The sequence below is a fragment of the Nelumbo lutea genome, chromosome 3, assembly GCF_056320005.1.
Source record: "Nelumbo lutea isolate HS-2025 chromosome 3, American lotus-T2T, whole genome shotgun sequence".
Taxonomy (NCBI): Eukaryota; Viridiplantae; Streptophyta; class Magnoliopsida; order Proteales; family Nelumbonaceae; genus Nelumbo; species Nelumbo lutea.
Genome location: NC_142686.1, coordinates 86,337,148 through 86,409,236, shown reverse-complemented (window position 1 = coordinate 86,409,236; position 72,089 = coordinate 86,337,148). Strand labels below are relative to the sequence as shown.

Below are 72,089 nucleotides of genomic sequence, written 5' to 3'. Positions count from 1 at the left end.
ACATCATTATGGGGGTAGTGGACCCCATGCGTGTCATCTTCTATGAAGAAGGGATCTTCCAACCTTGGCCGCTTTGGGGGGTTCTGCTCTTCCCTGGCGGCTTCGCAAGATGATGCGCGAGCTGCAGCTGGGATACAACCCACCACAATCGAGCATCCGACTATGACGTGGATGGTCCCCCAAATTGGTCTCTCTTCGGGGGGCTGCTTTTGTGGCTGTTCCGCTTGCCTACTGGACTCGGGAGCGTTCCTACTCTGCTCCCCTGGCCGACATGTTTTATAATTATTATTATTTTGTACAAAATTTCTCAGATATCCACGACGGATGAGTTCTTCTATCTCATCACAGAGGTTTTTACAACTTTCGGTGCTATGATTGTGATCTTTATGAAAACTACAATACATATTTTTATTTCTAACATTAGGGTCCGCCTTTAGCCAAGGTGGCCACTTCACGTACAGGGCATCCTTGATCGCCATGAGGATGTTTCTGTGTAATACCCTTAAACTGGACACTTAATGAGACTCGTGTTAGTTTAGAATGTTCACAGCCAGTGGGTCGGTCTGGGGAGACCTATCCTGACAAGGCTGACATTGTGGTGCCACCAAGTCGGTTGGGGTGGCTTGTCTCAGCTACCAGGGTGAGACCCTAGGCACATACAGTGTGGAATTAATTGAATCTTTGAACTGTACCAGATTTCCAGTATTACCCTGGACCTTGGAGATTGATGGGAAAAACTAGAAAGTTACACCCGACCCCTAGACTCGATTATGATACTGCACTAGGTGTCGGATTGGGCTGTCTTTGATGTACCATTCAGTGAGATCCTTAGCGGGGGTCAAAACCTGGGTATGTTGGGACAGTCTGAGAATTCATCTGAGTGGGTGATCATAGTGACAGGATCAGCCCCTTTGTTGGACAAAGGTAATGATCGGGGATGCACTCTCACTGATGGAAACCAAGACTGCCGGCAACCGATTTCAATCGTTGAGATTTTTTTTGCAAAATATATTTTATATGAGATATAAAAGTATATATATTATGGTTTCGAAATGTTTGCAAATAGGTTTTAATTCCCGGGATCCATATTTGAGAGAGTGCAACACTGTTCCTTGCAGCCGAGGGAGAGGTCCTCTCTTGTCGGGCAGTGTATGATCATTATGGGCTGAGAGGTTAAGTGTAAGGCCATTGAGGATAATACCTGATGGGATAATCTTGCATTTGCCTACAGTCCCTGGGTGTTACAAGGTGACTTGGCCCAGGGACCACTTAGGGTAAGTGTTGGGCCCATAGAGCCCATCTGATGGGTGTCGGGGGGTGCACTATCCATAACAGTGTATTCGGCCAGGCCTTATAACAAAGGCTGGGCTGGACCCATGTGGTTTATGTGTAGATCAATGTTTGAGTCCCACGCCATACAAGGAAGCCCAACTGGGCAGCAGTTTGAAAGGCTTAATGAATATATAACCCAAAATGGGCCTTAAGCCCATTTCGAATTGGACTAATTTGATTAGTCATTAAGGGGCAAATTCTGAGATAAGATCAGCTGATAGGATTGGGCCCACACCCTATCCACTTAGAGAATCCAAGATCTAAATAAGATTTAGATTTGAAAACTTCCTAATTCAATTAGGAGCTGGCTGATCTAATATGCAGATAAGATAAGGATTATCCCTTATCTTAAAGGGACTTCTAATCCAGATATGATTTGGGTTAGCAACTCCTAATGGGATAAGGAGCTGATCCCTTTAAGTCTATAAAAGGAAGAGGGGGCGGCAGCCTTTAGACACAACATCCAACAGACTCAAGTCTTGTCTTCAGAGCTGAGATCACAGAGGAGAGAATTCTGCACCCTGCAAATTCTCTCTGGCCGCCTCCTTCCTGCAGTCGCCGCCTATAGCAGTTCGATCTTCATTGCTTGGGAGAAATCAAGATTGGATCTTGATTCCAATCTTTTGCAGAATAGATTGGTAGGAGTTGTATTCAGTAGCCATCCAGGTGATTCTTGGGAAGAATCAAGTTCTTAGGAAGGACACTACTGATTCTACTCCACCTTGCACTGCGCCATCTTCAGTGGGAGCAGATTTTGGTTTCTACCTTGGGCGTGAACACCTCCATTGAGAGATATTGTTTCTTTGTATCAGGTATTATCTCTCTCTCCTCCTTTTGGTTCAGATATGGTTCAGTTTATGGTTGAAGAATGATCCTTGAAAATATGATTTTCTAAATAGGGAATTTGATTCCCAGTTGAAGGGAAAGAAAAAAATTTTGAAATTTGCCCCCTTTATTCCGCAATCTTGGGCGTCCATGTGATGGATTTCCTATCCCTCCACGAAGCGGGAGGTGAAAACCTGCATGAACTACGCCCAACTTCTTATCGAACTAGGCACGAGGTTACGGTACTATGTACGGGTTACCCCTTTGAAGGTGGTGGAAAAGGCCACGCAGATGCAGGATTCCCTAGTTCTTGCCAAGTGTATCTGGGACTGGAAGGCGTCCATGTGATCATTTGGATCGAAGTATCCATTATACTTGTCCAGTTGAGGGAGCTTGAAGTCCCTTGGCATCGGAACAACAAGGAGTTATGGAGATAATGGGGGAGAAACTGAGAGGAGAGGGGTAGCTTTCACTTCACTTGATCATACCTCCTTTTTTCCTTTGAACTCGGGAGAGACTCGGGTAGCAGTTTGGCGAGCTTTCTAGTGTCTTCACTGGCTCGACGTTGGTGCTTGATGCTTCAGTGTCACCGAGCTCGATGGGCTCAGACCGCTGGTGGTGGCTTTGAACCGAAGGGCCCTGCCTATAGTCTGTGGCCAAAACCTCAAACCGATTCTTTGCGAGTGGGTGCTTGAACCGCGAAGGCCGAGGCGATTCGGGCTTGGTTAGTTGGGAGGCCCCCGACCTGCCCATAGGCTGTGAGGCGGGGGTGGCTGGCCTCTCCTTTTGGCTATGGGAAGAGGCTTGGCTCTTGACGGGATCTTGGGCCAGGGAGGCTCTCCCCGGCGAGGTCGTTCACTCCGGCGGGAGGGCTTGGTCTGCTTCATGGTCGGATGCCAAGGGGGAAGCGACGACTGGGCCTGAGGTAGAGAGAGAAGCTGTTGTTGATATTGGTATTGGGAAACCTTGTGCAACACGTGTTGTTGATAGAGTTGGAATTGTTGAAATTGTTGCATTTGAGCTTGCATGGCTCGTATGCACTGCATTAAATCCTCCAACTGGTTCAGGTTGACCATTGGGGGCACAACCGAGGGTTCAACAAAGGTTGCTCCAACCGTTGGGAGGGAGTGGAGTGACCACGGGTGCCATTGTAAGAGGCATGTTCAATTTGGGAACTTCGTCCATGGAGAGGGGGACGGTGAATTGCCCAATACAAACAATAGGAAGTTGGGGCTGCTCCCCAGAAGTGTTTTGGATGGCACTACGTCCGGTGTTGCTGGAGGATGCCATGAATGCTGAGTTTTCAGAAAAGGAAACTGTAAAAGCTTAGAGGAAAACTTCTTGAAGCATTTTCCACAGATGATGCCAAATGATGCTGCACAATCCAGGCACTCCTAGCTAGCTGCTGACTAGCTCCTAGCTAGCAATGGACGGGACCTGAGAAGAGGAAGGTGAAGGATCCCCGGGAGATTTGCTCGACGGGAATACTCCGAAGCTTAAGTTAGAATGTTGAGGGAGAAAGTAAAGAGTGTAAAGAGGCTAAGAGTGTAGGTCGCACGAGATCATTGAGTTCTCAAGATTAGTTCGAGAGTAAGTAAGATGACCCAAAATCGGATTAGATCAGAGATCCCTCTCCCCTTCAACTAAGGGGCTTTTATAGGGGCATTTTTATCAAATCGGGCGTAACCGCCACTGGGCTTCTGTCGCAGCTGTTACCTGCCAGGGTTGCATAGGTGACCGTTGCAGGGCACTACTCAATTAGATGGGTGACACGTCCCGGGAGGACAGGCATGCCACCATCTGTCAAGAGACATGGGTACAGTCTGTTGAATGGGTAGGGATTGCGCCGTCAGTCAAGAGACGTGGCACAGTCTGACGGGTATGGTCTTGTCAGATAGAAGCTTTTAGAGAGTATTGCGTTGCTTAGTCGCGAGCTACCCTATCGCGCAGCGAGCTACTTCGTAGCAAGCTCCCAGGGGTATTTCGAGGTGATCCTCATCGAGATTGTCTTTGGGGCAGTCTTTCTGCCTAAGTGTTGGAGCGAGCTGGTTTCCCTAGCTCACGAGTTGGGATAGTCTTGGAGTATTACCTTTCAATAGCTCAGGGGATCTCGAGCTCGCGTTGTAGCGAGCTCCCCCTATAGCGAGATATGACGTAGCGAGCTGTCCTGCAAGCTCGTTACTTAGACACAGTTAGGCTGTGGTGCTGAGTCAAGTCCACGTGTCATTGTCTCACGGGGTCGGGTCAAATCATCCTCCATCAGATGGTGTCTAGAATGCAACCCATTCTACAATGTCTCATCTCTCCCCATCAATCTAGATTTCTAAAGAATAGACAAGTCATTGACAATATTCTGTTAGTACGGGAAATCACACTTGATGAACACTCAAAAGAGGGGCAAGGGTCACATGGCTCTCAAATTAGATATGTCCAAGGCATTTGATTGAATGGGATCGGAGTTCACAAGAGGAGTAGTTAAAAAGATGGGATTTCCAAACAAGTGGTGCAACATGATTCACCAATGCATGTACATTCCCACTTAATCAAAATTGGAGGGGAAGTTTTTGAACACTTCAAACTCAAGCGAGGCCTGCGCCAAGGTTTCGCCTTACCTATTCATTATACGCATGGAAATCCCTCTTGCTTGTTAACAAAAAGCTTCTCTCAATGGAAAGCTTGAAGGGGTTAGGATTTGTAAAGATGGCACTCCTATTACTCACTTGATGTTTGCTAATGATTGCATCATTTTCTATAAAGTAGAGAAGAGTCAAATAAAGGAGCTGGCCCAAATACTCCAAGTTTTTGAATCTCTGTCAGGTCAACAAATAAATTTCTCCAAATCATCCATTTGGTTCAGCCGTTCAGTTCCTAGGCGACATAAGAGAATACTTTCACATATCCTCAAGATAAAAACCATCGACATGAATGGTCTGAAATACTTGGGAGCAAGAATTCACATACAGAATTTGAATTACCTAGCCCCACTAGAAATTCTAGAAAAGGTTCAAGGGAGGATAGATGCTTAGAGTTCTAGGCTTCTTCCACAAGCAAGAAGAACAACACTAGTACGGTCAGTTATACAAGCCATCCCAGTTTTCTCTATGATGACTACAATGTTCCCCAAAAAAAATCCATGCAAAGATTGATAAACCATCTAGAGACTTCTGGTGGAACGGAGAAAAACATGCTCAACAAAAACACACTATTGCTTGGAGAAAATAGTGTCTCCCAAAAGCAGATGGGGATTTAGGCTTCAAGAATTGGAAATTCATGAATCAAGCCCTTTTCGGAAAACAAGTTTGGAGACTATTTACCTCTCAAAATTCCATTTGGTGTAAAGTCATGATAGAGAAGTATTTTCCAAACATGAGTCTGTTTACAACAAAAAAAAAAAAAAAAACTTAGAAGAGCTCTTTATGGTGGAAACAAGAACATAACTTGCTCCCAACATTAAAAACAAACTCAATTTGGGTACTAAAAAATGGAACCTCATTTTTGGCTTTTGATGACCCTTGGGTTCCCTCCTTGCCTCGTGGTACCCCCCAATTGGTTTCTACTGCTCAAACTCATTATAGTAAGTTTACAGTTGCAGACTTGATGTTTGGCACAAATTGGAACACTGAATTACTCCAAGCATTAGTTGACCCACAACTCTCAACAAGATACTGCAGATCACCTCAAACCCTAACTTAAACAAAGATCTTCTAATCTGGAAGAGGAACAACAATGGTGCATACACTGTCAAATCGGCTTCAAAACCTTCAAAGTTGTAGATCCTTCATCTTTTGTGTCTTACTTTAAATGGTCACAGCTTTGAAAGTTGAAAATACCATACAGATGCACATTATTAACTTGAAAGCTCCTCTGGGATGGGCTCCTTACAAAAGACAAATGTTCAAGATGGTTAAGAGACTAAAACATGCTTTATATATTTTGTAAGCAAACTGTTGAATTAGCAGTGCACCTCTTTGTCCTCTGTCCTTTTTGTAAGAGCTATCAGGTGTGAGATTCAATTGGGGATTACTGATAAATATGGCTCCCACCAAATGATACATGAGTTCATGCAGAATTGGCTCCAGACGCTAAGTAGGCATCTCCCAATGCACCTAGTTCAGGAATTTTGGGAAAGAGCATGCATAATTTCCTACTTAATATGGGATGCCTGTAATAAAGCCATCTTTCAAAATTACGAGTATAGTCCAACTAATGTTATAAATAGAGCTCATACCTTCAAGCAGTAGCAATACTATGAGCAAACTCCTGCAACAATCGCTAGTTCATCTACTCAAAGGTACAATTTGCAGTTATTTACTGATGGTTCATATGATGATAAAACAAGAAATGCAAAAAGAGGTTTCATCCTCCAATGTCTCTCAAAAGGAATCATCTCCGCACAAGGACAGCCTTGCTGGGCCGTCAACAACTATGATGCTGAAATGCAAGCCTTAGTTGCAGGTTTGGAAGCAGCAATGAGCCTAGGTGCAACCAAATTACTAATATGCTTTATATTCCCTACAACTAATAGATTTTTTGAATACCACCATGAACACAAAGTACTAGATTGAGAGGTTTCATTGGCCGAGAATTAGATGTCTTCTATCTAATATAACACAGTCCTCTGTTGTATATATAAATAGACTAGATAATCAAGCTGTGCACACGTTCACTTATGTGGCCTATAAGGCACAACTACAAGTATTTCTTTTACCAGGACAATCTGTACACTTCATAATTACTTAATGATAGCTCGACTACTTATTTTTCCAAAAAAAAATATATATACATACATACATACATACATACATACATATAATGTGTATAATTATATAAAGTTTATAATTGATAAATTTAATATTTTATATTTATATACATTTGAATACATGTATACTTTAAAAATAATTATTTTTAAACTTTTTAAAATTTTGTCATTTTAAACAAAATAAGATAGTTGTACATTAAATCCAAAGATGATCCAAAACCCGACATAATAATCAGATATGAATGTGGATCTAAAAATTTCATAATTGAATGTGGATGTAGATGCAATTGGATTTGACTTGAATCCAATTCGTTTACAATCCTACTGCCTACATTATGTGTGGGGTCGGTGTAGATTTGAGCTAGACCTAGCTCAGGAAAAAAAAAATAGTTGCTTGAGCTCAAAAAGTTTTCAATCTAGTTAGGTTTGGGCTAGGTTAGAAATGATCATCTCTAAGTAAGAGTCTTATGACATTTATAATTAGGCCATTGTTAGCTTTATTATTTTAATTAATTTTATAATTTTTATATGGAATTAAAGTGCTTATTTTATTAAATTTTTACCTTTTATTATAATTTTAATTATCCTATTAATATTAGTTATTTTTAAATAGAATTCAAATGTATTTTAATTTTTAATTTATGAACTACTAACTTTTATTAATTTCTTAATTTTTAATAGTTGCTAAGTAAAAATTTGTTAAAATTTAATATTTTTCTTAATTTTAGTTATTAGGTTTCAAATTATAGTTTTTCGACAATTTACCAATTAATAGGATTTGAATATGAATAAGGATGGTAATGTTCCCCATCCTATAGGGTACTTAGTTTTTTCAATCTAATGGGGTTGGGGATGGAGATTGTCTTGGTAGGGATGGGGGATTGATAGTGATACCCAAATGAGGATAGAGGAGTGACAATTTAGAAGCACAAGCAGACTCATCATCCCTTAACCCTCTATGAAAGCCAAAGTCCTAATTCAAAGATACCAGAAGAGCATGAGTAGAGAGAAACATAAAAATTGACTTTCTTTTATAAAGTGAAAGAGAGGGGAAGAGATTTTTGAGGGGTTAGTTATCCTCCCAAACATCTTTCGAAAATTGAACAGAAAAACCAAGCTTCATACTCGACTAAATTGAGGAAAGAAGAGAGAATAACATGTATAGCCTTCCAAGGTATTATGAGAGTAGCCCACATACGCTGACAACCATCCTTTGAACAACCAGGAATGCTAGCCACCACCTCATGCCAAAACCTCTCTCTCTCTCTCTCCATAGGCCATCTCCGCAACCACTTTCTTAGTAGAGCTTTATTCTTATGAACTATATTCCCTATGAAATTATCCTTTTTCACTTGCCCTAATTCCCACAAAAAATTCTCATTACCTTTCTAGAGTGATTGAGATGATAGAGAATTAGCGGAGTGGGCTATTAGGAGAGATAGTTAATGGAATGATTAATGAGGAGAGATGAAAGTATTAAAGATTTAACATTGATTAGTTACGTGAGTAATTTTTTCCAATTTTAAAAAATAAAAATCCACACAAAAACAAAAAATAGATAAATGGTAGGGGAGAAAGGAGAGCCATTAAATTTTCTTCAACTAGTGGTGACCCATGCAATGCATGGGCTACTATTTAAAATGTATTTTTAAGAGAAAAATGAAATAACTATTATTCATCAAAGTTTAATATATTTCTAGTTTTTTATATATAAAATAATAGAAAAATAATTTCCTTTTCTTCTTCTAGTTATTTAGCTTCAAGTTTATTCCTTTTTATATAATGTATATATTGTGAAAAATACATAAATCAACTGCTTAGCATGAAAACCAACAAATGGTGGCATAATTGGTTCGTTGGCTAGTTGTAGTGGGACCTGGGACCAAATTCCACTACCACTAAGGTTGGGGTTAAGGGTTTAAGGGACAAGGTAGCCCCCCGTTGTGTAACCCTATAAAGCCAAAAAATATGGTTAGCATGAGATCAATAACCAAGTTAAAAAAAAACAAATTCCAATTTGAATTGATGAAGATAACCAAAGACTTAGATTAAGTGTTTTTTTACTACATCTTATTGTTGAACCAAAACAATCCATGAAATAAAACAACATTAAATTAAATTAATAAAAAAAAAGATAGAAAAACCTAATAATCAATGGAAAAGAGAAATGGTTTCTTCATACTTTTATAGAAGAAGGTTGGTTCAACCCATGTACTGGGTGGGCAAATTTAGGTTTTGACATTAATATGTGTCCAGGATAGGGTTCGTCTTTAGGAATGGAAAATCCGTTTAACCCATCCCAACCTATCCCACCCGATTATTAACATATCCTATTATTGTTATCATCTTTCAAACTTGAAATCTAAATTTAATTACCTTCATTAATACCCACTAAATCACCATAGTTTATTTTATTTAGCATTTCATTTATCACAATTGACTCTATAACTAAACTTATTTGGCACACCACCCATAACATTAATTATCTTCATCTTATAATTAATTCAATTAGTTCCATTTAAGAATATTTAAAATCAATATGATATGAAATTAAGATATTAGAAGGATTTAAACTTAGGCTGCTTACTTGAAACTTAAGTATTTTAACCATTGGCCATTTCATGATATCTTGTTAAGCTAGCATTGATAAATAACCATACTATATCCATGCGTATAAAAGTACATAAAATATTCATTTGCAAATTCCTAGGTTTCGAGCCATAAATCCCATAATCAAACCAACTATGAAAGTTTTTGCCTCTATAATCTTAATTATCCAGTTAAGAGACTTTTTTATGACTAATTTCTTAGGAGAGTATACTTTTTCTACTACACATAACGCCATTATTTATTAAACTTTGTTTTTTCTTTTTTTTAATTTTGCAACCTTTTACGTGATTACTAATGAGATTTATGGTAATAGTTTGTTAACCTCTTCATATATGTGTATATCAATGTTTCCTTTAGACATTTTGATGGTTTATACATCCCATTTTTATGGTGACATTAAACTCCACATAAAGTCATAAACTATTAAAATACATTTTTCTTATGTATATATTTATTAGAGCTATAGATTATATAAAATTCATATATTTTTAATATATTTGAATTTCCATGTTATACCCATGTCTATCTTAAATATTCCATTGTATTTATACATATCCAAAATCCAAATACATCTCTTTCAATTGCATCTATTTACCAAAAAAAATTGCATCTTCAATATTCTTTGCATTTTTTGATACTTTAAACCTTACACCCGATTATATATATATATATATATATATATATATATATATATATATATATATATATAGAGAGAGAGAGAGAGAGAGAGAGAGAGAGAGAGAGAGAGAGAGAGAGAGAGAGAGCAAGTTTAAACCTCACTCCCCTACTTTATTAGAGAGAGCAGAGAGAAAGTTCAATGGGGAGTGGATGGGTAAGAGGAAGATAGATAGATAGAGAGAGAGAGAGAGAGATTTAAGAATGATCTTATTAATTAAAGAGTAGATATGGATTTTATAAGAAACAATGAAGACCCATAAGGTTTTTAATTTTGACTTGTTATATTTTTAATGAATTCAATTAACTTAAAAGTAAATATGCACATGCGCGAGAAAGGAGAGAAGGAGGTGTGGGGTGGTGAATCGTGCGATGCACGAGTTTCTTTTAAAAATGTGCTTTTAAGGGGAAATGAAGTAATATTGATTCACCAAAGTTCTTATTTATTTCTAGTTCTTTACATATAAAATAGTAGAAAAAAGTAAATTTCTTTTCCCTTTTAGTTATAGAGCTTCAAACTTATTCCATTTTATATAGCCAAAAAATGTGCTTGACATGAAATCAAAAATCAAGTTAAAAGACAACTTCAAAATTGAACTAACAAATATAACCAAAGGCTCATGTTATGTGCTTTTTTATTGTTGAACTAGAAGAATCCATGACACAAATCTATATTAAATTAATAAGAGAAGAGATGGTTTGGTGAAAATTTGTATTAAACTAATAACCCATGGAAAGGAGAAATGGTTTCTTTAGACTTTTATTCTGAGTTGGGTCTCACCTGGGAATGTCATAAGCTATGTTTAGTGAAAATTTGGAAAGCGTGCCACTGTGTTTTAGACATGAGAAATGCAACTCTAATATGAAACTACTCTAGGTAGCTTCTTCGAGACACAAGTGATTAACCACAATGGTTCTATCACCACAACTCACCTCTAATGCAAAAGCTATACCAAATGGGCTCTCTAAATAGCTGAATTGAAAGTTGAAACTCTAATGGAGCTCTAGAGAGGAGATATACTTCAAACTCTCAAATTAAATGGTGTGATCACCGGTGCAATTATCCCATTAGAGACAGGCTTGTGGTACTTTCTCCCGTCAAAAAAGGGATTTGAAAACAGGATTTGAATGAAGCAGAATTCTACCCCTAACTTTTAGGAAATTGACTTACTCCTTGTTTACATAATCCCTTAGAGTACCTTTAAGTTTTCTAATAGTTGATATTACCATTTAATTGTGATAAAAAAGATGAAATGTCAAATGTTGTTGCCAAATCTAGAGCCAATGATAGCTTTGTAACTTCTGAGACAATGATGGTGAAGGTCTCACTGACAAAGAGTCAAAAGACATTAGAGTTCCCAGGGTGTGGTCCCAGGGGCGAGGACTCTAACAGTCATGTTAGTTGAGGGCTTTGGGAAGGCCGAGATCATAGTAAGCAAAAGCAATTCGAGTGAATAGGTGTGCCTAAGAGATGTATCTGAGGCCATAGAGTTCCTTTTATAATTAGAGTCGCTCAGGAGCCCAGCGTACTGGGCGCGACGTAATGGCTCCGCATGTCAGGGGCCACGATTGTGGCGGTTAGTGGAACGAAATCCTCATGACCGAGTTTTACCTTGCCATTAATGCACTAAGGGAGATTGACCGAGATTGTAATGTCCAAAGTTGACACCTTTATTAATGCCAATTGGAAATGATGATGATGCCCTTAGCCAAGACTGAGATGATGAAAACGGCCTCCAAGCCTGTCACATGTGATCTGCTGGTGGAGTGGTCAATTATACCTATATCATCAAATTTACCCCTAAGTAGAAAAATAATGAGAAAAATGTCAAAATGTTAGAAATGTGAAATGGCTATCTTACCTTTTTAGTTTAAGTCACCTGAAAAAGGATAAATGACTCATTTGGGTTACTATGAAGACTGCCACCTCTCATCATCCACTTGAAACCCAAAACCCACGACACCACTAACTTGAAATCGATCACCATTGCAACGTCTAACGATTGTGTGCCATTGAAAGGAGCTTTCTTGGTTACAAGTAAGCAAGTAAAACCCTATTCCATTTTCCAAAGTCATGTTGGCATTAAAACCCAAAATTTCCCCTTTTTCATTGTTTTGTAGTGGGAAAATACTTGTATATTGAAGAGGTTCTTTAAGTATCGAGGTTTGCACAAAGTATGCCATGGCTTATTGTTTTCTTATTTTCTTTTTGTGTTGCTTTTGTGGTCTATGGGGGATCGGTCTCAAATAGATAGTCATGGCACAAACTGCCACATTCATCAACATTGTCTGAATTTAATGTCCTAATTTAATGGCTATGGGGAGAGACTGGATCTAGTTCCAACAACCATTATAGTTGTCCATATGGAACATCTCGCCTTTCCAATGCACGATTACAGATGACCTTTGGAACCGGTCATTGGACCTTGTGCTGGCACTGCATCCCAGCAACCACTATTTGGTATGTTTGGGATGTGTGTGTGCATATGGGCCTCTACACATGATGTGTATGACAAATGCCATACTTTTGTTTTGATGGGTGTTTAGGCTAGAGGATAGCATCAGGTGTTCGATTTAATGCCTAAATGGCATACAAGGGCTCAACAATTATGATTAAGATGGATTATTGTGAACAGGTGATCAAGTGTTCGATGTAATGCCTAAATGGAATTCAGTGGGCCAATACCCATAATTAAGTGGGATTATTGTGAATAGGTGATCAAGTATTTGATGTAATGCCTAAATGGCATATGGTGGCCCAACTCCCATGATTAGGTTGGATTGTTGTGAATAAGTGCTACTACATTTGCTAGTGCAATCCATAAGAATCTTTAATTAATTTAGGTCAGGTCTAGCCTTAGCATTTGCTAGACTCAACTGTTGGTAGGATTCATTACAACTAGAGTATAACATTTAGTAATTGTACAATGGGTGATGAAGTACTGCCATTTGAAAGGTTCCTATTGGTAGGGGATGCCAATTAAGTTGATGTCACTATTCAATTCTTTGTTGTTAACTAATCAAAAAAGATAAATAGTTATTGAACTAAACATTTGCTAGTTGGACTTAACCTATTCATAGATGTTTCTAACTAGTTATATGTTAAAACCATTTGCCTTAGTTACATGCCAATAATATATAATCCTTAGTCATGATTAAGCCTTCTTTATGTGGTGAAGTGATAATATTTTAGCCTAACTATATGTTACAATTCTTAAATTCCAATATTGCTTGAAGCATGATACCTTGGTAGTGTAGTAACTACTTATGTCTGCTTCGTTAGAAGTTATGTTCTAATTTGCAACAATTATTAGAAATTGTACATCTTTGGTAACTTACTTTAAAGTTAGTTAAATCTTGACTATTAATAATTTAAGGGATGACATAAATACCGATTGTTGGGCTACATCCATTTAGCATTGGGTTGCATAAGAGCCCTAAGCAAAATCCTATTCCATGCATTTCATATTTTCATAAGATCCTTAAGCACCTAATGTTATTTATATGAACCTCACTTCATCTAACTTTTTCGTGTAATTTAGTTGCACCTCATGTCATCTAATTTTTTTCATGTAATTTAGTTGCACCTTGTGTAATTTATTTGTGCTTCATGTCATCACCCTTATGCATTTCATTATAGCATTTTGTGCTTAAGTTCTTATTAGTTGACCACAAAAGGATATATTTTAATTTTAAGATATTAATATAAAATCAAAGTTTAATGCGACTGTACATATTGTGGGTGGCTTTAATTTATGTGGTTGAATTTGTGATTCTATTTTTATATTGCACGGAAATGGTGGAGTTAAGTACACATTTATTGTAAATTATGGTGGACAAAAAAAAAACAAACGAGGGAATGTTGGAATACATGAATGGTTAGATAGGGTATGTAGACACTTTTGATAGTGATAAAATTTTCTACATTGACATTATTGCTAACTTCTATGGATAAATTGCCATACCTATTGATAACATTGTCACTAAAGTACAAAATACCAAATTAGGAGCTAGGCGAGAGAATAGGGGAGTTGAATGGTGAAAATGACATGTTAGCAATATTTTCCATTCATAAGATCTTGAGTGAGATTATGTTCTATGTCACTAACAAGCTTTTAGAGAAGAAACGTAAGATGTAAAGTTAGATGATCATGACAAGGAAGTTAATAAAGCAAGATATGAATTAGATGGGAATAGTTATTTTAAAGAGGAAAATAGTTTTGGATGGGATATGAAGATGAAATTTTAGGTAAATGATGAAAATATGAAGATGATGGAGAAGAGAATGATGATGGTGGTGGGGTTGGTAATGAAGATAGTGGTGGGAATGGAGTTAGTGATGGCATTTGGGGTGTTGGTGATGTTAATGATCTGTTGTGAACCTGCTAATGATAATGATAGTCAAAGTAGTGCAGGTGATGAGAGGGTAAGAAGGAGCAATAGGAGGAATGATCTTCAGTTTAGTTTTGAGCACCGAAGGGAATGGAGTTTGTGAATGTTAAGGAATTCAAATATGCATTGAGACAATATTGTGTAGTTGAAGGCATTCAAATCATAAGAAAGAAGAATGAAAAGTATAGGTTCACTACAATTTGTGTTAGTAGGGGATGTGGTTAGAGGATACTTGCATCTCTTAACCATGATGGAGGCAGTTTTACAACAAAGACTCTTGATGAAACCCATACTTGTTTTGAGTTAAAACCAATAGAGAGATAACCAACATTTGGCTCTCAGTAGAGATAGAAGAATGTTTATGTGTGGATCTAAACATGTTGGCTCATGCACTTAGGGTTGAGGTCAGAAGACTATTTAGAATTGGAATACACTTGTAGAAAATTCATAGGGTCAAATTAAAGGCCATTGATAGGATTAGGGGTGCTTGAATCACTCATACACCCTGTGACATCAATATTGTACAATTTTGTTATTTAGCAACTTGAGGACAATTGTAAAGTTACATGACAAATTTGCTTTAGAAGGAGACTCAATTGGCACCTTTAAAAGATCTCTCATTTGTTTAAGACTAAAGATAGGATTCTTAGAATGCTATAGGAAGATGGTTCATTTGGATGGCTATCACATGAAAACAGGTGCAATTGGAAGGGTAGTTCTATAAGCTAATGGGAATAATCATGTATTCCCTATAGCATATTGTATGGTGGAGGTTGAGAACAACGATAGTTGGGTATTGTTCCTAACGGAACTTAGAGATGCTTTGGGTATTGAAAATCCACATAAGTGGAATTTTAAGCCGAACAGACAAGGTATCCACACATAATTATAGCATTGATTTCCTCTAAATTTTTATTGGCACTAGTCACATGATTGTGTATCTAACAATTCATTGTTTCATGAGTAATCATTCTTTATGGTTATAATATTGTTTCACTTATTACTTTTGTAAAATATAAGCGTAGTACTAACTACTAGTGTGTTTGTTGGTAGGGGATAATTAATGGTAATGGCTTACCAACAACTAGATTGAATCATTTAACTCATGAATTGAAGAGGCCACGACAAAGCCAATAGTTCAAATGTTGGAAGACATTTGTAAGAGATGGATAGAGAGGATTTTTTAAAGGCATGAGAAGGCCAATATATTTAATGGTGAATCATTGCCAATGGCACAAAGTATCATTGATAGAAGAAGAAAAGAAGCTAAGTAATATCCAATATAGTATTTTTTATATTTTTTTTGTTGTTTTGAATGATTAGTGCTTGTTAGTATAATTGCGTTGGTTTATATATATTGGGAATATAAAGGTTATAGGGTTAGATCTACATGAGTATTAACCTTTAGAGAATGATTTGGTAGACAATGTGACAAGACTATATGCCAAAACATGCACATGTAGAGTATGAGATGTTAGTGGCATCCCATGTGCACATGCACTAGTTGTATTAACATTCACTATAAGTAGAGCTAAGGACTTGTGTGACAAAGCATTCCATCAAGAAACTTGTATGAAAGTATATAGCCACTTTGTGCATGCTCCACCAAGTGAGAAGTACTAACCAAAAGTAGGGAGTCCCCAAATCATACCTTCATTGGTGAAGAGAAGGCCTGGTCAATCACTAACAAAAGGAAAAGCAAAGAAGGTGAAGTAGGCCCATCATATCATAACCTATCCCAGCATAGAAGAATAAGGTGCTCACTTTGCAATGGATATGCTCATAATAAAAGGAATTGTTGTGTTCCTCCACCTACAACAAACATAAAAGTAGAGGTAAGTTTGTGCAATTAGTAATCCCATGAACTTGATATGTTAAAGGGGTGTGACTTATAACTAATTTTTGAAAAATATATGTAGAGGCATGTACCTAATCAATCTCAGTCAAGCCTCATGTTAAGGCAAAAGGTATTATCTCTGAAGGGGTGAAACTCTCAAACAAGTCAATGGTACATACTTATTGGTTTCTCATTCCACCCCAACAACATATGAAATGAGATATTCATCTCGAGTTACTTGTGGTTCTATAAGGTCTAGTGCTACAAATAGAGTTAGGGCTGGCATTCCAATTAAGGGTGGTATAAATAGAGTGAGGCTATTTCATCATCCCATATACGTCCTTCCAAGAAATCAGTCTACTCTAGTCCTAATTAGTCAAAATCCAACCCTATTAACAAGGGAGGATGTAGGCTCCTCCTCTAGATCTTCCTATGTGAGTTAACTACTTGTTTTCTTTTTTCTTTTTTTTTTTTACAATTTAGAGACTAGAGATATGACACTAAGTTAAGATTTTTCTAATCTATGTAGGTTGAAGAGCAATGTAGCCCCGAAGATTAGATACTCCCAGACCTGACTAAAGTCTCTCAAACATGACTTTCATAAACACATCTCTTAAATGAAGAACAATTTTTGTTTGCCATATGTTAGATATTCTTGAAAACTCTTTCTTTTTTGTTTTTTTGGCATGTCCCACACTTTTTTTGTAGTGGACAATCCTATGCTCTATCTTCTTTTTTGTATATTTCATTATCCCAAGTACAACAATTGCTTTTTTTTAATAGTTGACATGTATAGCAGTTATATCGATACTCATAGTTGATAGTCATAGGTGTAACAACTTCTCCCATGTAAAGCAATCAGGGGTCCCCATACTTGCAATTGCTGATAGTTTAACCTTTTTTGTTTTGTATAGTTGATAGGAGTCCCCATACTCGTTGGAATGATTAACAGTCTCACACTTATGAATATAATAGGAGTCTTCACTTTTTTGTGTAGGTGAAAGTCCATTATCAAGATGTGGTATTTGCTATATGAATATAATGTTGATAATTTGATATGATGTTCATACATGCTAATGATGATAATTTGATATGATGTTCATACATGCTAATGCAAATGGACTTACTTCTTTAAGTATCATTGACAATGCTAAGATTGGTAAGATTAGTAAGCTTGAAAATTGTTGAAATACTTTGAGAGATGGTTTGTGAAATTGTTAAGTTGGAAGGGGTATTTAATTCATTTCAATTATTAAAATTGTTGAAATACTTCGAGGGATAGGTCTGAGATTAGTGAAATCTATAAGTTTTAGTGGGTTAGTTGTGGAAGGGGAAGTGCAACTTGTGGATGCATTGTTTAATCTTAATTCATTTTAATTAGGGGAATTACTTGTTTAAACACATATATGTCACTAGGGTTGAGATTGGTGAAATCTCTAGGTTTTAAGAGGGTTAGTTGTATGAATGTAATTGTATAGGGTTGAAATAAATTGAAGTTACAGAGATCTTAAAAGTTCATTAATACTTATCCTAATATAAGAAAAAAGAATTAGAAGAAGAATGATTAGCATAATACCTCCAAAACCAGCCTTATTAAATGATTTGCTTTCTAACAAACTCTAAAATTTTTAGTGCAAAGGAATTAAACAGATGCTTAAGTTAATGCATGAAGCATGGGACCTTTGTAGTGTAGTGCCCAAGATGCACTACCCTAATATAAGAAAAACGCATAACACTTACCCTAATATAAGAGGGAATTAGAGGAAGAATGATTAACATCATACCTCCAAAACCAACCTTATGAAATGTTTTGTTTTCTAACAAAGCTATCAAGTATATATTCTTAGAGAGAGATTTCTACACAAGACTTGCAAAACTATAGTGTAGAAATACATGAAGCATAATCCACACAAGAAACTAAAAAGAAGGGAAAGAATGTGGAAGAATTCACATCATTAATACCTCAGAAAGTCTCCAAAAAAAGTGAAAAAATTGGTATCTATCACCTCATGTAGGGGATATGGGGATTATGGTGCAATTCTATATGAGAGGTGAGGACTGCAGTGTATACCCTATTTCTATAGTTTCATGGGTTATATAACAAGGAGGATCAGACATGTGGCAAGTGAATTTGTGTTGAGTGGGAGAATCACAAAGTAAATTTAGACGGTACAGGATTACTTAGTCCAATTTGAACAACTAGTTGGGTTAGTGGGCTTAGTAATTGTCATTGCCACTTTGCATGTCATAATCATTAATCCAAGTTAGTGATTTATTATTGATCATTCTTCATTATCTCTTGTCATCCTCCTAGAGGGCAATATTTCTGTGCACATGATGGTGAATAGGCTTGTTCATGGGCCGGGCTCGGGCCGGGCTTTGATTCTTTATTAATAGAAAAATGTTAGGCCCGAGCCCAATCCCGGCCCGACCAATGGGCCTACAACTTGGGCCCGAGCCCGGTCCTAATAAAAAGCCCGAAGTCTGAGCTCGAGCCCGAAGCCCGACCTAATAAAATGGACATCACATAGGGTTTTTACTTAGGTTTAACTATAGGTCGGGCCGGGCCGGGCTCGGGCCGGGCTATTTTGGCAAAGCCCAAGCCCGACTCAAATTTTATGCAGGTCGGGCTTTTTGGCCCGAGGTTAAGCCCACGGGCCAAAAAGCCTATTCAAGCCCGTCTGGGGGTTGGGCCGGGCCAGGCTAGCCCGTCAGGCCACTCGGCCCATGAACAGGTCTAATGGTGAAATAACAACTTCCCTTTTTTTGGCCTTGCAATTCTATAGTGTTTAATAGAAATTGATGATGAGTTTCTTTGTCCTATAAAACAAGAAATGGTAGATGATTTGGGGAAAAAACTTAAAAAAAAAAATTAGTTATGCTAATCTTTCACCTCATTAAAGTGTAATTTTGATGGGTGTTGCCTTGGGAACCCTAGACCCTTAGGGGTGGGGGTGTTGTGAGAGATCAACATGGTAATATCCTTCTTAGTTTCATAGGCCCAACAGGGTAGGGTCATTCTTTATGGGCATAATTGGTTATTGCAGCACTGGTGGAAAGATGTGATTATTAAAGCGACTATCAAATTCTAATTTATTGGATGAAAGCTAAAGATCAATTACCTTGGGAGTTTGGGTATTTGGTGAGGGGAGCAATGGCAATGGAACTTCATTGAATGTCTCATTCAATTGGGTTTCTAGGTCTGCAAATGTGTTGATAGACTCCTTAGAAAGATAGGGTGGGGAAAGAGTCTTTAGTTTGGGGTTACCTAAATCCGAGCTGTAATTTATAATCTTAATATGCTAGAATGTTGCTTTGTAGTGGTGACTATAATCCTTCATTCCTTTGTAATCCGTCTTTCAGTCTCTATTGCTCTTTTAGAGTAGTTGGAGCTTCTTTTAATATATATTCAAAAAAAAAAAGAATGTGGAAGAATTCAAAATAAGCATAAAGCAACTACTTACCTTTTTTCATATTAAAGGAAAAAGAAAGAGTTAAATCTATTGTGTTATATATCAAACTTCTCTTTCTTTTATGGGTATGATTAGTGTGATTCCAATATGATAGGTTAGTTGAGGAAGGAGTAAGGACATTTAAGTTCATAAAAAAAAAAAAAAAAAGAAATGGGGTGGTTTAAAACATGGGATAAAAGGTCCTACTTTGTTATTATAAATATGTTTGATTAGATGAAATTCCAATTTTTATGTTATGGAATGTGATTACTACACGGATGAACCTAATCCGGATTGTGATGTTGAAACTGCATTACAAACCTATTATGAATAGACAATTAGATGAATTTCTAAGTCCAACTTTTATGTTATGGAATGTGATTATTACAAGGACAGACCCAATCCACAATACTGATCACCTGTATGGAAATGCTTCAAATGAAATTCTGAATCCACATGTGGATAATGCAAATGCTTCAAACTTAATTTTGTCTTGTAATCCAATGACAAGATTAATCAAGACCCCATTAATGTATATTATGTGGTTGAGATAAGGGACAAATGAAATAACCATTTGCCTTAGTTATATGTGATTAATCTATATTATGATGTTTCTAACAACACTGGATCAGTTATATGCAACGCCATTTTTTTTGCCATTAATGTATTATCTATTTTGAACAATTAAATGAATTACCATTTACCTTAGTTATATGCAGTTTGAACATTTCAAGCAAAACCTTATGCCACTTTCTACAATTTGAACATTCTAACCAAAGTGAAGAAATTATAACCTTTATCGGTTTAAAGCATGTTCCAAGAAATTACACATCTTTGATAATTTCTTGAAAATTTTGATAATTCAAAATTAAATTACAAATAGGTACCATGTATTTAGGGAGTAGTGAAAGATAGGTACCCTGAACACTTGAATACCCTGAACTCTCAAAAATAGACACTTAGGTGCATCTGTTAGTATTCCATCAATTAAACATTATATAATACCAAAACTATCCTTCTTTCTGTTAAACTTTTATGGTCTAACTAATACCATATAGGTTATTAAATTAGTGAAGGGACTAGCCACTTTTCCCCACGATGACTAATATCGTATATGGTATTAATCAAACTATACAAATTTAACTGATGGAAGGGTAGTTTTGCCATTATGTGATGTTTAACTGACCATAGTTTTCAAAGCGTCTAGGCGATTTTGGGTGACACTAGGGCGCCTAGTCGCCTAGGCGATAAAACTTTTATAATATGAAAATTTGACTTTTGGCTAGTTTCCTAATTTTATATACCATTCAGCATGTATGTTAATTGAAAAATAACAATTCTCTTTATTAAGAACATTAAATTTCCTCTAAAAAATGTGGCAAATCTAAAAGATAAAAATCTTTTACATATATTAATTTCATTATTTTCAAAAATAATACTACTATAATAAGTATTTAATAGAGCAAATTCATATTAATTAGCAGCTAAAGAAGGCTATTAACTTTATATGGTAAATATTAAAGATGGAAAGTAAAATAGAAAAAAAAGGGATTGAGTTTCTGTTTTATTTAATTAGAGAGAGAATAGAAAAAAATAACTTAATTATTCTATTGTTACTTTCCCTTTCTTTTCTTTTCTTTTCTTTCTTTTTCTCTTTTTCTCTTATCAAAACCCTTTGATCTTTTAAATTTCAATAATAAAACATTAAAACAAAATATAATTGATACATATAGCATATAACAAAATGTATTAACACATACATTAATAAGATACATCAATATAAATGATATTATAAAAGACGCCCACCTTGTCATTTTTGTCGCCTAGGCGGACACCTAGTTGCTAAAAGTCAAGGCGTTTGGGCAAGGCACCCAACCAAGGGCACCTAGTCGCCTAAGCGACGCCTTGACAACCATGTAACTAACAAAATACTAATGGATGGACCGAAGTGTCGATTTTTAAGAGTTCAAGGTACTCAAGTGTTGTAATAAAAAGTTTAGGGTACTTATCTATCACCATTCCCAAAGAACAAGGTACCTATATATAATTCACCATTAATTCAACACCACAAAAAAATATGTTCTAATTAGATGCAATAGTAGGAAATTATACATCTTTGATAACTTGGTTTTTCCATGTGGAAAGTGACTCCCTAAAGCGTACAAATTGGCGCAAATGACTAAGGAATTATCTGCTATTAGTTTTAGTAATATTCCTTGGCAAATAGCATCCCTACTAAGGCATCAGAAATTGACAGTGGTAATGCCCCGTGTGTATAAAGAAAACAAATGACCATGGAATTATCTGCTATACAGAAAGACACATACATAGTCTATCTAATCAATCAAGAGTGAACATGCCAGTATTCCATACACCCGAGGCCAAGCTGAAGTGAAAAAAATAATAAAAAGAAGACCATTACCTTAGATTTAGACCTATTCATGGACAAGCCTTGACAGAAGGCAGAGACCAAAGCAGTGTAAAATATTCATGACTGAGCCCAAAGCCTAATGTGAACAGATCTAATTAAGAAAATGTATGGCTTGGTGAAGGACTGAAGGTTGAAGTCCATTTTTAGCCATACCATTTGCTATATTTAAAAACATAGTTCAAGTTAATTCATTTAATCCTCCCGTTAAATCTATGCTATTGTCAACAATCAAGTGTGGATGTCGCAAGGTGCCACCCAGCTAGTTGGCAAGGTCTCCTGCTGGTTGTAGCAGAGACTTTGGGATCAAATCCCGCCTGCACCTGGGTTGGGAGATGAGCTACCCCCGTTGTGTAGCCCTTCAAAAAGATATCAAAAAACAAAACTAGTTTGGGTCTCATCATACCATTCAATCGAATGAAAAATAACCATCTGAAGCGGAAGAAAAAAAAGAACAATTAACCTGGTAGAATCCTTGTTCCACGAGTCTACCGTATCCAATATCATAGCAGATTCTCAACTCTACTCAGCAATGCTTTATCCCAAACATATGATTTCACACAATTTGTTCTGTTATTCGAGCTTAATCAATTTCATTTTGACCCTCAAATCATTTTTCAGTACTTCAATCTACCTACCTTTGCATTTCCAATATGCAATTGTCTTGGCTTGCCACTGGACCAGCTTGACTTGATCAGAATCAATTTGTTCCAACATGCGGGGGTGCAACTTAAGCCAGGGTTAGGGTTGGAAAATATGAACCTAGCTTTGACTTCGGAATGGTTGAAAAATATACTCGCATGCCTATGAACTGTCCACACTTTCCAGATTTAAATATTAACTTGATTATTTTAAGAAATTAGAATCTATCTAGATCAATAAGGATTGATCACCTCAGGCAATCGAATGAAGTTCACTTTCGCTGCACAGCAAAAATCTGCATATTTTCTGAAATGAAGTTGAACTCTAATTCCAAATCATCGTTTTAGATACCAATATTAAAAAGGAGTGCAAATAAACTTGTTTGTCACCATGTCTAGTGGATACCAGTGTAACATCATTGCCTTGGAACAAATTGGGTAGAAGAAAGCCATGAAGATTTATTACAAGCATAATAAAATACAGACAGAAAACAGTATCTAACAACTGTCATAATGTTTACATGAACAAAGTGGTAAAATAGAATTACCTTTCTCTTTAGTCTACAATATGAAAATGTAGCATTTAAGAAACTTGAGACATGAGACTAATATGGGAACCCCCACCCAGCTCTAGAAAAAGTAAAGGGATAAAAATTAGGGCCTACGCCTTCTGTTTGTATCATAAAGAACGCATGCATCTGCTGCAGTCTTCATCTGAAACCATTAAAAAGATTAAATCACTCATCTACCAAAAAAAAAAAAAAAGAATAAATCACTCCAAATTATGACAATTCATTCATTTAGAATAGGAGATAAAATAAAATCTGATCATAAATAAGACCTAGAGAGTTAATAGCTCATAGACTATACTAGGTCAGTAAGGCAGAAAGGATTCCGGATCATTGTTGGGCTCCGATCACCCATTAGATAAAGACACATCATTCTACACCAGTAGAAGTCACAGTTAAGATCGAGCTCACTTGCACGAGACTTCATTAATATGGAAAATCTTGGGGAGGAGGTTACACAAGAAAGGAAACAGCTTTATAGGGGGGTATAGACTGAAGCAAGGCCTTCTTGGTCAATCTGGTCAGGCTGGCAAAATGTCTGATAATGGTGTGGTGGGCCACGTGGGCACCAGTAGGGAGGGAACAATTTTAAATGCTCAGACAAGTGGAAATGGGCCAGCTAATAAAGAGCTAGAAGCCCATTCACTAAACTTGGAACTGGTCCATTTCGAAAAAGGGGGCCCCACTTGAGTTGAAAAAAGAGAACAAAGGATTTAATTGGGCCAAGCCACTGTCTTTTAAAGAGGCTTCAGCCTGCACCCTTTAAATGGGCCAAGCCCTTTGAAGGGGTCAACCAGGATGGTTCATTGCGTCCATCATCGTTCTCCACTCAAAACTTACCATGGACCAGGGACCAAGGGAAGGAGAGCTCTCTTTGTTAGGCACCTTCAGCGATTGCTAGATGAGTGTCTCTGGATTGCTGCAATCTTAAGAACAAGAAAACTCTATTGAACAAGCTTGTTGGAGGTTTGGAGGATTGCTTCTTGTTGAGCAAAGACAAGACCGAGTCAAATGATTCTGATGCCTCAAGTCTTGGCAGTGTTTTTTTGGAATATATCAGGGCTTTCAAGAGGATGAAAGTCTTTATATAGAACAACTGTTCTAGGAAGAAGAGTCGGGGGTTCATAGGAAAGAAGGAATCTCCTTCAGCAGTGGTTTTGTTCACTGCTCCTTGGAATCAAAAGCTCCTTTGGAATTGCAACAATCGCATGGTCTCCCATTGACAATTCTCAACTCCCCTCAATGGGACTTCAGTTAAATATCTTCCTTTTGACTAGGGTCAAGTGCCTCCTACCCAGTTAGTTTAACTATCCCTAGTCTGTTGGAAACCGACTCCCTTGGACTGAATTCCAATCCAGTTGCTCAGTTGCACAGGCATCCTGCTGAAACCTGGAGATGCAACAATCGCATGGTCTCCCATTGACAATTCTCAACTCCCCTCAATAGGACTCCAGTTAAATATCTTCCTTTTGACTAGGGTCAAGTGCCTCCTACCCAGTTAGTTTAACTATCCCTAGTTTGTTGGAAACCGACTCCCTTGAACTGAATTCCAATCCAGTTGCTCAGTTGCACAGGCATCCTGCTGAAACCATATCTCCAGGTAGGTTTGTCAATAAGTTTAAGTCTACTAATGAGTTTCTTGTGCCTGTTCCAAAGACATTTCAACCCCAACCCACGTCTGTAGGTGCCCACAAAGAGAAGTTAGGAGGGTTAGAAGGTGGGGCTGACAAAAGGAAAGAGGAGGCTGGTTGCAGGAAACATGGAAAATGGATTTGAAATATGGTTTGTGAAACTTTTGAGAGCTTGTTAAATAATGAAGTGGGGAAAAACTTGTGGTTGAATTGGCAAGGGAGTTAGGTCTGAAGGTAAAAGAATTAAAGAGTGTCAAAGTTAATTCCAAGAAGAATGGGGACAAGGAAGCTCAAAGAAAGAGAGTTGATGGGTGTTGAAGAATAAAAGTAGCAGAAGATTCAGAAATTAGTGCAAGGGGGGGGGGGTGTTAAGAAGGATGACATACAAATAGAAGATAAGGTGGATTATGGATTAGGGGTTTGGACAGTGCTAAGAAGAGCAGGGTAATAAAAGATTTGTAGAGGAAGGAAAATCTGGATATCATGATGTTATAAGAAACAAAAGTGGCAAAAATGGGTGAGAAGTGTGTGAGGCTCTAGAGGCATAGGCTGGTTCTTTCTACCGTCATGGGAGGCTTTTGGGGGTTTAATAATAATGTGGGGCGCGAGGTGCTTGAACCATTGGATGATGGATATACATGGGTGTTAACAAATGTCTATGGTCCCAACAGGTGCAAAGAAAGGGGCATATGTGGGTAGAACTCTTTGATATCAAGAGATTCTGGAATGGATCATGGGGTTTAGGGAGAGACTTTAATGTAGTCAGATTTACAAATAAAACAAATAATCCTACTCAGATGGTCTCTACTAGAAGAGATTGCTACCCAACAGGAGATATTCATTTTCAATTTGGCATGGGAAGAATGAGTTACTTAATATTGGAACTAAGGATTTCTTGAGTGGCCCCAAACCGTTCAGATTTGAAAATATGTGGCTTATACACCTAGGCTTTATCTATAAGGAGGAAGAATAGTGGAATGAAGATATTTCATAGAAAGATACAAAGAAGATCAAAGAGTGGAACAAAGAACACTTTGGAAGAATTAAGGAGAGCAAATTATGTGCAACTACCCAAATCGAGTAGTTGTAATGGATGGTCAGGGGTAACAGGGTCTTGAGATGGTCTTTGAAGAAAGATCTGGAAGAAATATTGTTGAGAAAAGAGATGTTGGAGGCAAAAATCGATGTACCAATGGATTAAGGAAGGGGATGGCAGTACCAAGGTGACATTTGGCACATCTTTTTGGCATGTCTTTTGATCTGTGGAAAGCTCAAAAGACCAACAAATAGTCTTTTCCCATTTGCTATCATGTAGACCGAACGAATCAAAGACAAGCACACAAAAACCAAAAAAGCTGAAAATCGAGAAGCTTCAAAAGAAGCTTTCGTCTCCCCCGTAGGTTAAACCCTGTTTTGGGCTACTTTCTTGGCCTTGATTCCTAAGAAGGGAGAGGCATTTTTTTATGGATGAGAGAAAAATTTATTAATCACAAAGGTTAAGAGTTAAGCATCCCAAGGCACGAGATGCGACCTTTCTAGAAAAAACTAATTACGACTATTGAAACTCAACTAGAACAAGTTACTAAGTATCCCAATAAAGAAATTCCCACGAAGCCCATTGTTTGGCTAATGAATCAGCCACAACATTTGCCAATTTGCTTACCCACTAAACACTATTCATATAGCTAGTTAGCTATTTCACTTTTTAGAGGTCTATATTGCCCCAAATCACAAATCCGAGTTCAAGAGCCACCCCACAACCACCTAAGAGTCAGATTCAATTTGTAAATGCTCCAGAAAAGCTGGTTTGCGACCTGGATCCCTTGTACAGCAGCTAGTATCTCTACCCTTGTAAAGTCTCCCACTCCCCACTGGTCCTGAAGATGAAGAGAGAGTGCTGTTGTCCTTAATTCTTAAAGCCCTTCTATACCCTAAGGTCCTGGATTACCCTGGCTACTCCCACCGAAGTTCAGCTTATGACACCCTCCAGAGGAGGTGCCCATTTGACCAAGCTTCTATTCTTCCTAGTAGAGGTATTAGCCACTACTAGCCAATTTCTACAAAGATCATCAAAGGAATAGTCAGCAAAGAAGTTTAAAGTTTTCAGCCAAAGGATTGCCCTTGTCAAAATACATTCATTCACTTCAAAGAAACTTCTTTCCTTTCTTAGTAAAATCCAGGCATTCCTTTCTTCTCAAATAGTCCACAAGAGAGCAGCTATGATACATTTTTACATTCCCCCGCTTCCTTGCATGCCACCCAAAAGTAGATGTGTGGCTACCCGAACAAGACGGATTAAACAACATACTTACATTAGATGGCAAGTTCCACCTACATCCAAACAAAACAAAGATCCAATTCTATAAAGCTGCACCAAAAGAACAAGAATGCACAAATTAGGTAAGGTCTCTCAATTTGCAAGTTCTCTAATGTATTGATCTTATCATAATAATCTTCCCAACTAAAAACAACAATTCTCCTTTTTTGGGGGGGGGGGTGGGGGGTGGGGGGTGGATGTCTAGCCCAAACTTCTTTAACAAGGAATACCAAAAGAGCAAAGTAGGAATAGATGGATTTGAAGAAAGAAGCACAAGGAAAGGTGCCTTTTGTGCCAGGGGAAGTCCAAGCAAACAGACTCAAGCACAAGTAACAATTCAGAAGCACAAGTGGACTCATCATCCCTTAACCCTCAATGAAAGCCAAATTCCCAATTCAAAGAGACCAGAAGAACTGGAGTAGATAGAAATCGACTTTCTTTTATAAAGTGAAGGAGAACAAAGAGAGGTGAAGATATCTTTGAGGGGTTAGTTACCCTCCCAAACATCTTTCCAAAATTGAATAGAAAGCTTCATACCTGACTAAACTGAGGAAAAAAGAGAGAATAACTGTGTATATCCTTCCAAGTTGTTATGAAAGTAGCCAACATATGATGACATCCCACCCATCCTCCGAACAGCCATGAATGCTAGCCACCACCTCATGCCAAAACCTCTCTCTCTGAAGGCCATCTCCACAACCGCTTTCTTAGTAGAGCTTTATTCTTATGAACCAAATTCCCTATGAAATTATCCTTTTTCACTTCCCCGATTCCCACAAAAAAATCCCTCATTACCTTTTCCTAATTTTGTAACTTCTCTACACCTTGATCAAAGTCACTCTATGTCCTATAGAGATGTAATTCTTTTTCCAAGCCGCCAATCTTTTTTCAATTTTTTCAACAATAGTAACCCAGATCCAACTCTCTTTAGGGTTGGCACCTAAAGCAACACCTAGGTAGGTCAAAGGACAAGAACAGGTGGAACAATCCAAACAACCTGTAATAAGACTCTACCTTCCATTCCTCCAAATTTATTCCAACCACATCTTTTTTCAAATTTGATCTTCAAGTTGGAGGCACTCTCAAAGAATTTTATTATACTCTTAAGATTTGTCATGCTTCTTAGATCACTTCCTTCATAAAAGATAACAATATCATCTTTTACCAATATCTTATACATGCTAGTCACCAAACTAATCGGTATAAACTCTTTGGGATGTTTAGCATCTATCTTTTTGGGAACAAGAGCTAAAAAAGTGGCATTAACTCCAAGACTAATGACACACCTATCCTCAAATTATCTAAAGACCTCTATTATCTCTTCTTTAACTACATCGCAACAATCTTGATAAAATGCCATAGTGAAATCGTCCAATAAAGCCAAAAATCTATCCATAGAAAAGACAGTTTGCCCGATCTCCTCTTCCTCAAAATTTCTTTCTAGTCAATCCCAAATAGGTTTCACTCAAACTTGGCCAATCCAAATCAGCCACACTCACTCGACACTCTAACGATCTTTAAAGAGTTTATTCTCTTTTGGGATAGGATTCTCACTTGACACTAATGATCTATTACCGGCGATAGGATTCTCTTTTGGGAAGACACATGGATTGGTACTTCCACCCTTAAGGACCTTTATCCATCTTTGTATTCCATCTCCCTTCTTAAAAGCAAACCCATTCAAACTTTTGTTTCTTTCTTCATGTCCTCTAGCTTTGGTTGGAATTTGGGTTTTAGATGAGATCTGCCTGAGAGACTCTGAACTTGATCAAGCTACTATGTTGCTAAAAACCTGGACACTGTTTGTTTGGACATTTCTAAACCTGATGCTAGAATCTAGACTCTGAATTCTTTGGGTCTTTTTTCACTCAATTGTGCTCAGTCTCTAACCCTTAGCCTTTCTTTTGGAGGGTTGTTATCATCTAGATCTAATTTCATGCCCTTTTGTTGTAAATCTTTGGGAAAAAAACTGGTCTTTTTTGGGTGTACATGGACTATGCCTCTACAAATCAGGGGGCTTTTCGACCCTACAACATTCAAGTGGAGATGTGTTAGGGCAGCTTTAGTATGGACAGTTCGGGAAGAAAGAAATAACATGATTTTTAATTATAAAGAAAGGGATGTAGCTATTGTCTGGGAAGCTGGGAACCTATTAAGAACTTTCCTTAGTTAAGGATAAACCTATTGTAGACTGGAAACCCCCAGAAGAAGGCTTCATAAAGCTCAACTTTGACAGAAGCAGCCATAGCAATCATGTACCTTCTGGTATTCGAGGCATTTTTAGGAATGAAGAGAGACAGATTGGTGCCTTATACTATGGCCCAAATGGAGTGGGATTGCGGTAAGTGCATAGATGCAAGCTGCTATATAGGGTGCACAGATTGCTAAAGAGTTGGAACTTTGGGAGGTTGATCATTGAAGGGAACTCTAAAGTGGTAAATAGGTGGTTAAAAGACCTAGAGACAATAGCTTGGTCTTTAAGGAGAGAGATAAGGAGATTCAAGTGGCTTACTTCTAATCTCATAGCGAGAATTCAATGGGAGAGGAGGTCAGCAAATGGGCTGGCTGAACTACTAGCTAAGCAAGGGGTAAACAGGGATCACTTATTTTAGGCTCACTTGTAATTTTACTTTGATTTTACTTTGTTTTGTAAGGCGCAACTCGCGTCTTCTAGGATAACACTGGCTTGTATCCAATTGCCAATTTACTTTATTTATTTTTCCTAATAAAATTCTTCATGATTCATAAAAATATAGATCCTTAAAGAGTTGATTTGAAGTGAGCAACGAAGCAACTAACCATCTCCTCTTGAGAAGTTATTTCAATTCCATCAACCTCAAGTTTGGCCATCAAATTTTCCCTCCTCCCTCAAAAAGGATCTCTTCAATTTCCATCTCAATTCTCATTCCTATACACTCATCATCCTTTGAGATTTCTATTTGGGTCATTAAGGTTGGTTTCAGTTCCTCCAATCTTCTAGAAATTAACTCCTCTCCATTTCACCCCCTCATCTCTTCACTCACCATTTCCAAAAGGTTCTTAGCAAACTCTATAGGGCAATGGTCAAAAACAATTCTAGGCAATGCTGTAGCCATCGAACCCACCAATGACTCTCCCAACCTTCCTTGGAAAGGAATCTGTCTAACTTCGAACAAGTCAAGCTTTCCCAAAAATTGGACAAAGTAAAATTGGCTTGTAGTAGAGGGAGCCCCCTTGGTCCAAAGCTACTAATCAATTCATTGAACTTACTCATACCATAGTTTTCAAAGCGCCAAGGCGAGGCTAGGAGACTGGGGGCACCTTGTCGCCTAGTCGCCTAGGTGGGCACCTAAGCGTCACTTAGGCAATGGATTTTTTTTTATGTTAAAAACATAAATCTTAGGGTAGTTCCTTAGGTACCATAACCATATTTTTTTAATAATTATTCACGATTTTCATAAGTACAGTATAAATTTCATATTAAAGTATAGAAAAACAACATATTCATGAGAAGAAAAGAAAGAAGGAAAATAAAATTCAAAAAATATATGGGCTGAATCCTTAAGAAGAATATAAGGAAGAGGAAAATGTGTTGATTAGGTAAAATTTTAATTTCTTCCTTATTGGTTTAGGTTTTTAAGTCATTGAGGGTTCAATACTGCATTTAGCAATGTTTGTGTTAATTAAACCCTAATAAATAAGAAAATAATAAAAAGAAATTAGTATCTAAACACACAAAATGATTATATTAGTTTAATAATGTCTATTTTATAATTATAATCTCAAAAAAGAATGAATAAAAAGTATTTTATAGTAGGAAATAGAAAACTGCTTGGCGATTAGGCAAGGCAAGCCTCAAAGGGCGCCTTATTGCCTAGGTGGACCCGCTTAGGCATCGCCTTCACAACTATGACCCGTACTAGTCGTGATGGGCCATTAGGAATTAGTTTACTAATTTATGAATCATATTACATTATAATATTCCCCTGGATTATAAAAGGTAAAGATTTCATTAGAGAGGAAGGTGATAAGGAATTACCCGAAAGACTCCAAACTAACTATAAAAACCACACACCCGCAAAGCACTCACCGAAACACCCACTACCCTAAACAAAGCACCACCCCTATAAACCATCATCCCTAAAGAAAACAAAACAAAACCTTCCACTGAAAAAGCTCTACAAATCCCCTAAAAAGCACACCCTAATCCTCCCCTTCAAACCTTTCCACTTTCCCTAAATCATCCTCATTCCAGCTTTCTCCATCTTCTCTTGCTAAGACATTCCTTGTCCACCTTCTCTTGCTAAGACATTCCTTGTCCACCTTCTCTTGCTAAGACATTCCTCAAAGGCTTTTCTAGCAAACTCCTCCCCTCCCCAGAAAAACACACCACGCCCCATATCCACCTACACATCTCTATTAATGAGGGATTAAATGGGCCTGCATCCTTGCCTTGGCATCTTATTAGCATGAAATAAATCATGCACCTCTTTAGAGTTGAAACCACCCTCCTTTCTTTCCTCCTCAGCCTAAACATCCTCCACCATAGTTTATGATTCCGAATAAATATGATCCGCTCTACAACTCTCATCGGCCAATAGTAGCACCTTATCTCCCTTCCTCTTCTCTTAAATATTTTTTATAACTATTCATAGGCCCTACCCCTAAAATACCATCCTCCAGTTGTGAAAACATCGTAGTCATATGTACAATATGAAAACACATTGCCAAAAATCTTCTTAATCTCAACCACCTTCCCCTATAGCCCAAGTCACATGTATAATATGATAATCACTTCCTCATCTTCAGCTTGAGACCGAACTAACTCAAGAGCTCAAGAAATATGGTCATTCTCCAAGTTCACCACACCTTTATTTTTAGCCACTTCACTAGTAACTTCGCTAGGCACTTCACCATTTCCCATAGAAACTTCTGATCTACCCCCTTTCTCCAAACCAACCACCATGTCATCTGGAAGAGTCCCTACGCCATTAGCCAAAGACACATCAAAGTAACTAACCCCCACCTGAGCCGGCTCAATACCAGTTGTCCCTTGTTTAGAAGCAGCCATAAGCAAAGCCAAAACTTGATTCTCAGAATGCCACAAACAAACACAATAGAACCAATGCATTGTAAACTATTATCCTCAGTCTTACCCCCCCAAAGTCATCATTGGTCTTCTTATCTCCTTGGCTCTCATGATTATGAATCTTCCAAACCCAATTGGTTGTCTCTCTAGATCTTCTCTTCCGCATGTTGTTCCCCAATAAAGACTTTGCCTTTTTGAGGAAGTCTGAACTTCTAAATTAAAAGCCCCTTCTCTTAAAAAACTTTAATCTATTCAAATAGTAGCCAAAGAAAGCCCTAACACCCTTTGGTTTTAAGTGATTATCCTTGTTTAAATCATTGCCCAATCTACGATCTTAAAATAACCCCATTCAACATTTTCAATTTTCAAGATCTTAAAATCCTAGCTATCCACGTGTCTGCTACTAAAAAAATCCAAATTACAATTCACAAGCTTCACACATTTTCACCTTCACATTACCTTGATAATCTAACAAAGCCTTCAAAACGCCCGTGTCTTCAACCTTTGCTCTTCCCTTAACAAACTTGGCCCAAGTCCTAGGCACAGCCCTTTCAAAAGGCACACACTTGGTGCACCTAGGCATGAGCCTAATGAGCCTTGCACCTCTCCGAGAACCACCTATTTGGTAATGTTGTTCATCCATCCGTCCTACTAAAGTATCTACTTAAAAAGCAATTAAAATTATAAAATCATTATTTTTTGTGTGGGAACTAAGAATTTAGGACCCAAACATGGATTTGTTTGGGCATGACTCGAGAAGCATGGGACAAATGCGGCTCGTAGAATCAAGAATGTAATATGTTTTACATCACATTAGCTACTTGAAGTAATGCAACTGAGGAAAAAACAGAGATTATGGGTTTTACATGCTTGAAAATGTTTTATATGCTTAATTTTATTTTTAAATTCTCATTTGAATATGCTTTACATGTTATGCTTTTGTATTTTAATTTTAGATAATAGGTTTTTAAAAACATTTATTTTAAAATATAAGTTTATATTTTTTATTAATATTATGTTTTTTTATTTTCTGCTTTTTTTTATTTTTTAACTTTTTATTTTTTAGCATTTTTTTATTTTTGTGCCTTGCTTCAAAAAGGCACGTGTCTCGCCTCGCCTTGCGACTTGCGCCTTAGGTGCAAATTGACCCATGTGCCTTTTCGCGCCATGGGCTTCTAAAACACTGTTAACAAAGAGACTTTTCGACTTCCAATGGTTTAAAACAAGTGGACGACAAAATGTACTACTCCTTCCCGCGAAACCAATCTTAAAAGCCTCCTAATCGGATAAGTTCCACCACTATCTCATGTCATACAGTTCTCCACCAAAATTAAGCACCAACAAGATGTCATTACCAAGTGACCCTCTTTCACCTCCACCGGGACACATGTAGCTACCAAGTTCTTCCATATGCATGTCCTTGAATCAACTTGCTTGAATTTTCCAATGCATCCACAATGGCTAAATAGGTTTGGAAACACCAAGCATGTAAGGCGATGTCGCAGTAGACATTTATCCACACCAAACTTGAAGAACCCAAGTTCCTCAATGCCCCAGCTGGAGGGCTCCATCTCCCTAGCTTGAGTTCTGGGCATCAAAACTGACCTTGTTTGTGATTGAAAATGTCAAGAACTTCTACATTGCCGAAAGAGAAAAAAAAGAATCCTGCATTGAGTTTCCACACCTAAAATGCAATAGATAACTTTTCAATGTCTAGATCTATGTTCACATATCGTCCAACCAAGCACATTTTAAGAAACCTAATATGATTGTGTGTATCATCGATCGAATTTAATCTCACTACTTTCATGGTTATTCCACATAAAACTACAATACATAACTTTCATTGTTTACTCTTCAGCCCATAAGCCTTGGATTCCATAAAGCAATTCCTACAACTCATTCCTCTTCAGCCCATCTTCCACCATCTTGAACTTTAGGGACACAGAAAATTTACTATCAATTCCTCAGGTGGTTCTACAAACATCCTCTCTCCAAAAAGTAACTGTACCCCCCAAAGCTCCTAAGGAGGGAGTTGAGCACCAACTCACTTCTCTTGCTTTCACCACACCTCTAGCCCATCTTCTGTCTAATTCTGCAAGTTTAGTCTCCTATAGCATCACAATATCAGGTCTATCTCTTTTAAGTAGGTCCCTAATCAATCTCCTTTTTCTTTCTTGCACTTCCTTCTCTCCCCTCTTCCCTTCAATGTTCAAAATTAGTCTCTCCACTTCTGATGTTCCTCCTTTTCCTATTCTTCTTTACCACAAATTTTCCAGAAAGTCTATATTTCCTACTTCCTTCTCCACTCTTTGGGAACTAAAATATGGCTCTACCTTTTCTGGGGTTACATTCATCAACTCTTCCTTCTTATTTTCCTCCAACAACGCACAAATCTGCTCCCAGATCTTCTCTAGTAGTGATACAAGGGTACCTGTTTCAGTAACAGAAACCAGATTAGTACCCAAAAACAAATGGACAAGTGTACCTGAGCCTGTTAGGGTGAGCGAGAAAAGCCCCTTCCCTCTGTCTGGTTCAGTTGTGGAAGCAAACTAGGTTTAGCCAAAACTTCTTCACCTCTGCATCCGAACTTACCTTAGGAAGCTTTCCCTTTAATTGTGTTTCGACGTAAAGTGTCAGAGTTGTTTCAAGTCCCTCTAGACCGATATCCTGAAGAGGCTGAGTTACTGAAAGAGGCTCATTTGGCAAATGAGTAGTATCCTGCAGATCCTTAGTAAGGCTTGCTAATACCTTTGCAGCACACCAACTACAAGAGAATCAATTTGTTCATAACCATTAAAACTCAAGTTTTTTTCTTTCTCCTCTTTTCCAAGGCCAGTCAGAGCCAGTACTTCCTCCTCTATGAACAAAAACTTAGTATTTAGACTACCCTCCTCAAAGACTAAGGGTCTCTCCAATATACTAATCAGAAAAGTCTACATCTTCTGTCAACATCTCCAACTCAAGATTCTCGATCTCACTTCGTTTGGCACACCTAGAATTGCATCGGTCCTGTGAGAGACAAAAGGATTTTTTGAAGGTATCAACTTTAACGAGCTAGCAGGCCTCGTTTGAGCTCTTCAAATGGTTGGAAGAGCTAAAAGAATATGATGCTAAATGATGTTTCTCGTCTACCTTAGATGCTCCCCTTGTCACGTGCTTCTTTAAAATTTCAACTACCTTCTTATTAAATGGGTCAGCTGGCTCTGGCACTTTCAGAGAAAAATTAAGTTTGGGCCTGTCAGGCACTGAATCAGATCTAGAAATAAAAGGCCCACCAGCAATTAAATTGGCAAGCACGTGATTTTTAGGAATTACACACTCCCCTGTTTCACTCAAAGGGTCACCCCCTAGGCATTGGTTCACCCACCTTAACCAAAGAACTCCTCCCCTTTGAATTTAAAGGATATAGCCCATTCAAACAACTCTCTTTTGCACCAGAAGCTAGTGTAGAAGTTCTGTTAACTATCAAGCCGTTTTCTTGTTCCTTGCATTTCTGACTATCCATAATACCCAATTCTTTTGGACTACTTAAAGTTTGTCTATCTATTTATGTGAAAGTTCCCCCCCTCTTGGTTCCCCAGCCTCAATCTGCCACGTAGAGCCAGTTCTTCAACTTTTTATCTTCAACCTTGACTAACCTCCCTCTATAAAGCAACTTCAATGGAGGAGGCCAACCGCACAAGTACGAAAACCATCAGCCACTGATAGTCACCTTCAATGGTATCTCCTTTGGTTTAATTCCACTCAACAGAAGAGCTGCAGAATGTAGATCTCCCCAAAACTCACCAAGATGAGCTCCACAAAACAATGCAAAGGAAGTTGCTACTTCATGATTCCAAAGATGGGAAGGCAAACCAACCACCCAAACTAACACACCATCTTCAACTGAATAGGATTTTGATTTGAAAGATGGAGACCATTTAAACAGTGAAAAAGTCTTCAAGCCATCTTGAATACTTAAGGCTTCAAGATCTATCAAGTTTTCACGAGAATCCAGCACTGCCTTGGCACTATCAAAAGGAGTTAAGATTAATGTATTCCTCAGTATCAGCTAATCATCAAGAGATCAGCAACCTTCTTCAAATCCTAAACTTGTTTTTTGGCTTCAACCACTGTCATACTGTCCCATTGCTCTTTCTTGAAATTTGCAATCAAAGAGGGATTACTACTACTGTATGCCATAGCAAAGAACTGCTTAGGGCTCTTACCCACAAACAAGAGAGGAATGTCAAGAAACGATCTACGGTCATTTTCTACTTTTTACATCACCTTCCTTTTCACTAGTTTTCTTCGGTCTAGGAAAGTTGTCAAAACATCAGCCACACATTGCTATCCTCGATTATTCTCCCTTCAAGGAAACAGACCAATTGTTTTCTTCCTTTAGCAAAGAACTCTGATAGAGAAACGAAAGATCCCTTTGCATTCCTTTTGCTCTCCACTACATCCATTTGATTATTTTCCATTCAACCATCTCTCAGCCTTCCATTCAACCATACCCATCTTCATCTTCATTTCCTTATCTACAAGCTAAGTCCTCCTTTAATCCACATCTCCACTACTTTGAACTCTTTGTGGAAGGCTATTCATGGCATTCTTCCCCATTTCCTAAGCCTTACCAAGTATGATGTGTGTATAGGAGATAGGGTTCTTTTTTGGGAGGATGTCTAGATTGGTAATTCTACTCTCAAGGATCCTTTTCCCTTCTTGTATTCTCTGTCCCATTTTAGAAATAAACTCATTCATAGGTTTGTCTCCTCTCAGTTTTCTAGGCTCAATTGAAATCTAGGCGTCAAAAAAATCTGAGAGATCCAGAGGAAAGAAATGCTAGGATCTTTAACAATAAAGAAAGGGATGAGTTTACTGTTCAGGAGTGCATCTTGAACAAGGCTATCATTTGGGCTAATGCTTTGGATCTCTTCTCACAATTCTTCTTTGATGACCTTTGGAGAAACTGGAAATTGATTGCAAAACTCACTTTGGTCAAGAACAAGGCCATAGAAAATTAGAACCTTCTGAGAAGACTTTATCAAGCTAAACTTTGAAGGTAGCAGCCTTGGTATTCCTGGGACTTCAGGTATTGGAGGAGTTTTTAGAAGTGCGAAAGGACAAATAGTTGCTTTGTCTCCTGGTCCAACTGGAATCAGAGACTGTAGCTTGGTCCTTTAGGGGGCAATAAGAAGATTCAAATAGCTAACTTCCACCAACATGTTACTGCAAGTTCAGTGGGAGAGGAGAGATCAGCTAATGGATAGAGATCATTTATTTTACACTGGGCTCATTTGTAATCTTGTTTTGTTTTTGAGGCCACAGCCCAAGCTTCTTTATGGGTATTTTATGATGTATCCTCTGATAGTTTTTATTTAATCTTTAATAAAATGCTTCTCATTACATATAAAAAAAGAGAGGTCAGAGGTGGTTAATAATAGCATATCTACATCCATTTTTAAGCAGATCTGTGTACTTCACAGAAATGGAAGAAGAGTGTCAAGCAGCAAAATAGAGTACAATTTTCAAAAGGAAACACGAAGGTAGAATCTATCCTAACATCCCAATTTGTTTCAAAAATACATGGCCCCAGTTGGAGATGATGCCCAATGTCCATGGTCGTGGTATGCACTCTGGCTTATGACAACAGATAGCAACTCAATGAGTAATAAGTTATTCACAAAAAGTTGTCAAGAATTGTGCATGATCATGTTGCTTCTATTGTCACCATTAAGTCAATGTTAGCAAGGTAGGAATAGAATATGTATAATTATGGGTAGATGGCCCATTTTAAGTTTTTGTTTGAACATAATTTGGTAATTGCATCTAGTAAGATGACCAACATCATGAATTGAATCTTTATTTTTTCCATTTTCCACTAGTCCTCATTTTTTCATCATTCTAGGGAAAGCCAAGAAGAATTCTCAACAACACTGACAATTAATTGCACACTAGGTCTAATTAAAAAAGTCGTTACACATTTAAGTTTTAATACTTTGTAATAGTATGGGTTTACCTGTATAACATTAACCATTTGCTTGATTGCCCACCCAAAGAGAGCTAAAATGACTAGAGGAGATAGCAATGAACTCTCTTTCACAGCATCCACTAAAACCTAGCATGAAAGAATACACGAACTAAGCTAATCTTGGAAAAACATGTATAAATATTGACATTGGAAAACAAAAATTGAGATAAAAAGTAACAAAGGCTTACTCTTATGACACTTTCAGGTTCTTTTTCTACAAGAAGGAAAAGGATGATGTAAAGAACCTGTGCATCCAAGCATACTCTTTTCAAAATATATGAAGAAGAAAACTCATGAAATTTATTCGTGCTGTAGACTAAACTAATTACCTCACACGACACACAACAATAAGCCATAAATGGACGACTTCCATAGTATGCCTTGAAAAGCCAATTAGTGCTGTCTTTTACATCTTTATGGCTGGCCTTACCTGATAAGAAAGTACTGCAACAGGAAAAATGATGGAACTCTGTAATTTGTGGGAAGATAATTACAAGTAATGAGGTAATAGAGACCTTGTATAGGTTTGCCTAAAGATGGAAATTTTAATGCAACGGAGGAAGCATAGATTTTTTCAAGAAGGAACAAAACAGCACCTGTACATTTGCAACCAATGGCTGGCAATATCTAAAGCAAGCAATGACAAGAAAACCAAGCCAGGCCTGTGACAATCTCAATAATTCTCAGGGACTGAGCACAATATAATCCAAATGAAATAATATAAGTTCTGAATTAATAAAATCTTTACCTGTAAAATTGGGAAAGGATTACCAACAGACAAGCAGTGCTCACCCTGGCAACAAAGAAGATCAAGTAAGGCTCACAAGCATACAAGAATAAAACCTTGATCTGAGATATAATGCATAATATAAAACAAAAGTGCTCTGTTTTTGGAGAAGACAAAGGCCTTTGATTGGAAATAAAACATAAAGATTCAAAGAAAAGCACCTGTCAGTTACCATGTCCAAAACTGCTCCAAAAGTTGACACTGAATCAAGAGAGGAGACAGATTAGTCAAACACTAAAATTCAAGTGTTTTTCTTTAAATAGCAATGGTTCATAAAAGAGCTTAACTATTCAAGTTAAGGAAAAGCCAGAGAGCATCTAGATTCCTGACTCTGAGCCGGAATGGGAACAGTCCGGATATGAGAAACTTAACAAAATTTTTTTATCATATCCTTCCAGTAATTGGTCAACAATCTACTTGCTATGTTATGGTAGTTAAACAATGGTTTGAAACATTATGCACAGCAAAGGATTTAATATCACCATCCCCCAACACTCTGTTTAAAAACAAACAAAACTAGTTGATAATCTTTCTGAAATATCATGCACAGCAAAGGAATCTATATCATTATCCCCCTAGCCTCAATTTCAAAACAAAAAATATTGGATGATAATCTTTCATAATGTATTCTTTTTCTCTTTCCTTTTATTTTTGATAATTTCTTACAAAATTTATTTCCCAATAGGCCAAGGTAACTCAAGATGATTTGGCCCTTGTTGTCTATACAATCAACCTTAAAAGTCCATGTTTTCCCAGGGTACAACCATCAAACTTTAGTTGTATTTGAACAATCAACATCAGCATCCAAGCCTTAACCCAACTATATGGAGTCGGTTAAATGAATCTTGTTTCACCATTCCTTTCTGCTTAATGTCATGTCTATTATTAAATTAAGAGAACTTACATCATTTCTACCTAATTCAACCCATGTCCTTTTTGGTCTACCCCTAGCCATTCTAACCCCTTCATCTTGCAACAGATCACTTCTTCTTATGGGTGCTGTCAATGGTCTTCTATGCACGTGACTAAACCATCTTATGATAGTTTTTATCTCAACTATCATAATAATTTAATGTTATTTTTCCTGCTTCAAGGGGCATCCAAATTGGCACTAGCTGACTTCTTTGGTAAATATAGCCATTCACCACTTGCCATCACCTAGTAACAAATCCATGAATTCTCTTGAATTCCTCTGCTGTAGATACCAATGTGATAACCCAACTCACTGCATGTTGAATGTCTTATGCCAGCAGCTGGGCCTTTTTTATCAGCAACAGAAAAATTAATTCATTAATTTAGAGCAGAAGTATACGACAAGAGGTTGTTAAAACAAAAAAAAATCAAAGCCAAAAGGGCCCAAAACATGGATTGTCTCTGAATTCTTTGTTTACCTAGGCCATCTACCCTGCTGTTTGCAGATCTTCCAATCCATCTTATTGGATGAGCATATCTCTAGAAAGCTGTTTGAAGCGTCTCAATTCATTCCTTAGTTTCCAAATTACCCTTTCCTCCTTTTTCAGCCAGCTCACAACTATCTTTGAATCCCCTTCAACGATTGACCATTTCTTTAGCCTTCTCCACCCCATAAACTGCTGTGAATAATTCTGATCTCATCACATCACCTTGCTGAACTGGACCTGAATATAATGCTAGGATGTTTCCATTTTCTTCCTTAATTACCCCAACAATACCCACTGGGCCAGGATTGCCCATACAGCTACCATCAAAATTCAATTTCTGCCACCCAGCACATGGGGGTGACCAGAACTCAATTATTCTTTGTTTTCTACAGGATGAAGCAGCAATTGAACCCCACGAATTGAGAAAGTCTTCAAAACTTTAAAATCTGCAAAGAGCTTTAAGGTTTTGACCCAATGAACCACCCTTAGGGTATTACCTCTATCACAGATTCCTTACTTCTTCCCTTGTCTTCAAAGATTCTTAGATTCCTTTCTTCCCAAAGTGTCCAAACCACTCTACTCCAATGTTTTAAAAGCACAAGGCGCAAATAAAGCGCAAGGGCCAAATTGCACCTGAGGCGCAAGGCACAAGGCGAGGCGCGCGCTTTTTTAAGAAAAGCGCAAAATTACAAAAATAAAAGCTAAAAAATTTTAAAAAAAAGTCAAATTTTTCAAAAAAATGCCAAAAAATTATAAAAAAATTCAAAAAATATTAAACATAATGTTAATAAAAAATATAAACATAAATTTTAAAATATATTATTTAAAAAACCTATTATCTAAAATTAAAATACATAAACATACATGTAAAATGTATTCAAATGAAAATTTAAAAATAAAAGCAAACAAATAAAGCATTTTCAAGCATGTAAAACCCACAACCTCTTTTTTTCCTTAATTGCATTGTTTCAAGTAGTTAATGTGATGTAAAACTATTTGCATTCTTGATTCTATGAGTTGCCTTTGTACCACAATCCTCGAGGCAAGCCCTAACAAGTCTATGTTAGGGTCTGAAATTCTTATTTCTCACATAAAAAATAATGATCTTTTAACTTTCATTGCCTTTTAAGAAGATATTTTATTGCAATGAATGAATGAACAACATTAGCAAATATGCGCAGGGCGCATCAAGCTCACCAGGCGCACACCTTCTGAAAGGGTGCACCTAGGACCTGGGCGAGGCGCTTTCCCCAAAACGCGCCTCGCCCATGCGCCTAGGCGCGCCTTTTAAAGTAAGAGAGCCAAATAGCCCCTCCAAGCTATTAGGAGGCGTTGTCTGCAACCAAAGAGAAAAGAGCAAAAGGACAGGACACTAACAAGTGAAGAGCAATCTCATCAAATTACTTACATAAGAAGCACCAACTTGGGGACAAACACCAGTTTGGTCTTTTCCTCTGAAGAAAATCACAAATATTAATAGAGCCATGAAACACTTGCCAACGAAAAGCACTGATTTTAGGAGGAATGGGCCGAAACCATATTTCCTTCACAGAGAAAGAAGAAGAATGGGGGTGGCTACAAGAGAGTTCAAGGACTTACAAGAGTATGAACCAAATGATCAAGGGCCCACACTCTAGAATTTGAACCACTATCCCCCAAAACCACTGAATTCAACAAGCTAAGAAAAGCAGCAATACTGAGAATTTCAGACTCTAAGCTGCCTAATTAGGCCCAAGTTCCAATCCAGACCTGATTGGGAAGAGGAGCTGACAAATTCGGACACACGTTTTCCTTTGAGGCTGGAAAGTTCAAAGATAGAAGGAGAGGCCTCAGATAAAGGGGAATCTCCAATCCAAGTATCCTTCCAAAACCTTATTTGGTGACCCAAGGCCAAGTCATACCTGATATGTGTGAGGAACACAGGAAGAATGTCATGGATAACCTTCCAAGGAGCAGCCAAAGTAGCTCTGTGCAAGATGCCCGCATCCCACTCATTGTTTGACAATCCATGGATACTTGTTATTAATCTATTCCACAACTTCTCATTATCTCCAAGGAATCTCCAAAGCCATTTACTCAACAAAGCCATATTCTTTGACCTTAGGTTCCCGATACCCAAACCCCCTTCATCCTTCAACTCCATCACCTTTTCCCATTTCACTAAATTATCTTTCTTCCCTTCCCCAAGATCCTAAAGAAAGTCTTTCATAATCTTTTTGATTATTTTTACCACTGCTTGGAGCATCCTAAAAACTGACATGAAGTACATTGGAAGGTTTGTTAGATTAGATTTGATCAAAGTAATTTTCCCTCCCAATGATCTATAGTTCCTCTTCCAACTTGCTAAGCCTCTTCTCAAACATTTCCACCACTGGGGTCCAGAAAATAGTAGCTCTAGGGTTGCCACCTAAGGGAAAACCTAAGTAGTTTAGGGGCCAAAACACTTTTTCACAACCCAAGGATTCTGCCATTGTTCTCAGATCCTCATCTTCCAAATTGGTACCAGCCAACAGACTTTTAGACCAATTAATTTTCAAGTTGGAAATCCTCTCAAAGAGCTTCACTACCAACTTCAAATTTCCTACCCCTTCTCTGCAAACCCCATCACAGAAAACAAGGATATCATCTGCAAACTGCAAACGAGATACCAAGACGGTCTCTTCCTATTACCCAGCCCTTAAACAACTGCAAGGAGTTTACCTTAGTGATCAGCTTATAACAACTCGAGAATTTCAATGTCTAACAAAGATATAGCCAGTATATAAGTCATAACAACAGTGGTTTTTATAACAACTCAACAAAATAGATGTCATTTAAAAAAAAAAGTAATTGTCCCACAAAAGAACAATTATCAGATCACTATTTGCAAAACCAATTCAGCCCTCATGCTTCAAAGCAACGTGCAAGATAGAAGGAAAAATATTTTAAAAATCACCTCCCTGTTGTGTCTCACCACCAAGTTCACAACATATAGTTATAAAAAATAATATAGTGATGATGAACCTCGAAATTGAATGATGATTAAATGCAAAAGAGATGCGCCATAAATGCCACAACAAAGAATTGCATGACATTTGTTAGGCATTGAAACTCAATGAAAGAGACAACTACATATATGTCCCTACTGGAAGTTCCTTTGCACACCTAAGCAAAAAGATATAGGATATCATGAAATAAGTCCAGGCATTTACACTAGAAAAAAGGAAAAGCATGGGAAAGATATTGATGCCACACAAGAGGAATCTATATTGCAATACGTAGGCCCTAACTAAACACTTTGCATTTTTTATCAGTAACAAGACAAAAAGATTATATTAACATGACACAGATAGGTACAAGAGTCGGTCCGTACATATAAAGATGCAAAACTCAAATCAGAACCAATAATTTGAGGCAGAACAAAACCAAAATAGATATAGTAAGCAACAACAAGAACAAAACTATTGGGGAAGAACAATAATACTGAATTCATCTTTTAGGCAATCTTTGGTTTCCTTGGTAAAAAGGTGAGGAAAAAAAAAGTAACAGAAATTGAAAGGATCTTCCCACAACTTTTCTTACTCTTTTTTGAGGAACCAATCACAGCCTTAATTGGTAGATCTCAGGAGTGGAAGAAAATTCAACCTACCATCTTAATTACAATTCTAGTTATGAGACTACTGGCTAAACTAAGAAATCTAAATTCCCAGGAATTATTTTCTGTGGATCCAGCTCAATAAAGGTGAATAAGTTCAAAATGAACCATCTGCAAAATAGATGTAACAGCATCTTTACTAAACCTCCTTATGCAGAAACCCCAGGAAGAAAAGAGAACAAAAATTAGGATAATGTTATTTCCTATAAAGAAAAAGAGGAGATGCATGGAGAAGAATAAAGATTGAAAATGGCAACTTGATCTCAACTTAAGGTACATAAGGCTCAGACTTTACAAAATGAGAGTAATCTAGTAACGTTGTAGTCACCTCAGAAAAGTTCCAAGCATGCTATTATGTCATTTGACATCAAAATGACATGTAAATTCTGCATCTAAGACCTTGCCCAGCTGTGCTGTTGCTGTATTTGGGAAGCATAGTGATAACAGCCAGATGGGGGGCTATGGGAATTAGTTACCCATGAAATTAGCATAGAATATCCATTCTGAAAATTCTTAACCATCTTGAATTCTTAAGGTTCCCTCTTAAATTCTCTCATTTTATTCACAAATTATACTTTATGAACAACAATAGGAGATATAGAACATGCTCAAGCGATGGGGCCTTACAGTATGCATAACACTGATCAATTATATCGCAAGCACATCACTAGCCTAGTCAGTTGCATTATTAAATATTAAAAGAAGCACCATGAGGAAAAATATTTGTTATGCTAATGGAATGTGTTTAACTATACCTTGATTAAATTTGCGGGCGAACCAACCATCTAAACCATCGCAGACAAAGCTGCAGGCACAAATGAATTTAAGGAAACTCAATTGAATTGGGAAAAAAAATCAGAAGTATAAATTTATAGTAATTAATGGCAACCTGATAAAATAAAGGATCGAGAATAGCTTTTTGTCAGAAAAGCATTGAGCAAATGCAAAACAGTTCATAATTACTCTTATGTATCCTGCATCACCCCACAAGTGGCAATTATTTGTTAAGCATATTGATACAAGAAAGAAATGGAAGACATAAAAAATGATGTTCTATGAAATATGAAATCTGCAAAAGTCATCACTTCACTATTAACTTAAACTTCTTAAACAATTAGAATACAGTAAGAACTCTTTCTCTTTTTCTAGAAAACTTACTCCATTTTTAAGAGATGAGCAGAAAAGCCTACCAATGATATTGGGGATGTAAAGATACACGGACAAGGTTCGCTCTCTCTCATTGGAAGTTGGAGCCATTACAGCCTTTACAAAAACTGAAATTACAGCAAATGCATAAGAATCTCAAGCAGCCCCACCCTTCCTACTCCTGCATACATCACACAAGAAGACAGAAAAAGGAACTAAGTTTTCATATTTTCAGAAAAGTGTTCTACTGAGCATCATAAATTTGTGTGTAGCAGCTATAAAGGGGAGAACTTTCAGCAAATGACACTATTATGTGGTGTTACTGCAATGAAGATCTATATTTAAATGCAAATACAGGTGGATAACAGAGAAGGATGGTTGAAAGAAAAGTATCAAGAAGATAGAACTATTTTGATTATGAAAACATACAAAATGCAGTGACAAGCAGTATTTCAGAAGAAAGAGAGGAGATCTTACCATGGATCTTTTGGAACTAGTATAAGGGTATGTGCCATGCACGTGTGCAACCAATTATTAACCATATATGATATATGGTCTTTAGATTTCACTTTTATGACCTGCATGGAACCCAAGGCAAATATCTGCTTTATGAGGAATTATTAGCTCCTACCTGGTCAAAGGAATTGTATCAAACTAAATGCCCTTTATAATTAAAATTTATGATCTAATGTTATGGTTTTCGATTTAGGGATTTAAGGTTCAGGCTTATATTTCAAAGTCTCTTTGTCTTCCTCCTTTAGTATCTCATACACTCGAGTTTTCTCCTTTGTAACCATTTCCTTTGTCCATTCTCACCGAAATAAGGCCATGATGAGAACTGAGAAGAGATTGGGCAGAAGAGGCGACACCTTCTACAAGCCCAAGTTTGTCAGTAACTCTCTCTCACTCTCTCTCGGTCTCTCTCTCGCTGCAAGGTTCAATGGATTTGTTACAAATTTCAACATCACTCTCCAATAACACTGCAAGGCTTGTGCTTTGTTTTAAATTTGAAGCTATGCAATATGACAATAATTTTCAAATTTCATACACAAGCACAATTGATTAATAAGTTTTGATTCAAATTTCAAAAGGAAAGGTGTGTTCTGTGTTTTAGATGTCAGTTCCTCTTTGTTTCCCTAAAATTTTGGTTCAATTTTTGACAAAACTACCAATCATTGATTCAAATCAAATTCGAATAAGATATCCAACACTGTTATCAAATCTAATTTGAATATAAAAATGTAATGGATTATTATCTAATTCGAATCTATGCAATTTTCTTATAGAATCGAATTGGATATATCCCAATCTGATCCATTTGCATTCCTTATCCAAGTCCAATTGGCTGGGATTAGGCCGAAATCAAGATTAAACTTTCAAGTCTAGTCTCCACTCCTCCCAAGTCCCAAGTGGCCAAGTTGGTGTTTAGATGCTCTTTGAACAACTACCAACTTCATGACTCACTTCCATGTTCGCTTCATGTTGATATGCTTTCTTTCTCTATAATTTTCCCTTTCTAATCATCTAAATTAATTAAAAAATCAAGCCGGCAAGCTCTTGAAGTCCTAAACATTAGTGTTGCTTATTTTCCATAATCCAGAGTAAGAATTAGAATCCCTTTTTCTTCTCAATCTTCAAGCCTCAAGGAGGTCAAAATCCTAATTCTAGTATCAGTGATCCAAAAACTCCACTAGTAAAAACTCCCAAGTCCCAAGTGTTGCTTATTGTCCTTGCATCTCATATGTTTTCATAATCACAATAGTTCTATCTTCTTGATACTTTTCTTTCAACCATCCTTCTCTGATATCCACCTAAATTTACATTTAAATATAGTTCTTTGTTGCAGCAATGCCCTATTATAGTGTCATTTGCTGAAAGTTTACCCCTCTATAACCCCCAAATTTATGATGTTCATTAGAACAGTTATCTACAAATATGAAAACTTTATGACATTAAGAATTTCTTTCTTCTATGTCTTCTTGTGTGATGTATGTACGAGTAGGAAGGGTGAGGCTGCTTCAGATTCTGATGCATTAGCTGTATTTTCAGTTTCTGTGAAGGCTGTAATGGCTCCAACTTCCAATGAGAGAAACTTGTCCACGTATCTTGTTAGGCTTTTTACTCATATTTATTAAAAAATGGTGAAGTTTTGTTGGAAAAAATAAAAAGAATTCCTACATTATCCTCTATTGTTTAAGAAGTTTAAGCCAATAGAGAAATGATGAATTTGGCAAATTTCACATTTCATAGAAGACCATTTTCAATGTCTTTCATCTCCTTGTATCAATACACTTGACAAAAAATTTCCACTTGTGGGATGATGCAGGAATCATAAGAGTTTTCTTTTTATCAGCAACACAGAAAAATTCATTAATTAGAAAATCAAGTACAACAAGTTGTGTCGGACGAACATTCCACATTGTCCACTAAATACATCAAATCCCCAAACAAACCAAAACCAATCTCTTTGATTACAACACAGCCAAAAAGGTAACCCAACAGAAACATGTCTTTGAACTCCTTGCCTAGCTAGTCCATCAGCCATACTGTTAGCTGATCTTCTAATCCATCTTATTTGAATCATGTCTTTAGAAGCCTGTTTGAAGCGCCTGAACTCATTCCTTAACTGCCACTATACCACAGTTTGAGTCCCCTTTCAACAATCAATCTATCAATCCCAATTTCTTTGGCTTTTTCAACACCAAACACTGCTGCCTTCATCTCTGCACTCACTATATCACCTTGCAGAATAGGACCTGAGAACATGGCTATCATATTTCCATTCTCTCCCCTTATTACCCCACCAATACCCGATGGCCCCGGATTTCCAAAACAGCTGCCATCAAAATTTAGTTTCTTCCACCCAGCATCCAGAGGGGACCATGACCATGATGGAATCATAAGAGTTATTATGAACTATTTTGCATTTGCTCGATGCTTTTCTAACAAAATGTTATTCTGGATCACCAACACCAGAGTTAGGGTTTTGACATTCTTGAGGTTTGAACTTTGAAGATTGAAGAAGAAAAAGAAATTTCGGTACAAAGAGAAAGGGTGAGAGAATGGTGCAAATGGGAGTTTGTCAACTCGGGTTCTTAATTATGAGAGTAATTTCTGGATTGTGAGCAACACTAATTTTCACAATTCTGGGAGTTTGTCAACTCGGGTTCCAAATTAATTTGTATGATTAAAAAAGGGAAATTAATAGAGAAAAGCCACATCAACACAAAACGAACATGTGAGTGAGTCATGAAACGGGTATCCGTACAAAGAGCATCAAAACACCAACTTGGCCACTTGGGATTTGGAAGGAGAGAAGACTTCAAAGTTCAGACTTGATTTGGGCCCAAGTCCAACCAATCAGACTTGGATAAGAGCTACAAACGAGTCGGATCAAATTTGGATTCAGGTATATCCAATTTGGTTCAATAGGAAAATTACATATTTGAATTTGATAATAATCCTATGGATATTACATTTTTATATTCAAATTCAATTTGATAACTGTGATTGTGAGTGTCGAAAATAAACTCACTTGGGCTGATTTGGAGTTGCTACTCATCATTTGGTTGAAGTGGAGGTGATGGGCCCACCAGCATTGAGTTTGAAATTTCATTTTGGCTCAATAGTGACATTGATAAAAAAAAAAAAATAGTGATTCCAAACCCCAAGGACTTGTTAAAGCAGCCCAGGTAAGACTAGATTAGAAGGAAGGGGTTAGGCACCCCTCTCCCATTTCAAAAGGTAGGATCCACACAGGGGAAGCCAAAACAATCACAAACACAAATAATGCAAAAGGTAGGGGCATGAGAGTGGAGAAGAGATGCTAAGTAATAATGGATGAGAAACAATCAAATTCGTGGGATGACAATTAATCACTACCATAAAACAAAGAAAGAAGAAGAATGAAAAGAAAAATAAAACAAAGAATAATTCAATTGAACTAAAAGGTGAACCATATGATGAGCAGCTCAAATATGAAATGATATGCATTAACTATAACTGAGATTAGTCAATACGATAAGACAGAAAACCTTTATGATGCGAGAGCTTACATTCAATAAAAAATTAACAGTATAAAATGGCAAACAACAATGACATAAAGAGGAATTTCTTCATTTAGCGCAAACAAAGATTTATTCAAGGAACCCCCACCCGAACCATTCTTAAGACCACCAAGCCCTCTCGAATGAGTTTTACGATAGAAGCTTTCAACGTACACCCGGAGAAAAATCTTTCACTCACTGAGAAGTAAAATCCTGTGACTATATCGTCCTGCAGACGGATGCGACGGGAAGAAGTGGCATTTGGAAGTGTTGCTGACTTAACATTTAGGTTTCGGCATAACAAAGCTTGCGACAGGTAAACCAGTACCGACCCATGAGTACTAACCAAGATATTAACCATATTTATCATTCCTGATTGTCTTAAATAATAATAAACTGAAAACAGGGTCTAAATCCAAAGACTAATATTAACATCAATTAACATTCAAAATTTAAATAAGATGTTCAACATGCAGGTTATGAATTTATACTTATATGCGGGAAGATGATAAATGGTAAAAAACTTTTGCAGAGGGAAAGCATTGACCGACAATGGGAGATGAACAGACCTCTAGAAGTCGCCTTCAGGGAAGTTATTCCACGCTGCTATTGATGGAAATAGATGGTAGCGTCCAATGATAGATAACTTGAACAGGGGAAACGATGACAGATAACTCTGATCTGCCTCTGCAAATCTCGACCTGGGCCAATGAGGAATCGCAGAGTTTCAATGGCGATGATGCACTGGCTCAGATTCCCGACGAACTTCGAGGTCCTATCGCGGGCATCTTCAATTTTTCGATAGTGGGAAGTCTGGCCAATGGAAGAATTGATCTAAGCGGTACCAGTTGAGTTGCAGTTCGGTGATGATGCTTGCAGAGGTGGCAGTCAGGAAAGAATGGAGGAGGAAGAAGAAAGGAAGAAGAGCATGAGATGAAGAGGAAGAAGAAGGAGGTGGTGGAAAGGGAAATGGAGGAGAGAGAGAGAGAGAGAGGATGCTGCCGGTGGTGCTCTTTTTTAATGGAGTCCACCGGCCACGTAGAAAATGACGGAAAGACAGCAAATGGAGGAAGGAAAAAAAAAACAAAAGAAAAAGAAATAAAGAATGAGAAAGAGGAAGAAATAGAAACAAATAATGTGTGAAAAGAAAAGGGGGGAACCACCGGACTTGTTCGGTGTTCGGTATCGATAGCGACGGTGGGTGAACAGAAGAAGAAGAAGAAGAAGAGGAGGAGGAGGAGGAGGAGGAAGAAAAGGGGACAATAAGAAAGAGAATGAGAGAGAAAGTTGAGAGAGAGCGAGAGGCGAGTCGCCGCTGCTGTCGGTGGCGAACTGGCGACTGTGAGATAGAGAGCGAGACAGGAGGAGTGGTGGCCGCCGCTGGTTCAGTCGCCGAACTGGGGAGAGAACCAACCTTAATTAAAACTTTTGACCGATTAGGGCATAAGGGTATTTTAAGAATTTACTAACGTTTTGGGTATTTTGGTCATTGCGGATCGAGATAAGGAAAAATATGGAGGCCAATCGAGTGAATGAAGCTTGAAGATTCTCTTTCAAAGGTGGATGTTGGATCCGAGGGTGGAATAAGGTCTCAGAGTAATGACCAATGAAAATGTCTGAAACAGAATCTTTTAAGTTTAGGGGGGCAACAGGAATATTTTTAGTGGAAAGAGTATGCATCAACTTAAATCTACTCAAAATGACAAGCTCTAAACATAAAGAAAAAGAAAGGATGTTCTTCTTATCTCAGTCATGTGCTTCACTTGCTTTTGAGTTTTGACAACGCTGATCTTATCTTTTAAAGAATAAAAAAATCATGTATTTCAATTTCAAGGAAACTATAACAATACTCACATGCTCAAACCCTCAACACAGACTGAGCTTGCAGACCAGTTTCACGATTCAAGATTTAATAAAACAGTCACAAACCAAAGTCCAGAATCCGATCAAATTCAACAAAATCCAACAGTCAATGAATCAACTGACTGCAAAAAATTACCTGTCATCAAATCTTCCTCTAAATTGCAACTTTCAAATCTCTTCGGGAAAACATATTTCGCAGTTTCATCCGCCAAATCCACTGAACTGCAAACGAAGAAAAAAAAATCAAGTTGAAAAGCGATTCTATCACGAAAATGAATGTTTCCTCTTTTGCTTTGGAGTATTTACTTCGCTGATACAGAGAGGAGGTCTGACGTCTGAGTAGCTAGATCGAGAACAAGAGAAACACGACCTTCAAAACCGGACATTGTCCCTCTTTGCCGAGTAGTGACGCTTTGAGAGAGATGTTGAAAGACTAAAAGGTTTTATTGGACAAATTACTTAAATCTACCCTTATTGTTTAGCTGATTCACAAATTATACTCTTGCTCTTTAAATATCGTCTTAAATCATTCTCTCACTTTCTTTCTTACAATTGACTAACTCTATTTTTCTTTAAATCTAATCTTCTCCTATAAATTGGGTATTCTTTCTATATCTCATGCCTCGTCTTGCCCCAAACCCAACCTAACGGGAACGAAAGCAACACGGGTAATGTAGTTGCTGCTTTCATGATGTCTTTCCCCCAAAGCCAAGGTTGTACTAGTGGGATGCAGATTCCATTGAAGTTCTCATGGCGTCGAAACATATATTGAAGGAACTCAAGGATTTGCTCACATGGCTATTACATAGTAGATACTCTTTGTTGACATATCAAAACCCCAAGTGATCTTTGCATTGATCAGGTCGGAACAACTCTTGGATTCAATAATCTCGGTGGAGAATTCCTTGCTATTGAAGTTGTCTCTTTAACAATTGATTCCGGCAGAAGAGCAAGGTGCAAAGATGACGGAGAGAGGGGGAGAGAAGGAAGGATGAAACCTTTTACATCTACTGAGTCTCTCTCAGATCTCGGGTCCAGTATGAACTCAAACTCCAGGCTTCTTCTCTAGTGTCAACAATCGATTCTAGCGGACTCGAGCTACATGCTCCTTTGATGCCAGCAATCGGTTCTAGTGGTCAGATCCGGTGCGAACTCAGACTCATGTTCTCTCCCTCACTTCCCATACAATGGCATGTTGGATGCAGGACGGATGTAGGTAAACAAAATGAGTGAGTAATTTACATTTTCCTTTTTCATTGTTTTTTATTTTTAATTATTTAGACAAAGATAATAAAAATAATGAATAATTTCTGTCTAATGGAGTAAAAACGTGGACGAAAGACACATTAACTGGGACATGTGTCACACAGTTATAACGTGTTCACTCATTGTTCTTATCTAACATGTCTATTACATCCGGGCAGTTATGCAAAGCATTCTTGTGCGAGAGAATAGAGGGGCAGGAAATTATAAAAATTATCAACATAGAAATCATATAATTAAAGAACTATTTTAAAGCACCCCTATGATTTAGTAAATGGATAAGAAAACCCTCACTCTTTGAAGAACAATTTTAAAGTACTCTTAAATTTTCGGACAATGGACAAAATTCTCCTCTACTATTAGTGTTCCATTACAATCAGTTTGCATGTAATGTCACGTGACTTATATAATTTCTCTTAATTCCAAAACTATTCTTTTGCTATTGATGTTTCCCAAAGGCAATTCCTTGTGAATGCTTACATTGCTTGCACTAAACACCTTCTAAACGTTTACAAACTTCTAAGGCTGGTTCGACAAGAAGTAAGACACAATAATAGACTCTAGTTGACACTTACATTTACTACTCCATCCTACTTGCTGATCGAATCACTACTTCAAATTAGAATAACATCAAACCCTTCACCTACCGCCAAAGAAGCCAACCTCTTTATCTCAATAAATAATTCTCTCGAGTGCAACTTTATACACTTTAGTCAAGAAGAATAAAGTGATTGAAAAGAAACCAACCAACATATTTTGAACAGATCAGAGGTGTCAATTGGATGGATTTGATCCAACCCGACGCAGTCCAATGTGAGTCTACTTACAAATGGATTGGACCCAATCCGGTCTAAATCCAATCCCTAATCCATTAAAATGTAAATGGATTGGATTGGATCCAATCCAAACCGAATGAAATATCAAAAATTATATAAAAACACTTTTGGCATTGAAAAAAATACTTTTGTAAAAGTATTTTGACAAAAGTATTTTCATAAAAGTGCTTTTACAAAAGCACTTTATTGAAAGTACTTCGTAAAAGTGCTTTTATAAAAGCACTTTTAGAAAAGTACTTCCATAGATTTTTATAAAAGTACTTTTATAGAAGTGTTTTTGTAAAAATACTTTTATAAAAGTACTTTCGTAAAAGTTCTTTTATAAAAGTACTTCCATAGAAGTATTTTTATAAAAGTGCTTTCATAAAAGTACTTTTGTAAAAGTTCTTTCATAAAAGTGCTTTTGTAAATACTCACTTATAAAAATACTTCTATAAAAAGCGCTTTCGTAAGAGTACTTTTCTAAAAGTACTTCGATAAAAGCTTTTTTTTGTAAAAGTGGTTTCATAAAAGTGATTTCGTGTAAAAGTACTTTTATAAAGTGCTTTCATAAAAGTACTTTTATAAAAGTGCTTTTATAAAACTACTTTTGTAAATGTGCTTCCATAAAAGTATTTTTGTAAAAATGCTTTCGTAAAAGTAGTTTTATAAAAGTGCTTTCGTAAAAATACTTTTCATAAATTACTTTTGTAAAAGTGTTTGCATAAAAGTAATTTTATGCTAGCTTCAGTTTTTATTGATTTCAAATTGGACAAGGGTTTGGCCTCATGATCGAATTATTGAAAATTTGGTTTAGGTCTAATTCAAACCAATAAGAATATGGACCAATTTATTTTGGATTTGCCCAATCCAATAATTATAATGGATCGTCCAAAACCTATTTGATAAGGTTTGGATAGGATTGGATCCAAACTAAAACTGGTCGATTGACACCCCTAGTACTGATTTAGGGAAACAAATAAGCATGTTGGGTTGATTACACAACCTAGTGTGTATTAAAAGAATTTCCAACCATTATAAATGAGCATATCTCTTGCAACTAGAATTTCATCACTTGGGTGTGCTAGATGAGTGAGAAACATTCCTCTCTTACATTTTACAACTATACCTACTATAGGTACACAAGCAGTTAGATAATGCTTCAAGAAAAGGATTTATCAATTCATCAATTTGTTAATAGTGTCCTTATTCCATTTCACTCTAGACAGTTGGAATAAGTATTGAAAATGTCAACAGATTTAAATAGTTGGAACCGTCCTAGTGTTCCTCCATTTGCCCTCTCCCAATCCCATTCTCTTTCTTAGAAATTGGGCAAAATGTAGGCTAAGATGGCGTTTGATTGCACTTTTCAGACATCTAAATCTGAAAATGTTGCTTTTGAGAAGCCACCTTTGTTTGGTGCTGCATCTAAAATAGGGTCTGAAAAGTTTTTTCAGATCTAAAATTTTTAGACTCAGGTGGCATTTGATAAATCTGAAATTTCATATATGAAAAGTTAAAAGGATATTGTCTAAAATCTGAAAAGAAGCATATGTGTTTTTCTACCTTTTAGAGACTTTGAATCCATAAATTTGTTTGTGTTGGATCAACCCTTTACTATCTGAAATTTACTATTTTACGATTTGGCCCCTAAAACATACTATTTGGAAATGATGAAGGAAGATTTGGCCCAACCTCACAGTTATGCGACACGTGGCAAAAACAACAACTGGGCAAAAAAGCAAGCCTAAGGCGTGAACACCAAGGGGACACCAGCGGACCGAACTCCCTATTGAGGGCCCGAACTCACCCTTGGCCCAAAACCAGAAAGTAATCCGAACTAGCCAACCTCGCAACAGCTCGGGATATACCTCGCCGAACTGGCCAACCTTGTAACAGCTCGGGGTATACCTCGCCGAACTGGCCAACCTTGTAACAGCTCGGGGTATACCTCGCCGAACTGGCCAACCTTGCAACAGCTCGGGGTATACCTCGCCGAACTGGCCAACCTTGTAACAGCTCGGGGTATACCTTGCCGAACTGGCCAACCTTGCAACAGCTCGGGGTATACCTCGCCGAACTGGCCAACCTTGTAACAGTTCAGGATACACCTCGCCGAACTGACCTACCCTATAGATACCTCCGAACTCAAGACTTTGCCTCGCTCACCACGCATCACCTTCTGGGCACCAAAACCAAATAAGTCGTACCATGCCTGACACTGAGGAAGTCCGTACCCGAGGGCGCCGCACCTGACTGACTTGGGATCTGACGCTTGGCGGCCGCACTCTAAACAGCCACCTGCCACTGCCACTGACACCGCCATCTCTAGTTAGAGAGATGGTTAGGTAGTGACGGTTCTGTCCCAGTAGAAAGGACGATGGCTGAATTGACAAGCGCAAGGGTAATCATACCCGACCTGACAAGGGCCTCGGAGCGAGTGCGCGAAGTGATTATAAGAGCCCTCTGCCCCCCAACAAACAAGGTATGCAAACTTTGCGCTATCTGGTTTTATCTTGCTTTTGAAGGATTCTAACTTAAGCTTCGGAGCCGTTACACCATGTTCCCCCCGGAGCTTCCTCATCTCCTCCATTTCAGGTTCCCTGCTACCCAGTTTAGAAGCAAGGTCGTTGACAGCTAAGACCGGCCAGATCGCGCATCATCAATTGGCGCCATCTGTGGGAACGCTTAAAAAAGCCTCCCTCCAAACTTCCATAACCCCTTTTCTTCAAAAAACCCAACACTCATGGCCTCCTCCAGCAATGTCGGATGTGGCATGGAGACAAACACCACCAGGGAACAACTTCAAGTCCTCGTGGTGTGCGTTGGACAGTTCACCATCCCCCTTTCGGTGGATGGGATCCCCAGCTTGAACGCGCCACAAGCAGTGGCGCCCGTAAACCTTCCTACCACAAGCATCCCCTTTCCTCCCCCTATTGAGACAACCTTTACTGAACCGACTGTCGTCCCCCTGGCAGCCAACCAAAACCGGTTGGACGACATGATGCAGTGCATGCGGGCAATGCAAGCCCAAATGCAACTATTTCAACAGCACCAGCTTCACCAGCACCAAGTGCTGCACAACATCTCCCAGTATCACTATTAACAGCAGTTCCCCCAATTGCCACTGAACCAACCACTACTTCCACCTCGCCACCCCGCTCAGAGGCCGGTCAAGGCCTCCCCGCAGGATGGACGCCCCCACCAGGGAAAGGCCTCCCGGCCCCAGAACCCCCCTAACAGCCAGGCCTCGCCCCCAGGCCGAAGAGAGAAAAAAATCATCCCCGCCTCGCAGCTCGCAGGCGGGTTGGGAACCTCGCCCACGAGATCGGCACCTCGACGCTCCAAGCCCGAGTTCCCGCTCACGGAAAACCGATTCGGCACCCTGGCGGCTGACTACCAGCATTCTGGGCCCTTCGAGCTTGGTAACACGGAGGCCAGCAGCGCCAGTACAAGGCCCACTCAACAACGAAGGCGCCGATGAAGTCACCGAACTGCCACCCGTGTCTTGTCAGAGCTCAGAGGCAAAGAGATGAGCTCGGACGAGGTAGGAGTTGCCCCGATTCTCTCGGTTCCTTCCCCCCTCGCATCAGAACTCCTGGCAGTCCCCTTACCTAGAAATTTCAAGCTCCCACCTCTGGACAAGTATGACGGCTCCTTCGACCCCAACGACCACGTTGACGCTTTCCAGTCCCAAATGCACCTTGCCAGGGCCAGCGAATCGTGCATGTGCGTGACCTTCACCACCACCCTCAGGGGGGTAGCCCGCACTTGGTACAGGAACCTGGCCCCCGGGTCGATAAAGTGTTGGGCCCAGTTCGTCCAGGTCTTCACCGCACACTTTGTCATCAGCCAACGGTGCCCCAGAACAGAGGAAAGCATCTTCGAAGTAGTCCAAAGGGAAGGAGAATCCATCCGGGGCTACATCAAGTGATTCAACGAAGCATGCTTGCAGATACCGCGGTTGGACCCTACAGTGCAGCTTGTGGCGGTCAAAAGAGGGGTAACGCACAAAGAATTCAAATGGCACATGGTGGCTAACCAGCCCGCAACCGTGGCCGAATTCCTCAAGCTCGCGGACAAGTTCATGAGGACAGAGGAAGAAATCAATCAACGAACCGAAGACGGGAACGAGAAAAGAAAGCGGGAAGGCGAGCTCTCCAACCTGGTTAACAGGAAAAACACGGCCCGGGAGCCGAACCCGAACCAGTCGTTCCGAGCTCCCCTAGCAGTTCGGATGGATTACACACCGTTAAACACAAGGCGGACCAAGATCTTAATGACGATCAAGGACGCCTCATACGTGAAGTGGCCACCTCGCCTAAAGGGAAATCCGAACGAGAGAAATAAGAATTTGTATTGTAGTTTCCATAGAGACCATGGTCATAGTATCGAACAGTGTAATAACCTCCGGGACGAGATAGAGGGGCTCATCCATCGCGGATACTTGAGAAACTTTGTACAGCACAACAATAATAACAATAAGGCAAGACGACAAGGGGAGCACGGAAAAGATGCCCCCGAATCTAACAGTAGACCTGCCGAACCGTTGCAGCGACAGCCTCCGGAAGAGAGGCCAGTTCGGGGAACCATTCATGTAATTGTGGGAGGTTCGGTGGTAGCAAGGTGTACCTCGGCAGCGGCCCGGACTTCAGTTCGCAAAGCGGCCCTCGAGGAACGGTACCCCCCAAAGAGACCAAAGACCGAAGAACCAATCTTCTTCACGAAGGACGACGCGCGAGGGGTCCGCTACCCCCATGATGACGCGCTTGTCATTAAACTAAGGATCAGCGACTTCGAGGTCAGACGCGTACTCGTAGATTTGGGCAGCTCAGCGGACATCCTCTTTAAATCAGCGTTTGACCAGCTACAGCTACAGAGGAGCGAGCTGAAGCCCGCGAACACTCCCCTGGTGGGTTTCAGCGGAGAGGAAGTCAGGCCCCTTGGAAAAATAACAGTACCTGTGGAAGTCGACACATGGCCTTGTGCGGTCAGACTCAACCATGATTTCCTAGTGGTCGCGACCCCCTCCCCATACAATGCCATAATAGGGCAGCCGATCACGCATATCCTACGGGCGGTGGTCTCCACCTACTATTTGGCCATGAAGTTCCCTACGGACTTTGGTGTGGGGGTAGCGCGGGGCGACTAGCTCGAGTCCCGCAAGTGTTATGTTGCCGCCCTGAAGGGAAAAACCAAGGCGGCCGACGACCTCGAACTAGAGCGGCCTACGGAGCAAGGTGAGGAACGAGCTTCGCCCACAGGAAACGGTCGCAATCCCGACTTCGGCTACGGACCCAACTCACACAATCGAAGCTTCCATCGAGGAACCCCTACAAACCGAACTGGTGAGTTTTTTACTTCAAAATTTAGATATTTTTGCCTGGTCCGTGGCTGACATGCCCGGCATTAGCCCCGACCTGATAACTCACAAACTTAATACTGACCCTGTAGTCAGACCCGTTAGACAGAAGAAACGCAACTTAGCCCCAGAGCGTTGGAGGGCGGTCGATGAGGAGGTCGAGAAGCTCCTCGCAACAAACTTCATAAGGGAAGTCCATTACCCGAGCTGGGTGGCTAACCCGGTGTTGGTAAAAAAGGCAAACGGCAAGTGGCGCATGTGCGTCGACTACACTGACCTGAACCGAGCTTGCCCGAAAGATTGCTTCCCCCTCCCCAGAATTGACCGCCTAGTGGACGCGACCTCGGGACATGAGTTGCTAAGCTTCCTGGACACCTACTCGGGCTACAACCAAATCCGGATGGACCCATCCGATGAGGAAAAAACCAGCTTCATAACTGAGTTCGGCCTATATTGCTACAAGGTCATGCCCTTCGGATTAAAAAATGCTGGGACAACTTTCCAAAGACTTGTAAATAGGCTGTTTCGGCCCCTGATTGGCACGAAGATAGAGTGCTATGTAGACGACATGGTCGTCAAGACTCAGTTTTCACAAGAATTAATACAAGACTTAGATTCTGTCTTCCAAATCCTGCGTCAGTTTAGCATGAAATTGAACCCCAACAAATGTGTCTTCGGCGTCACCTCGGGCAAATTCCAAGGGTACATTGTCAATCGGTGCGGTATTGAGGCCAACCCGGACAAGATAAAAGCCATTCTAGATATGAGACCACCTCGGAAAGTAAAAGAAGTTCAGAGGCTAAATGGCCGCATAGCCGCTCTAAGCCGCTTCATGTCCAAATCGGCAGACCGCTACCTACCTTTCTTCAAAGCAATCAAAGGCAAAGGGTTCGAGTGGACCCAGGACTGCCAGCTCGCGTTTGACGAGCTAAAAGGTTACCTCGCTAGTGTACCATCCTTAGCCCGGCCCGAGGAGGGCGAGGTCTTAGAACTGTACCTCTCGGCAAGCGATGAGGTGGTCCGTTCGGTACTAATAAAAGAAACAGACCTGGTCCAGCGACCCATCTATTATGTTAGTAAAATTTTGTAGGGAGCTGAGACAAGGTACCCGCAGATAGAAAAGCTAGCATACGCACTGGTGACAGCAGCTCGGAAACTCCGCCCATACTTCCAGGCTCACACCGTCATCGTCCTGACTGACAAACCTCTAAGACAAGTTTTACTCAAACCCGAGGTTTTCGGTCGACTGACGAAATGGGCCATTGAACTCAACGAGTACGACCTCCAATACAAGCCAAGAACTGCTATTAAGGCCCAAGCTTTGGCAGATTTTATCGTCGAGTGCACTTTCAGCCACGAAGCCCTACAGGTTGTGCCCGAGGTCCCTAGTTTGGGCGAACCTGGAGCTCCCGAGCCAATAGAGTCTGAACCCCGTGAAGTAGCAGCCAGTGTGGCATCTCTCTTGGTTAGGCGAAACGCGAACTGGGATGAGGAGCCCTGGATCCTTCACGTGGATGGTTCCTCGAACCAGCAAGGCAGCGGAGCTGGAATAGTCTTATGCGGCCCGGGCGGCACAAAATTAGAATACGCACTACGCTTTGAGTTCACGGCATCCAACAACGAGGCAGAGTACGAAGCACTGATAGCTGGGCTGGACCTAGCGCGAAAGGTAAAGGCAAAACACTTGGTCATCTACAGCGATTCCCAGCTCGTGGTCAACCAAGTTACGGGTGAGTATGAAGCACGCGAGCTCTCCATGATCGCATATTTGGCAAAAGTAAAAGAGGCCCTGCTCAACTTCCAATCACACTTCATCAGGCAAATCCTGAGGTCAGAGAACACTGAGGCTGACGCTTTGTCCCGGTTAGCCAGCACAAGTCACAACAACATGAGAACTGTGTACATAGTGGACTTACCTCGGCCTAGTATTCTTGGGGGGACAGAGGAGGTCGCTCCCGTCCTGGAAGCAGAGCCGAGCTGGATCGACCCACTCGTGAGCTTCTTGATAGACGGAACCCTCCCTGCAGAATGCAATGCGGCCAAGAGGGTGCAGCGGCAGGCAGCCAAATACGTCATAATAGACGAACGGTTATACCGATGGTCCTACACGCTCCCCTACTTGTGTTGCCTGCGACCTGCCGAAGTCGAGTTCGTACTCTGCGACACTCATGAAGGCCTATGCGGCGGACACTTGGGGGGCAGAGCACTCGCCCAAAAGCACTTCGACAAGGATACTACTGGCCAACGATGAAGGCAGAAGCTATCGAGCTCGTCAGAAAATGCGACAAATGTCAGAAGCACGCCAATATCCACCATCAACCTGCCTCCGACCTCAAATACCTCGCCAGCCCGTGGCCCTTTGCACAATGGGGCATCGACCTCTTGGGACCATTCCCACCAGCAACAGGTGGAAGAAAATTCCTAGTCGTTGCAGTAGATTACTTTACGAAGTGGATAGAAGCCGAACCTCTGGCAACTGTTACGGCCCGAAACATATAGAACTTCTTTTGGAAGAACATAGTATGTCGCTTCGGGTTACCTCGGGTACTAATCTCCAACAACGGCAAGCAATTCGAGGATATCAAGTTCCAAGAGTGGTGTTAGAACATGGGGATTCGGCAAAACTTTGCATCAGTTGCGCACCCGCAGGCAAATGGTCAGACGAAAGTAATGAAGTAATGAACATAGCCATCCTGCGTGGACTGAAAGCACGTCTGGATCGAGCTAAGGGATTGTGGGCCGAAGAGCTACCAAGTGTCTTGTGGGCTCACCGAACTACAGAAAAAAACTACCATGGGAGAAACCCCCTTCAACCTCACCTACGGCACTGAAGCAGTGATCCTAGCGGAAATCGAAGTACCAACATTGCGACTAGAAACATACGATGATCAGACAAACGAAGATGAGTTACGTACCAACCTTGACTTATTGGACGAGGTAAGGGACCTCGCGCACATCCGGACAGCGGCATACCAGTAGCAGGTAGTTCGCTACTACAATGCTAGAGTAAAGCAACAAAGCTTCCGAGTCGGTGACCTGGTCCTTCGTAAGATTATGGTGCCCAAACCCGACGTGGGCAAACTTGGACCAAACTGGGAAGGGCCCTATAAAGTAAAGAGAGCGCTTGGGGGGGCATATGAACTCGAAACCTTGGAAGGCAAACAAGTACCTCAAGCGTGGAACATCGTGAACTTAAGGCGATACTACATATAAACCGCCAAGCGAAGCAGACGAAATTAGGTCCTATGGGCCACGATGCAGAGCCAAGAGGAACCTCAGTGTAAACTAGCAAAGAAAAGTCGGGCATATTATCAGCTCGGCAAAAAATCAGTTCGCTGCAAAAGCCTTCGCGGCAAAACAGGTTGCGGAAGTATAATAACCCAGACAAGAAAGTGGCGTATTCAGTTTGACAAATAATCAATTCTTGGAAAAGGAACACGGGCAAAAAGATTATCTATTCCGTTGCAAGAAACAGGAGTACATTGGCCATCAGAAGGAAAATATATACATATATATATCTTTACATGCCCGGAGCTACTTCTTCGCCATCAGAAGGCACTTCAACAACACCTGAAGGCCCTGCCTCTCCTTCAGAGTCCGGCTCGCCATCGGCAGCATTGGCCATCTCCTGAATTATACACGAAGTGGATATGGCACTAACATCGAGGTCGGGGTACGTGTTCCGAATCATCCACCTGCTCAGCTTGAACCCACTTCTGTAAGAATCCACCATCAGATCGTCAAAACACGGAGAGGCAATGTAGTCTTCAATGACCTTCTTCTTGGCGTCTTCAATGCCTTGGGAAAAAATCTGTGTTCTCTCCTTGATGTTCTCCTGAAGATATTCGACTTGGTGCTGCAAATCCAACTTCAAGTCCGCCATGTGCTTGACAACTACCCCCATGGCCTCGGCATCACGCTGAGACGTTGCCTGCCTGGCCATTGTGACGCGAGCAGCCTCTTCGGCAGCATAAGCGGCCCCCTCAGCAGCTCGGGTATTCGCCTCTACAGCACGGAAAGCCTCTTCGGCAGCATGGGCGGCAGCCTCAGTAGCTCACACCTATCGTGAGCTCCTCTCCACTTGGGCTGCTAAGGCATGAATCGAAGAATTCACCTACCCAAAGAAACAAGTGAGCAATAAACAGCAAAAGCGACAGAAAATGAAAAAGGCAGACAGAATCTAACTTACCACCATAGCATCTGTTACGACGCGGCAGGCGACCTGATTCAAAGGAAGATCGGTCCATGCCGCGATCTCCTTAGGGAAAGTAGTCTCCCTACTCTTTTGAAGAGCGTAGTTTGGCGTCAACACGCTCCTGAACTCCCCTTGAACTCCCAAACCCGAGGGCCCAGCCCGCGTATGAGCAGACCCAGAGTGAGCAGGAGCACTTGAGTATGCAGTAGCGCCCGTATGAGTGGTCTCAGCATAAGGCGCCCCGACAGTTTCATGCATCGGTGGAGTCACCTCGGGCTCCCTGGGCAGATCCTCCAGCGTGTGGTCTGGAACTTGGGGCTCCTCATCCAGGGGCAGCTCGGTACGAGTTCGCTTGGCGACCCACTTCCTCTTCTTCATACCTTGGAACATATGCCCCCCACGAGTTCTCTCCGCGTCCATCACAGCTGTAGAAATGAGTTCAACATAAAAAAAAAATGAAGGAACAAAGCAAGCAAGAAATTGCATAGCTAGAAACCTACCCGAACTCAGGCTGGCCGCAATAAGCTTGGCCTTCGTTAAGTAGTGATGGCACTTTAAACCTTGCCGTGCCCATTGCCGGAGGCCCTTCACTGTCTCTTTATCGAGAGTAACACCTGAATCAGGAGTGGCCTCACCCCACCCGGTCTAAAAGGGCCAACCTTGTGCATTCGCACACCGAAGTAGTCCCGCTTCCACGCCGGGACCTTATTAGGAAGATCGTGCAGAAGCTTAAAGCCCTGGCGAGGAGAAAGGTAATACACCCGTCTTCCCCTAGGAAGAGAACCCGTCTGTCTATTGAGCATCAAGATGGAGGAGAATATCTCTAAGACTAAGGGGAAATTCTGCTCGCAAAAAAGGGAAACTATCCCAACAGGTTCCGAATAGAGTTCGGATGAAGTTGGCCAATGGTGACACCAAAGTGGTTTATGACTTCGACGAGAAGGGGGTGGAAAGGAAGTCGCAACCCCGCAGCGAGCTACTCTCGAAAAATCACAATCTCATCAGGACCGTGTTCCCAAGGAAAGCTACCTGAAGGAATAAAATATGTATACCCCCTAGGAAGGTTGTAAGACATAAGTATAGATTGAAGCCCCTCAGGCGTCATGGTCGAGGGACCAAACCTGTCTAGCATCTGGCCTCGGAGAGAGGTAGACGCCAAACTGCTCGAAGTGGCTCGACCTACTGGTTCATAGTCCTCGAGTTCCACCTCAGGATCACTGAGGCAGTCGGGGGATACGGCTCGGTTTGTAGAACCTACGTCAGCCCTAATTGAAGAGTCGTCTGAGCTATCAAAGCTAGACATTGAGGAAAAGAGGTGGATTCAGGAAGGTACTCATCGGAAGAAAGTTTTGAAGGCTCCAGAGACGAGAACAAGCCAAAAAAAACCTTGGAGGCTATGTAACCAGCCTAGACGCGAGCTGAAAAAACTTGGACACGAGCTAAAAAGTTGGATGTGAGCTCAGTAGGAAAAACCGCATAAGTGACAAATCGACTGGGGTCCCCCACTATTTATAGCTATAGTAACCAAGAATGACCGTGCAGATCAAAGATGATCCGACAGTCCACATTTGCGCTAACCACACGTCCCATGAGGTCGAGACGTGATTGGCGCACGTCTTTCCGAAAAGAGCGAAATGTCAGTGCACGTCTTCTTGAAACCGACATCGCGCCGACTGCGCCGCACGTCTCCCTGACAGCCGCCCGCGCACGTACAGCAGTGGCACACTTTTTTCAAGTTTGAATGACCCGCTGTCACGTCCCAACGGCGCGAATTTTTGAAATTCAAAACGCGCGGTCACAACTATCAACATTTATGAGTAGTAGGCACGTTTCCTGCCTTCATGGAAACCGAAGAACCCTGGCAAAAGCAACTCGCGCAGTCAAGATTTGAAGGACGGGACAAATCCACCTACCACCTTGCGAAACTCCCCACACCAGGGTAATTGATGTGGGGGGCAATTGATGAAGGAAGATTTGGCCTGACCTCACAGTTATGCGACACGTTTCCAAAACAACAGCTCAACAAAAAAGCAAGCCTAAGGCGTGAACACCAAGGGGACACCAGCGGACTGAACTCCCTACTGGGGGCCCGAACTCACCCTTGGCCCAAAACTAGAAAGTAATCCGAACTGGCCAACCTCGCAACAGCTCGGGATATACCTCACCGAACTGGCCTTGTAACAGCTCGGGGTATACCTCGCCGAATTGGCCAACCTTGTAACAGCTCGGGGTATACCTCGCCGAACTGGCCAACCTTGCAACAGCTCGGGGTATACCTCGCCGAGCTGGCCAACCTTGTAACAGTTCGGGATACACCTCGCCGAACTGACCTGCCCTATAGATACCTCCGAACTCAAGACTTCGCCTCGCTCACCACGCATCACCTTCTGGGCACCAAAACCAAACAAGTCGTACCATGCCTGACACTGAGGAAGTCCGTGCCCGAGGACGCCGCACCTGACTGACTTGGGATCTGACGCTTGGCGGCCGCACTCTAAACGGCCACCTGCCACCGCCACTGACAGCGCCATCTCCAGTTAGAGAGACGGTTAGGCAGTGACGGTTCTGTCCTAGCAGAAAGGACGACAGCCAAATTGACAAGCGCAAGGGTAATCATACCCGACCTGACAAGGGCCTCGAAGCGAGTGCACGAAGTGATTATAAGAGCCCTCTGCCCCCAACAAACAAGGTATGCAAACTTTACGCTATCTGGTTTTATCTTGCTTTTGAAGGATTCTAACTTAAGCTTTGGAGCCATTACACCGGGTTCCCCCCGGAGCTTCCTCATCTCCTCCGTTTCAGGTTCCCTGCTACCCAGTTTAGAAGCAAGGTCGTTGACAGCTAAGACCGGCCGGATCGCGCATCATTAGGAAATGTTAAGTTCAATTTGTATTATCTCATAAAATATAATTTTCAACATCAAAATAATATTAAAAAAATACAAATAAAAAATAAAAAATTAAGAATTAATAAATTAAATGATTAAATTTAAAAAATAATAATTAATGACTATAAAAATATTAAAATAATTAATAATTTACACAAATAAAAATTAAAACAATTTTTAAAAATTACTAGTTAATAAAAATAAATAATATAAGTAAAATTAATAAAAAATAATTAATGTTTAACATAAATATTTAAAATAATTAATAATTAATAAAAATAATTTGTAATTAATAATAATTATTATTATTACTCGCCAAACCGTCGTTGCTGCAATGATGGTGGTGGTGGAGGGAAGATAGGGGAGAGAGAGAGATGTCGAATGGGGAGGGGTATTTTGGACTTTGGGTCACGTTTGAAATGCGTCTAAACACGTTAAGTGATGGGCTTGAGAGTCTCATAAAAGGTGATATAATGTACAAAACTATTGGAACATGGATGTAGAGTGTGGGTGCAGCAAAGCCATCATGTAGTTGGGAGGTAAATACATCCATTGCATCAAACATTTCTCTCGCACTTTGCATTGTAACGACACTTCTTATGAAATTTTAGAAATGAATCTTTACTCTCATTAGTATAAATAACTACACAACAATAGCAACAAAATCACTTTACAAAAGAGTTTAGACTCTTTACTCTCAGCCTTTGCTTGTTGTCTGGATGCGGACATTAAACAAAGCTTCTATTTCTTGAATCTAATTCAGTTATGGCATGATTGGGTAGGAAGAACACCTGGGTTTTATTTTGAAAATTTAAGGAATAATGGAGGGCAAATTTGATATTTTAGTTGTATATCAATATTTAACGATAATGTCCACTGTCAAAAAACTTAAGGTACTTTAAGTAATTTTTGAAACAATAGAGCTTTTTGTTCATTTGCTTAACCATAGGGATACTTTAAGTAGTTAACCCTAGGAAAAACTTTGGCAAGAGTGGAGTTCCAATCGAGACCCATGCGATGTACAAGTTGTGTAACAGAAATTTATGACCCAACTCCACATGTCTCATGCCATAGAAATTTATAATCTCTATTAAATATAATTTTAAATAATTTATATTTAAGAATAAGTAAAAGTTAAAGTCTGGTCAGTCTTAATTGGGTTTTGGGTTAGAGTGAATTGGAGCCAAATCCGATCTATTGATATTACAGCTTGTGCATCACATGGGTCACTAACTTTCAATTCGTAGAATGGAAGCCATTTGTATTGACCAACACAAAACGTTGCTAGTAAAAATGAAAATGGTACCAAACACAACCTTAGTCATTATGTGTTTGCTCTATTTTACTATTGTTTTTTGTGTATTTCTTAAATTTGCAAATTACACTAGCTGTCATTCTAGGAATTAGAATTTTGTTGTTCATTTCTTAAGAATTTAGCAGATGCATTCATTCTTTATTATTTCATATTGACCACTTGATGCCATGCATCAATGTTCATGTTGAAATTCTTACCAATGGTTGAAAACAGAAAATGCACATGTGAATTTTCTAGTATGTTTTAAGATTCTCTTAAGAAAGCCACACGTTTAGTGGTTAATTGCATCAATAGCAATAACAAGAGGATGCACATGTTCAGTCTCCAGGTGACGAGATGCTAACAATAATTTGGTCTATTTCTAATTGTTATGGATACACTCAGGCAGCAATTGTATATTTGTATCTAATTAAATTAATACCCATTTAATAATAGTACTAGGACAAAATGAACCTTCCTATTACTTTAAGCAACATTAATATGTGAGTATGTATTGGAGAGCAGCCATAAAGGTAAAAAAAAACAAAGTTGAAGGGCAAGCTGGGAAATGTAGTCTTGACGTGGTGACACAGGACACAGGTTAGCCTTGCATCTAAGATTAGACCAAATATAATACAAAAACAAGAGACACTCAAGGAAGCTTTTAGTTCTGGTTCATTGGCTGAACCAGCTGAGTTCATAGGTTCAATTTTGGATTCACTCACAGATTTGGCTATGTTCCTAGGTCATCTAATTTCTTCAGCCAGCTTTCGTGTATGCAGAGTATAAGGGATTGGTTTGAAGGCTAACCAGAACAACCCTTGAAACTTTTGTCTTCTACCGCCACCCCCTCCTTTCGAAACTCCTTTGAGAGAACTAGAGCCCCATCTTAATGTGAAGTTGTACCTTCCACAGAACTCATTGTTGAAGTTCAGGCAGAATACTAGTCACTCTCCGCTCTGGTTTTTTTCCAAGTATAAATGAATAGATCAGCAAGAAAAAAAAAAATTCTAATAGAAATGCTACATATGCTACAACTTAGAAGGTATCATCTAGACTGACTTCTGAAATCTACAACCATAACATTTTTCTTTCCAACCTCCTTGCCAAAAGGCCACACTACCCAAAGTTGGTCCTAACCATCTAGGGGTTTGGGAGGGTAGACTGCATACGGTCCTAACCTTTGGCAAAGTGGCCACTCTCATACTTGAACCCAAGTTCTCACGCTTTCTAGCTCGGGAATTTACCATTAAACCAAGTAATGCCCCCTCTTGGTTTGAACAAAAAACATACATTATTGCTAGTCAAGAATCCTGAAAAGGAATAATTTGATCATCTTGGTGCAACAAAGCAAAATCTACTTCAATCTAGGAAAATTTGGAAGAGATTTGGTTCCAATCAAAACAGGCTAATTAGCTATTGACTAGACTAGCTCTGTTGGTTTATACAAATGATCCCTTTCACGATATTTCAATATTCAGATGTGAACTAGTACAAAGTCAATTTACCAAGCCATAAAAGAGTGACTTAACAGGAAATATCCAATGTACAAAGGAAGCACTAAAAGAGACACATACACAGATTACAAAGGCATAACTCTCGCGCTATGTAAAAGATCCCTACGAGTTCCTGCTTTAGCCAAGTTGTTTCCTATAGAATTTAACTCTGGGAATCCATAACAGAATTGCATTCAAAGAGTCCAAGATATCCCAAGCCTCATTCAGATAATGAGCTAGCCTCCATGGTCCTCCAATCTTCACCCCAAGCCATTTGATGGTGTTGCTCGAATCACATTTGATGATTAGGGAAGACAAGCCAAGATCTCTTGCAATTGGGAGTTCAGTTAGCACTGCTAAAACTTCAGCTCTATAGAGTTTACCATCCCGGTTGGGCCACTATAAGCCCGGCCACAATAGATTTTCATCCCTTCCCTTAAATACACCACCAATCCCTACTAGACCAGGGCTTCCAAAGGCATTTCCATCAAAGTTCAAGGTCACCTCCTCTTCCAAACTTGAGTGAAAGTTTCTTGCTTTTAGAGAGGGAGGAGAAGAAAAAGGTATCTCCACATTGTATCTCTGAAGATCATTCAAAGAAACACCTTTGAATTCCTCTGAATTCAACACCCATGTGTTGCACAAGTAGAGTAAGTGGGATGACAGCTCACCCAGCAGAGTTTAGGGGATTTCAATGCCTTTAAATCAACTGAGAACAAAAGAGGTGGTGGAGAGGTTCTTCCTTACCACACTAGAGAGTTCAATGATCTTATTAGTGAGTGTGGTATTATGGACCTAGAAATAAAAGGAATTCAGTTAATTTAGAAAAACAGGAATATATGGGAGAGGATTGATTGGGTGTTAACGAATGATGTTTGGAGGAGAGAGTTTCCAAATGCTTCTCTTCTAAACCTCTCCTGCTTGGCTTCTGACCACTCCCCCCTTGTCCTCTAAACTGATGCCCCACAAACTAAAGGTCCAAAGCCAACCCAAAAATTAATGATGTGGTTCACAAAGTTTGGAATTAGAAAGTCTCTGGGTCTAGGGCTATACAATTAATAAAGAAAATAAATATTGTTGTTGCAAACCTAAAGAAATGGAATATTTGGAAATATTTTCAAGAAAGAAACAAGAGATCCTAATGGCTTAAGAGGAAGTCCAAAATCGGTTGGCTAAAGAAAATAATACCAACAGAGCCCTAGGCAGCCTGGAACATGCCCTTTAAACACAATTAAGTAACATTCTATTCAGAGAAGAAAATTATTGGACTCAAAAATCTAGGATTGACTAGCTAAATTCATAGAAGAAACATGGAAAATTATTTACCCATAAATTAAAAAAAAAAATAATGAGTTTCTTTTCAACTCCCCCTCTCAAAATAAAAGTAAAAAAAGAAAAAAAGAAAAAGAAAGAACCCCCTTAGGCGGGGTAGATAATAAACCTCTTAAAAACCCTGAACTATTTTACACCTTTCATCCAGACCGGGGATAGGGAGGGTGGAGAGTTTAAGGGTTTTGCAAAGAGGAACGAATTATGATACAGACCGTTTCTTCCACTCTCTCGCCCTGGTTGCTCTTGCTCCGCCTTTGCAGAAGCCCCAAGTATCATTGTTCAGTTTCGACCTTATACCCTGAACATTTTAGCGAAAAGACTGCCTCTGATACAAAAATTTCAGCGATACCCACTTCAGGATCGGCGTTTCCCGAGAAGTCCGATCCAGAAATTGGTTTTCCGAGGAAATCCATATCGGAAATAGGGGTTTTAGAGGAGCCCAATTCCAAAATTGGGATTTTGGAGCGACCCACTTCAGAAACTTTGGAGAAATCGAACCTAGAAGCTTCAGAAAAGTCCAGGTATGTTAAATCTGCATCCCTTCCTTCACAGATTAAGCAAGAGATTTCCTCTCGTATTGCAGAGGGAGTGCTCACTCAAGACCATGTAATTGAGATTCTTCTGAACTATAAACATGATCCCACATCAGCTCTAAAGTTTTTCAAATGGGCTGAGAAGAAACAGCGAGGTTTTGTCCGAAATGTGGATGCGTTGTGCGTTATGGTTCACATCCTCGCTCTGTCGAAGAGGCCTTGGGGCGCTCGAGATCTATTAAGTCAATGCATTTCCGGTAATTCTAGTCCTAGTGCAAGTGTTTTAGTTGATCGCCTTATTGAAAGCTCTAAAATATGCAAGTCGGATATACGTGTTTTCAGTTATTTACTGAACTGCTATATACGGGTTGGGCGGATTGCAGAGGCAGCAGAAAGTTTTGAAAGGATGATTGAGAGTGACATTGTTCCTGAAATTAAATACAGAAACATCCTTCTTACTGCATTGGTTAGGGAGAACATGATTCGAAAAGCTCGGGATTTGTATGGGGAAATGCAAGAGAGAGGAGTTGATTGTGATTGCTACACTCGGAATGCGGTGAAGGATGGTTCTTTGAAACAAGGGATGCCTGGGGAAGCAGATGGTACTTTAGACAAATGAGAGTTGGATGATGTGAGCTCAATTGAGTTGCTTATAATGTGGTTATCTAGGCCATTTGTAAGATACCTGATTCAAAGGCGGCATGCCCATTGATTAAAGAGATGAATATATGGTGCTGGTTCTCACTGAACCACAAATACCAGAATGATGAAACCTTACATGAGAAGGAAATATGTAGAAGCATTAAAACTGAAAGTTGAAATAATCACTACTGGGCTAGTGGGCTATGATATTTTTGGTGTTGCAAATCTGATGAAGGGGTGTTGCATTTAAGGCAAATTCAGTGGTTGAATTCAAGGGGACCATATATATTGGGAATACCATATGTGGCATAAATCCTATAACCTACCTACCACGGGAATTCAGTCTTATTTCTGAAGTAGCTCATGAGTCATGACCATGTCATGTTGATATTGCATTTTATATAATATACTATAAAGAAAATGTTGACATTTAAACATCTTAACTTCAAGGCTCAAATGATATGAGTTTCACCCATAAGCATTGACATAACATCGACTTTTCCTTGTATATTTACATTGAATGCAGCTCTGGATGTTAGTATGCAAATGCAGGTTGTATGGACTAAATGTGAAGGAACACGTGGGAATGAGAAGGGGAAGTTATATATTTCATTGCATCTGTTTGTTTTGTGCTTGTAGGATGCAGAGTCAATCGGCCATCCGCTTATTAATTGCTTGGAAGACAACAGCCTCTGGCAGTTCTTTCTTGATTTAGTCCATGGTTGTAGCTTCTATTGGGTCCCTCCTAAGAATGTTGCTGGCTTTGTTTCTCAAAATTGCCTGTTTGCAACTTGGGGCCAAGGGGAAGATTATGTTGGAGAGCAATTCCTTGTGCTGTTCTG

General features: G+C 39.5%; 1 protein-coding gene across 9 annotated transcripts; it reads right to left on the bottom strand.

Annotated features, from left to right (window-relative positions):
• Positions 1–23,385: 23,385 nt before the first annotated feature.
• LOC148866199 (CDP-diacylglycerol--inositol 3-phosphatidyltransferase 1-like) lies at positions 23,386–52,659 on the bottom strand. 9 transcript variants are annotated; one of them, XM_088976208.1, is made up of 13 exons: positions 51,735–52,659; positions 51,565–51,650; positions 45,997–46,097; positions 45,564–45,700; positions 45,263–45,347; positions 45,129–45,178; positions 39,501–39,540; positions 39,301–39,345; positions 39,149–39,214; positions 38,882–38,996; positions 38,741–38,797; positions 38,541–38,639; positions 23,386–23,665 (listed from the first exon to the last, which is right to left on the bottom strand). In XM_088976208.1, the coding sequence occupies exons 4-13, from the start codon at positions 45,628–45,630 to the stop codon at positions 23,606–23,608; spliced, it is 684 nt and encodes a 227-aa protein (XP_088832334.1). In that variant the 5' UTR covers positions 45,631–45,700; positions 45,997–46,097; positions 51,565–51,650; positions 51,735–52,659; the 3' UTR covers positions 23,386–23,605. The 9 variants fall into 9 exon arrangements, with proteins under 9 accessions (XP_088832334.1, XP_088832332.1, XP_088832337.1 ...); XM_088976206.1 differs by lacking the exon at positions 45,997–46,097 and adding an exon at positions 50,135–50,962 and having other exon boundaries at positions 52,223–52,646; XM_088976211.1 differs by having other exon boundaries at positions 52,223–52,622.
• Between the last annotated feature and the right edge of the window lie 19,430 nt (positions 52,660–72,089).

What these genes read in the sequence shown, in the direction of transcription:
- LOC148866199 (XM_088976208.1), bottom strand. Translation starts at nt 45,630, where the DNA reads ATGGCTCCAACTTCCAATGAGAGAGAGCGAACCTTGTCCGTGTATCTT. An exon ending in TCGATCCTTTATTTTATCAG is followed by an intron (nt 45,179 to 45,262) that starts GTTGCCATTAAT and finishes TTGTGCCTGCAG; the next exon opens with CTTTGTCTGCGATGGTTTAG. An exon ending in TTGGACATGGTAACTGACAG is followed by an intron (nt 39,346 to 39,500) that starts GTGCTTTTCTTT and finishes CTTTGTTGCCAG; the next exon opens with GGTGAGCACTGCTTGTCTGT.